The 71,614-nt window shown below is 47.2% G+C and overlaps 1 protein-coding gene across 1 annotated transcript; it reads right to left on the reverse strand.

Annotated features, from left to right (window-relative positions):
• Positions 1-1,162: 1,162 nt before the first annotated feature.
• Positions 1,163-29,161, reverse strand: LOC100525376 (glycine receptor subunit alpha-4). The gene is made up of 9 exons (XM_003135271.5): positions 28,710-29,161; positions 24,224-24,354; positions 23,605-23,672; positions 22,729-22,952; positions 22,513-22,595; positions 20,644-20,784; positions 17,205-17,419; positions 10,215-10,364; positions 1,163-3,647 (listed from the first exon to the last, which is right to left on the reverse strand). The coding sequence occupies exons 1-9, from the start codon at positions 28,778-28,780 to the stop codon at positions 3,357-3,359; spliced, it is 1,374 nt and encodes a 457-aa protein (XP_003135319.1). The 5' UTR covers positions 28,781-29,161; the 3' UTR covers positions 1,163-3,356.
• Between the last annotated feature and the right edge of the window lie 42,453 nt (positions 29,162-71,614).

The following is a 71,614-nucleotide window of genomic DNA, read 5'->3' on the forward strand; positions in this document are numbered from 1 at the left end:
TACCTTTCTTCCACATAGAAAGTTTTTTTTTTTTTTGCTTTTTAAGGACACACCTGTGGCACATGGAGGTTCCTAGGCTAGGGGTCAGATTGGAGCTACAGCTGCTGGCCTATGCCACAGCCACAGCAACACGGGATCCGAGCCATATCTGCGACCTACACCACAGCTCACGGCAACACCCGATCCCTAACCCACTGAGCGAAGCCAGGGATCAAACCCGCAACCTCAACGTTCCTAGTCGGATTCATTTCTGTTGTGCCATGATGGGAACTCCTGGGTGAGTTTCTTATATTGCCTCCGGCCAACTCACTGTAAGAAGCGTCCCACTTCAAGAATTCCGTGACTGAATGGACTGCCTCCGGTGAGACCCAGCATCCTCCCTTGGCCCCCACACTTATGTGGGAAGGGTGAGGAAAATGAAAACCATTTGCACCTGATTTGGACACCCTGTGTCTCCCTTCTCCGCTTGAGGGCTCCTATCGGGAGGAAGAGCACCTTCCACCTGGCATTGCCTCTGAGTAGCTTTGTAAACTCCTTTGGGCTATTATGTTGTTTGGTACTTTGGCTTCTTTGGCTCCCAGTACCAGCTGATGCCCTGAGCTGGGTCCCAGTTGGGCAGGCTCTATTGCTCAGTGCTGTAGCTGTCTCCAGGGCATTGTTCTTGAGACTTCCAACAGGGCAGATTTGTGCAGTTGGCCCATCTGGACAAGATCTATAACAAGTAGAGCTCTGTGCGATAACTCATCTCCATAGTCCACCCCCCGCTACCCCCGCCTTCGGGCTGCAGCAGCCTGACACCCCAGCCCTGCCATGGAGAGTATCAAAGAGATGCTCTCTGCTCCTTTCAAAAGGGTATTGCTTGTGGCCTCTCATTGATTGGCACTACCTGGGCAGAAATGGGAAAACAGAGACTCTGCCCTCTCAATTCAGTCTCCTCTCTTAAGCCAGTCCTTTAGTTTTGAATCTCTTTGGCCACCAGAGTCATAATTAATATTGTCAATAAGACTAATTTCTGGTCCAGCTCCCCTGGCCAGCCCAGAATGCTCTTCTCAAAGCCAAGAGTCAGACAAGAGGAGGATCTCAGTGAACAGAAAAGGGCAGACAAGCTCAATAGGTAAAAGGGGGGAAGAAAAATGAGCTCTCGGTTTGACTATTGGATTTGCTTTAGTCATTGGATTTATTGACTTTCAATTTTGAACATCATTTTTTAGGAAGGGAGGGAGTGTAGGGAGGGAGAAAGATGAGAGAGAGAGAGAGTTTGGACACACATAGTTAAATATTCTAGGTCCAGAGAAAAGGACAAGACGTTTAAGAGATCATTTGATCACCTCTGTGTTCCAGCTGTTTAGCCCTGCACTTTATTTTATTTATTTTATTTTTTAAGGCTGCACCGGCGGCTTATGGAAGTTCCCAGGCTAAGGGTCAAATCAGAGCTGCAGCTGCCAGCCTACGCCACAGCCACAGCGACACAGGATCCAAGCCACATCTATGACTTACACCACAGCTCACGGCAAAGCTGGATCCTTTACTCACTGAGCAAGGCCAGGGACTGAACCCAAGTCCTCATGGACACTATTCTGGTTGGTTACCACTGAGCCACAACGGGAACTCCCTATCCCTGCAATTTAATCACCCCCTTTTCAGGTCCTCACAGTTGGGTTATTCAAAGGATTCAGGGTATCCAGGTCCATGCTTCCTCTTGTCCCAGTGGTATTTCAGGCCTGAGATGGGCTCTTCCATGCTCTCTCTATTCTGACATTTCTGGTAGCTTCAACTGACTGCTCTCCCTCCATACTGTGGAAGGAGAAGGGAAGCAAGAAAAGGGTTAAGAAATAACTCCAACTTATGGTTTTCTAATTGCTACAACTCCATCCTGAGACTGGCCAGGTCAACGTTTGTCCAGGATAGGGGTCCTCTATACCTATCTTCTTCCCAGACACCTCAAAGCCTGTGTTATCCCAGATAAGGTTGCATGGCAGTATTATTTCCTCATTGAAAGGAGGTGAAGGAGCAAGTTGAAAATGAGGGGTCCTGGGAAATAAAGAGACTTCGGAGAAAAAGAAGAAACAAATGAAATCCCAACCAACAGAAGACTCTCTGAGGAGAGTTTCTGTATACTCTCCTCCTGGGTCCTACTTCCTTGGAGCTCGCTTTTCTTGAAAACTTTCTAGCATCATCAAATTACTTTCTTGAAGACTTAAGCATTTATCTGTCTCTCTCACCATGCCAGTGGCATGCAGAAGTACCTAGACCAGGGATCAAACCTGAGCCACAGCAGTGACAAAGATGGACCCCTAAACCCACTAGGCCACCAGGGAACTCCAGCATTTTTCTGTCTTTTTTTTTTCTTTTAACAGCTGCACCTGCAGCACCTGGAAGTTCCCAGGCTAGAGGTCAAATCAGAGCTGCAGCTGTTGGCCTGCATCACAGCCATGGCAACACCAGATCTGACCCGCATCTGTGACCTACACTGTAGCTTGCAGCAATGCCAGATCCTTAACCCACTCAGCCAGGCCAGAGATCAAACCCCCATCCTCACAGAGATAACGTTGGGTCTTTAACCTGCTGAGCCATAATGGGAACTCCAGCATTTTTCTCTTTACACTCCACAACAGTCAAACACACCCTGCCACTGTGCTAGTTAGGGAATAAAATGTTTCTGAGACCAGGAAATTTAGGTAGATTTGGAAGGGTGGTTTTTCTGAGAGTCCAAGATTCCTGACCCTATTCTGACAGGAAGCTTTAAGGCCTCTCTATTGGCTTGTTTTGCAATGCCCTACCCTGGTACAGCTGAAGCCTGTTCCAACCTTGCTGAGAGGTGGGGAATCTATCCCTTTACTTTCCTCCCACAGTCAAGGAAACCTGACTGGGTCACACAGAGCAGCACTTGTGGGTGGGAAAGACACCGTCTTTGAGCCTGGGGTAGGAGGGACAGAGGGCACAGTAAAGGCCAGGTGCCAGGTAGGAGGTGGCAGGGCAAAGACTGGTACAGATTAAGATGACAAATGCCAGAATCTAGTAGCAGTGGCCTGAATATTCTCCACTGGAAAATGGAAAAACAGAGAAGTTGCAGCCAGGGAAGAAGGTCATCCTGACTCCAGGAACATGGCCGGATCTTACTCTCATGAGAAATAGGATAGCATGGAGAAAATCTAGAATGGGGTAGATAAGCCTTCTTTCTAAGCACAGCCACCATTGGCGCCATGCGCTGTGGACCCATATAGCTTTGGGATTGGCTGTTAAACTGGGTGGGAGGTCAGGAAGGAACAGTCCAAGCCCTTGATGGAATCTAATGGAAGGGGAAAGCCCACTCAGGAGGAAGCAGGAAGCCAACAGCTGGACTCTTTAGCTCCTGTTCACAGTGCCTGGTGGATATCTTCTGACCGTAGCACTTTATAGACGACCCAGTAGAAGATGTTGAAGATGAGGAAAGTGAAAGGGAAGACAGCCCGGGAGATGGTGTCAATCCTCTTGGCCTGGTCCACGTAGAGTTTCCGCAGGGTTTCTCCTTCCCTTAGAAGAGGGACTGGAGGTTGAGGGCTATAAATTCCAGAGCCTTCTATTGGAACTCCATCTCTTGCCTGCAGGCAGTGGCCCAGGCCATAGCCACGGAAATAAAAGCGACTTTCTCGGATGATATCTTTCTCCTGGAATGACGTAGAAGAAAAGGCAGAATTTGAGATCACAACTCTAAGGCAGAGAAATAGAGCCCAGGCCACACATCATATCTCTGCAGACAGGATGGCTGTGTACACAGGCCCATTGTGTGCTTATTTTATGGTCACGAAACCACTCATGAGATAGATGTATGCTAGGCAGCTATACGTGGTATGTATGATATGTTATGATTCCATTTGCAGATAAGCTCCGAGCTGCCTTTTTAAAATGCATAGCATCCTTTATAGACATCTAAAACCCCGTGAAGTGCCAACTCACTGTGCGAGGAACATCTCAATGTCAAGTTCTCTCTGGTAATAAACAGAATAAACAGAACAATGAAACCTTTAGAAAGAACAGCTGAGATATTTAGACTTGGGAACTTGACTTTAATGACTTCCAGAAGCTGCAGAATTAATTCTCCTTGTACATACTGTCTTTAAAAAAGGTTTATCTTGACTCAAAGCTGAAAATTCCAAAAGTTTCGAATAACCTAGTGGGTTATCCGAATTAGGGTAGAGCTGATTATGCAACTGCAGATACATAAGCTTCTCTGCAAATCAGTGGGTTTTGACATAGGGGTCAGTACATCCTGGGTAACATTTATTACCCAATACACATTCCATTGATGTACAACCCATGCATTCTGATGAACATTAACACTGAGGAGGTAAATTTGATATAAGCATTAAGTAAAGTAGCAGACTACACAATGTTCATTTGTCTAACTGACAGCCTGAAGTAGCTCTAACACACCTGAGAGCCAGAGGGTAAGGCCAGAAAGAAAGAGAAGGGGGTAGTGTTAAAGGGAGAGGGAGAGGAAACCAAAGCCCCTGAGTGATCAATAGGACTTTACTCCATTCAGAGCCCCACTCAGAGTCTATTTACTCTTAGTTTCTAGACAACCCAAACTTGCCCAATTTGACCTACTTCTAAAGGACACACTGCCATCAGAAGGGGTGGTTCACAGCCTGGACATTAGACAGAGGACAGGTAAGTATATAACAGAACCTAGAAATACTTCATTCAAAGATGGTTATGGTATTTTATTTTTAATCTTTCATTAGCATATAGTTGATTTATGATGTTGTGTCAATTTCTGCTGTACAGTATTGTGACCCAGTCATACATATACATACATTGTTTTTCTCATATTCCATCATGTTCTACCTCAAGAAATTGGACACAGTTCCCTGTGCTGTACAGTAGGACCTCATTACTTATCCATTCTAAATGTAATAGTTTGCATCTACTAACCCCAAATTCTCTGTCCATCCCCCTTCTCCCCCACCTTGGCAACCACAAGTCTGTTCCCTATGTCTGTGTGTCTGTAATAAAAATGGTTTCCATTTAAAACAGTCTTGATGTTTACAGGAGGAGAAGTTTCTGCTATGTAAGGAACAACCTGAGGTGAAATGCCCCTTTGTAGGGTGATGACAACTACCTTCTCAGTTTTCCTGGACTGAGGGCTTCCTGAGACTTGGGACTTTCAGGATTACTATCGAATAAGGTCCATGTATATGGAATGCATGTGACAAGATATGCATAAAATGTGGATAAAAAGTAGACTTTGCACACACTATGCAGTTAGAAGGACATCATAGGATATTTATAATGGTACCTCTGTAACTATAGTAACCCTTTGAAAAATGGCTTCATCAATGAGATGTTGCCGTGGTGGGTCCCAGTAGCCCTTGATTATCACAGCACTGGAAGGCCTAGCCTGTCCCTGGACATTGGGAGAGGACAAGCTCAGGTCAGAGATTTACCAGCAGATCCCATCTCTTTCCCTGCTTCCTGTGGGCTCATAATACAGAACTTGGAAGGGCATTCCTTGGTCTTGTTAACTGCTGTGTCCTCAGTACCTAGCACAGTGCTAGCATCCAGTAGGCACCCAGTAGATATTTGCTGAAGGAATGAGTGAACCAATGCGTCACATGCCTCAGAATACAGGACAGGGAATGGCTTTGTTGTCATGAAGCCAGCATCTTCTCAGGATCTCAAATTGAAGAGTCTACTCAGAAGAGGATCTTGGTTACAAAGTGCTTGACAAGGAGAAAGACCACTCCTTGTCCCATCTCTGCTCAGTGGCCTGATAGCCTTCAGCCTTCAGAACAAGTGGCATCTTTGGTGTAGGAAAGAGTCTGTCCAAGTCTGCTCACCAGGGAGCTTTGCTACCCACTCCTTGATTTTGCCAGATGCTGTGGAGAGAGTTGTATATGTGTAGGCCAGAGGCAATTCACTGTTGTACTTGTGCTTCGACCCTGAGTTGTCACAGTGGGGAAGCCTCAGCTCTTTCCTTGAAGTCATTTACATAACCTCAGTCACCATGGGCCTTGGCTCAGCTCACCTGCATTCTGTAATTCATTTTTACAATGTCCCTACATGAGAGGTTGTGCTGGACCCATTTCATTTCATTTCATTTCATTTTATTTTATTTGGTTGGTTTTTAGAGCTGTACCTGCAGCATATAGAAGTTCCCAGGCTGGGGGTCAAATCGGAGCTATAGCTGCTGGCCTACACCACAGCCATAGCAACACCAGATCCGAGCTGCGTCTGTGACCTACACTGCAGCTCATGGCAACACCAGATCCTTAACCCATTGGAGCAGGCCAGGGGTCGAACCTGAGTCCTCATGGATACTAGTTGGTTTCGTTACCTCTGAGCCACAGTTGGAACTCCTGGACCCATTTTAGAGACAAAGAACCAGAGGCAAACAAAATATTTCCCAAGTAAGTAAAAAATGAGGGGGTAAATAAAATGACTTTTTCTTCTGCTTTGCAGTTCAGAGGGCCTTAGACTCCCTGTTCCCTGCTGCTCATCCTGATCTCTCAGCTCTCCAGCCAGAGATTACAAGCATGGACTATATTTGTTGGCAAAAAGTTCTGAGAGAGCAAGTTTAATCCAATCGCTATCTCCATATCTACAGATCTAATTATTTCCCTTTTCTCCAATCCCAGTAAATCTAAAGGGGATTATTTATCAGGCCAGAAAAAGCTTTTTTACCCAAGAGAGAAAATACAGCCAATGGAAACAAGTTACCCTCGGCTCTTTTTGATTTTAACATATTGTACCATTTGGAGTTGGGGGAGAGGAGGCAGAAATGAATGCCCTGAAATCAAGGGTGGGAGCCCTAGTTTTGGGTATTACCTATTTAGGTTTAATTCTGAGGTGTGTGTGTGTGTGTGTGTGTGTGTGTGTGTGTGTGTGTGTATTGGGATGGAACAACAGAGACTTAACAAAGTTACTTCACTTTGTAACTTCCGTGGCTGTTGAAACAGAACTTTTTTGAGGTGGATATCGACTGGGGAGGGGGAGCTAGAGAGGGAAGATATTCCAAAACTAAGCTGGGGAGGGGATACACAGTGTGGGGGATAAGGTGTGGAGATAGGAAGGAGGGATAGGAATTGGGTGCTATATATTGCACTGAAGAGAGAAGATTTGAGAATGAAGGAGGGTCCTGGGGGATGATGGGAAGAGTTGAGCAGAATTCTGGGACCAAGCCCCTGAGAGGACTTGGTGATATTTTGAAATTTCTTCCATTTCTCAAGTTATTCTATTGATAATAGTAAGGCTTTTAAAATTTATTTATTTATTTATTTATTATCTTTTTAAGCCCGCAACTGAGGCATACGGAAGGTCCCAGGCTGGTGTCCATTTGGAGCTGTAACCACTGGCCTACGCCACAACCACAGCAATGCAGGACCCGAGCCACGTCTGTGACCTATACTACAGCTCACAGCAATGTCGGATCCTTAACCCACTGTACAAGGCCAGGGATCAAACCCGCATTCTCATGGCTACTAGTCGGGTTTGTTACTGCTGAGCCACAATGGGAACTCCCAATAATGGTAAGGCTTTTTCTCTTATCTTTTTTTTTCTTCTTTTTGGGTGTGCCAAAAATTTGCATGTGGAAATTCTTGGGCCAGGGATGGAACCTGCACCACAACAGCGACCCAGCAGTGACAACACAGGATCCTTAGCCAGCTGAGCCACAGGGGAGCTCCTCCCTGTCCAACTTGAAAGAGAGCCCTTGCCAATCAGCCCGCAAAGGTTGGTGGACTGGATTCCATGGCTGTTGTGTGTCCAGAACCTGGTGCTAGGGTCTGTTGAGGTTATAAAAATGGAGACAGACCCTTCCCTGTGAAGCTTATAGACTAGCTGGGAAGACCAAGCAGAAATGTCTGGGAAAAAATTAAACTGTTTTAGATCCTTACATGGAAGGACACCACTATACACTGGAGATGTTTGAGGAGAAAGGGATAAAGACGGGAGCAGAGTGAACAGCTGGCTTGCTCTTAGAACACTCCTAACTTGCTCTTGGCTAAGGAATCCCCGAAAATTATAGGAATTCTCTCTCTCCCCCAAGATGGCTCCTCTTAGACTGAAAGCTGCTTCTCTAACTGGGCCCAGAGAGAGGTTCTAGAAATGGATGAACCCTGGGTCAACTTTTTCAGCTTGCTTAGTGACCTCCAGGGTTCTGCTACATTTCCAGGGTGGCAGTGGCTTTATGGAACTGGAAAAGGGACATGACTAATGGCACAGGGTTTGGTTTTCTGGTTTTATTTACATTGATAAGAAGCCTAGCCCACTTTCAGGAAGGATCCTGATGCCAAAGTGGGGCCCAGGCTCCTGTTATAACTGCAGTAAATGAGCACTGGTTATGATGGACTTGATGATGAGATCAGGATCCACTCTACAGTACTAGGTGGGGATAGGCTGTGGACATTTGAGGTTGGAGATGTTCCCGGAAGGGGATGGGACTAGTCAACCTGGAGGAGCTCTACGGTCACTGCAGCAGTCTTCTGTTGCTGGGACACCCACACAGGCAACAATTTAGCTGCCAAAAGGACTCTGCAACTGGTTGGAAGCTGGCTCTTCTTTTCCAAGGTAGGCATTGAGAAGGCATCAGGATCAAAATTCCCATAAGGATAAGATTTAGGTACCTGCGGGCAGGTTTGACACAGCTAAAGAGGAGGTGGGGACAGTTAGCTTAGAAAGGGTGCATCTACTTTTCTTTTCCTTCTGCCAAGTCCTTATATATATATATATTTTTCTAAGCCTCAGGGAATCAATAGGAAAGGCGGTCTCTTGAAGAATGGGTCCTACTCAAGGAGATGCAGCTGCGGATCAATCCACTAGAGGGCATTTCCCAAGCCCCAACTAAAGGACTGAAGCCGGGCAAGGATTGATAAATTCCGACTAATCACTAGATGAGACAGGATCCCTGCCCTCAGTAGAAAGGGATCTTAGCAAGGGGCGTGAAATTCTGGAGGTAGTTTGTGAGATATTTTTAGTGCACACATATGGTAGGGGTACTCCAGGAGCAAATGACATAGGGGATGGGGTGTTAGGAATAGCAAAGAGCCTTAGAGCTAGAGTGGCTCCAACAGGCTAGAGCCAGTGGGCTCAGAGAAATCATTGTTTCTCCCCCCAAGACATCATATGTGCTTGCCACTTGTGTTTAGAGCCTCCAAATTAGGCAGAAAAAAAGGAGTTGGAGCTCAAGACCAGAACGCTGCGTCTGATGATTAAGCGACCAGTATGTAGCTCAGCAAAGGCTTTTAGCTTTGCTCATAATTGGGCATTTGCTTCTGTTCAGTGGCCCAGGCACCTCTGTTGTCATGACAACGTACCTAGCACCTATTGTGTGGGCAATGGTGGGGAGGAAGAACTGCCTCTGTTGTCATGACGACAAGATTTCCTACTTCATTTCCCCAGGTGATCACTCAACAATAGAAGAAATGGGGTTAACAAACAAGAGTGAGAGAGAACAGCTCATGTCCAACAACTCCAGTGCACCCAACAAAGATCAAGGCCAAGCAGTTCCCATTGAGGCTCATTGGTAATGAACCCGACTAGTACCCATGAGGATGTGGGTTCAATCCCTGGCCCTTCTCAGTGGGTTAAGGATCTGGCATTGCTGTGAGCTGTGGTGTAGGCTGGCAGCTACAGCTTCAATTCAACCCCTAGCCTGGGAACTTCCATATGCTGCAGGTGCGGCCCTAAGAAAGACAATACAATCAAATAAGATCAAGGCCAAGAAATCCAACAGCCAGAAGAAGCAAGTAGTGGTTTTTCGATTCCAGTTTAGTTATGGGGAGCCGTTTATAATGCTCCCCTAGAAAGGACTCTTGAATTGTTAAACAGCAATCAGTATATGACAACTTGAAGTACCTTCTTCCTGGGCGGAAGGAGAGCCAGGAGCAATCACTACTAACTCTCAAAGCAATCTCGTGTTAACTCACTTGATAAGGTTCTAATATTAGCTAATTTTTTTTTAGTGCTTACTATGTGCCAGGAACTCTGTCCATGTTCTTAATCACTCAACTGGGCTGCCCTACAGGAATTAATGTCTCATTGGACAGATAAAGAAGTGGAATCAAAGCAGGTGAAGTACTTAGCTTATCTGTGACCAGTCTGGGACTAGAATCCAGGGTTCCTGATTACCAGTCCAGTACTTTCAGCACAAGTTGAGTCTCGGTTTGTGGGAGGAGTAGTAGGGAGGAAGGAGTCCAAAGGAGAAAGGAAGTGGGCCCCTCCCTAGTTATACTCACCATGCGATGGCACCTCTGCCTTCTTCGAAGTCGCATGAATTCCTTATGCTGACGGGAGACAAAATTGACAGCAGCGTATTCCAGCAGGGCAGCGAACACAAAGAGCAGGCATACCGCCATCCAGATGTCAATTGCCTTCACATAGGACACCTGCAACATCCACCAATGGAACAGTCAACCTTCTTGGGGTCCTTCCATGACCTATCCAGTGGGTTGCCAGTCCATATCAACTGCCTGCTCTTCTTCAGCTTTATCCTGAATTTCTTCTGGTTTTTATTTATTTTTTTCTCATTATTATTTTTGAGGGCCCCACGTGCGGCATATGGAGGTTCCCAGGTTAGGGGTCAAATAGGAGCTGTTGCTGCCGGCCTACACCAGAGCCACAGCAATGCCAGGTCCGAGCCATGTCTGCGACCAACACCACAGCTCACGGCAATGCTGGATCCTTAACCCACTGAGCAAGGCCGGGGATTGAACCCGCAACGTCATGGTTCCTAGTCAGATTCGTTTCCACTGCGCCACCACAGTAACTCCTCTTCTGGTTTTTAAAGAAGCTTTCCCTGCTATGTCCCATTATCTGAAGGCCCATGTCAAAGAGATCTGCCTGCCCATGGTCCTTCACCTCTCTGCCCTCTCCACCCTCCACCTCCATCTTCCTTCCCTCCCCATGCTTCCTTCTTCCCTCTCTTTCTTTCTTTCTTTCTTTCTTTCTTTCTTTCTTTCTTTCTTTCTTTCTTTCTTTCTTTCTTTCTTTCTTTCTTTCTTTCTTTCTTTCTTTCTTCTTCTGATTCTTTTCTTTGAATAAATATCAATGAACATGAATGCTGTGTTTCTTTGCCCTCTGTTGTCTCCTAGGGTCATCACAGCTATGGTGGTAATTGGGCAGGGTGCTTTATTCCCAAGTGAGACGCATGAGGACATTTGAGGCCTAGAGGGGAAAAGTCTTAGCCAAGATGACCCAGTGAGAAGATGGCACTAGAGCTTGGGGATTCTGGACTTTTAATTCCGTGGTGCTGCCATTTACCTAGGCTGCAGTCTCAATAGCAGTCTAGGAGTTCCTTCCTTTCCCTCCTCCACCTCCATTCTTCCTTTGACCCTGTGATTTTTCCTGCTGTTCTTCATGAGAGGCCCTGGTGAGGATTTGAACTCAGTGGTGAGCGAGGGCCTCACCTCTCACAAGGAAGAGCGGCACAGGGCAGGGATCCCAATGGGGCACCATCCACCCCCTGCTATGGATGCTTCTGTAATTTCAAGGCACTGTTGACTTCCACCTAGCCAGTCCCTAGTGCTCGGCTCTACTACCTGCCTTGGTAGCTTTTAAGTACAGTCAGCTCTCTGTATCCACGGGTTCTGCATCTGGTGTTATGAAGGCAAAATGCAAAGGATTTGAGCATCTGCTGATTCTGGTATCTGCAGGGGCTCCTGCTGAGAGATGAGTGTACTTTCCTCTCCTATTTCTCTTGTGAAGATTGAATGCTCATCTCTCCTGAAACAGGGTTGTGGCTGGGTGGAACCAGAAGGAAAGCCAGAACTCAGGTTTATGAAGTCCTTTCACTCCTTCAACCAGACTGCCTCCCTATATAGTTTTCAGGAGCTGAGTTCACCCTATGGGGCTCCCCAGCAGGAGTAGGATTTATGACAGACAACTGCTTTCACCAGCCTCTGCTATGTTGGATAGTGAGGGTGCTACAGACTCCATGTAGGGAGTAGGTCTCACTAGAGAAATCTTCCACCCCAGTGGTTCTTAACCAGGGCTGACTCCCCCCACCCCCACCTCACCAGCGGCATTTTGAAATGTTTGCAGACATTTTTGGTGGCACAATTTTTGGGGTGGTGCTGGCAACTGGCATCTAGCAAGTAGAGGCCAGGGATGTTGCTAAACATCCTGCAGTGACAGGACACACCTCCCCCCAACATATACAACAAAGAACAATTATCTCATCCAAAATGATGATAGTGCTGAGACTGAGAAACTCTGCAATATTTCTTTTAAGGCAGTTCCACCGAGGTGGTAGTGGTGGGTTGCTAGGCAACCCTGATTAAGCATCCCTTGCTGTTCCTGCTTTGCTACTCCCTAGCACTCTGCTCTACTACCTGCTCTACTAAGAGGGCATACTATTTCATTCACCATCTCCCAGTCCCACCCGTCCCCAAGAATGTGGAGGAAGTATTACGAAAATCCATAATGAGACAATGACAAGGGAGGTCCATGAAGGGCTTTGGACCATCAAAAGAAAAGGACACCTTAAGCAGCAGGAAGAAAGTCTTGTTAATTGTAAGTGTGTTAACCTTAAATATCTCTGGAATCCATCCACTCACTATCCTGGATCATCTGAATGACTACAGCAGTTTCCTGAGTGGTCTCCCTGCATCTACGCTGGCCACGTCCAATCTCTTCTCCAAACAGCAGCCAGAGTTTTGTTTCTAAAATGTAAGTCTGATCATATCACTCCTCTGCTTACAACCCATCAGTGGCCTTCCATTACCCTTACGATGCAGTCAGTGCTCTCCTTGGCATGACATCTAGCCTCTGCCTACTTCTTCAGCTGCATCTCACCTCTTGTGATCAATGACTTGACCATGCCAAGCAATTTCAGTAGTCTCCTAAGGAGATCATCTCTCTCTGTATCGCTCCTTTATCTTGTTAACTTTTACTTAAATGCTCACTTTATTTTTTAATTTATTTTAATTAATTTATTTATTTTTTGCTTTTTAGGGCTGCACCCGCAGCATATGGAGGTTCCCAGGCTAGGGGTCGAATTGGAGCTACAGCTGCCAGCCTACACCACAGCTCATGGCAATGCCAGATCCTCAACCCACTGAGTGAGGCCAGGGATCAAACCTGAAACCTCATGGTTCCTAGTTGGATTGTTTCCGTTGCGCCACAACAGGAACTCCATAAACGCTCACTTTAGATGTCATATCCTCTGAGAAGTCTTCCCTATTATCCCAGTCTGGGTTGGTTGCCCCTAGTGTATGTGCTCAGGTCACGTCCCTCTTCTTAGTATCCATCAAATATACCTGGCTATTTCCTTCACTAGAGGTGAACTCTTCAATGGCAGGGACTATTTCTATTGTGTTCACTGTTCCTTCCCCAGTGCCTAGCTGAGTGCCCGGCACACAGTAAATATCTTTTGATTTAATGAATGAATGGATGGTTTGTATTTGTCTCTGCTAGCTTCTGTTGGCTCTCCTGGCCCTCATTGTTAACTGCTTGCCCCAAGGGCTGTGGGTCTTTTAGATCACAGTATTTTTCAAAGAATTGGGTCCCTCCTCCCTGCTGCAAATTTAGGTCTGATGTGTTAGTCTCTAGTAGAAACTTCCATTTAACTCTTCCATGAGGCACTGAGCTACCTGTAGTTGTGTAGATCAAGAGTCTGGCAAAGGGACAGTGATGGGTACCAATGGGAACCCTAACCCTCATAAAGGTAAGGAAGGAGTGGCTTCTGGGAGCATGGGAAATAGCCATCCCAGCTGAGTTTCCTTACCCGTGTGCCTCTGCTGCTCTCATCCTGGCCACTAGGGTTGTATTAGGGATGGGATTACTGTGGCTTTCAGAAGCTCCTGACCTGGCCCCACCTCTTTCCTGGGGGCTCCCATGAATTCTAATGTTGCAAAAACTCAAGAGTGAGCAGAGGCTCCCTGACTTTGTCCCTTGCTCTGTGGGGCTGGCCGATGAAGCTCCTTAGTTCTGGGTGCATGCCTACATCATTTGCTTATTGGTCAATGAGACCAAGAAAAGGCCATCAAAATTTGATGACAAGTCACCAAATACTGAACCCTGCCCCCACCCCCAAACCAAAAAACAAAAACAACCCTCCAACAAATTCTATTTTTTTTCCACATGAGGAAATAAAGTTAGCAGATGGATTGTGCTTGTTCTCAGGAGGGGACTGGAGGTAGAAGTGCTCTTGGCAAGAATAAGGCATAAATTGCAGCACCTCCCTGAGTTAGAGAAGACTTTCCTTCTTGAGTGGCAGTGGCAATAAACTAGGGCAGGGCTCTTAGGTCTGAACTACTTTTCCTTTCCTTTTTCTTTTCAGGGCCACACCTGCAGCATATGGAAGTTCCCAGCCTAGGGATCGAATAGGAGCTGTAGCTGATGGTCTACACCACAGCCACAGCAACACCAGATTGAGCCACATGTGCCGGCTACACAACTCACAGCAACGCCGGATGCTTAACCCACTGAGCGAGGCCAGGATGGAACATGCGTCCTCATGATACTAGTTGGGTTCGTTTCCACTGAGCCACAATGGGAAATCCCTGAACTACTTTTCTGCTCTGGTCTTCATACAAGGCTGCTGCCACAACCCAGCTGTCGCAGACCCACTTCGCCCTGTAGCCCTTGCCTAAGTCCAGTCTGCCTCTCAGAACCTCTTCAACATCCTTGCCCATTTAGGAAACACATTTACAGGCATACCTCAGAGCTGTTATGGGTTCGGTCCCAGATCAATGCAATAAAGCAGATGTCGTAACAAAGCGAGTCATGCAAATACTTTGGTTTCCCAAGGTGTATAAAAGTCACATTTCCACTATACTGTAGTCTGGTAATTGTGCAATAGCAGTATGTCTAAAAAAACAATGTGCATACCTTAATTAAAAATACTTTATTGCTAAAAATGCTAATCATCATCTGACAATGCAGGGTTGCCACAAACCTTCAATTTGTTAAAAAAAAAAAAACTACAGAAAACTAAAGAGCAAAAACAAAAAACAAACCAAAAAAACCCCATAGTATCTGTGAAGTGCAATAAAAAGAAGTATGCCTGCATAGGAAATGATCTTTGACAATTCCCAGGGACACTAGATACTAATCTGAGTTTTGTCACTGTTTATCCCTAGAGGGTTTAAGGACCACCTCGAAGATTTCCTTTGACTCAAAAAAAAAATTGGGAACACCACCAGGTGCTTTAGGCCTAGGTCTACCACCCAGTTCTTTCCACCTAGATACCTAACAATTATAACAATAGCTAACATTTATTGAGCGGTTTTTATGTACCAAACACTGTTCTCTGTGTTAGTACATTATCTTATTTATTTCTTGCAATAATGCTATGGAAGAGATGATATTCCCATGTTATAGGTGAGGAGACTGAGAGATTGATGGATTTGCCTAAGTTCACCATAAGTTAATGATGAGTCTGGGACCTGAAATCTACCTGACTTTAACCTCCTACTCTCAACCTCTATACGCACTCCCACTACCCCCCACCACCACTATATAGGAAATTCATAAATTCACTCTGGATGTCTGGATTACCCCCTGTTTAAGTCCTCAGTAAAAATATTTTTCTTCCTTTTTTGTATTTTTTTAAAGGGCCACTCATGTGGCATGTGGAGGTTCCCAGGCTAGGAGTCAAATCAGAGCTGCAGCTGCCGACCTATGCCACAGCCACAGCAATGCAGGATCCAAGTTGCATCTGCAACCTATACCACAGCTCATGGCAATGCCGGATCCTGGACCCACTGAGCGAGGCCAGGGATCAAACCCACGTCCTCATGGATGCTAGTCGGGTTTGTGATTGTTGGGCCACAATAAGAACTCCAAAATCTTCTTGGAGTTCCCGTCCTGGCTCAGTGGTTAACGAATCCAACTAGGAACCATGAGGTCGCGGGTTCGATCCCTGGCCTTTCTCAGTGGGTTGGGATCTGGCGTTGCTGTGAGCTGTGGTGTGGGTCGCAGATGCGGCTCGGATCCCGCATTGCTGTGGCTCTGGCGTAGGCCGGTGGCTACAGCTTCGATTCAACCCCTAGCCTGGGAACCTCCATGTGCCGCAGGAGCGGCTCAAGAAAAGGCAAAAAGACAACAAAACAAAACAAAACAAAACAAAACTCCAAAATCTTCTTAATAAGTGCTGGGAGACAGGAGATCACAGAGCCTGATTTCCATTAAAACAGAGCAAGACGGGATATGTTCGCTGTAAAATCCACAAAACTGTGTTGTTTTTGTTTCGCATTAATTTCTCTATGGCCTAGTGAAGTGCCTGGTACATAGTACCTGCTCAATAAATATCTATTGAATGAATGAATGAATGAGCTGGCTCCTAGATTTTCTCAGAGGCTCCCTGACTGTCAGGACCTTGAAGTGATGAGCTCTAAATGCCATACAGGAAGACATGAGGCAGGGAGAACCTGGGCTCAGTCCCATTGGAACAAATATCTCTGTATAATCAAAATATCACCAGGCCCTAGATGATCAGAGTCCACTGACTTTGATTTCTCTTTGTTACCTCCAAGTCTTCTCACCCCAAAAGAATGGACATTGTCTCTAGAGCTCTAATAGTGTCTGATTTCAGTTCAAAATCCTTGTGTTCCTTGGATTGTTTCTTGTGAGGCATGACCTTGAGAATGTCATTCTATCTCTCTAGGCTGTCATGCCCTCATCTGTACTATAAGGGAGTGGGGGCTTTCTACTTGCTAAGGTCCCTTGATCTTGGACCTGCTAGTATTTCCTGCTGAAAGTCAAAGGAAGTCAGTGAGTTCCCTTGGTGGCTCAGTGGTTAATGAACCCGACTAGTACCCACGAGGATGCAGGTTTTATCCCTGGCCTTGCTCAGTGGGTTAAGGATCCAGTGTTGGCTATGAGCTGTGGTGTAGGTCGCAGATGTGGCTTGGATCCTGCATTACTGTGGCTGTGATGTATATTGGCAGCTACAGTTCTGATTCGACCCCTAGCCTGGGAACTTCCATATACTTTTTAGGGTGCAGCCCTAAAAAGACCAAAAAAACCCCAAAAAAACCAAAAAACAAAGCCAGTCAGGCAATGTCTCTACATGTTCCCCAGACAGCATCCGCAACCCCAGCCTCCACACTGTTAGCCATGCTATTAGCACTAGGTTTTTGGGGAGGAGAATGCGGGTCACCTGCTCTTGTTTGATGGCTCTTCTCTATGTTAAATCCAAGGAAAATAGTGAGCAGGAAGAAACAGGGGATGAAGGGGAAGTGGGGAGCTCTATGGCAAGCAAGTTCCCTTGCATGTCTCTTCACCTTAGGCAAAGAGGCCCGGGAGCCAGAGCTCTGAGTTGTCATGGTGAGCACAGTGGTGATGCCTAGGCCCACCCGGGCAGGGGCAGCATCCATGTTGATCCAGAAGGAAACCCAGGACAGGATGACGATGAGTAGGCTGGGGATATACATCTGAATCAGATAGTAGCCCATCTGTCGTTCCAGGTGAAACTTAACCTCGATGCAGGTGAATTTCCCTGCAAGGAAAGAGGTGAGGTATCAGGCCACAGGGTCCCCAGCCTGCAGCTGAGCCTGAGAGGCAGGACAAGGGCAGCCCTATCTCTGTGGACCAGCCTCTGGGCACCTAAGCTGGGCCAGTAAATGAGCCTTTCCAAATGGCCTCAGGGAGTGCCAGATGTATGTTTGGAGGAATCTCTCAGACCAGCCATCAGAGACTTGACCCCTTGCTCTCAGCACTTTATAGTTTCCAGCAGAAGGCCTCCTCCATGACTGGGGGGAGGATTGAGAGTGGGAGGGCCCCAGAGCCACACTGTATGGGTTTGAATCCTGAATCTTCCACTCCCTAGCTGTGTAGCCTCAGTTGAAACACCTAAGCTTTTAGTTATTTATTTTGACTTTTTAGGGCCACACCTGCTGCATATGGAATTTCCCAGGCTAGGGGTTGAATTGGAGCTGCAGCTGCCCAACTATGCCACAGCCACAGCAATTCAGGATCTGAGCCGTGTCTTCGAACTACACCACGGCTTACAGCAAAGCCAGATCCTTAACCCAATGAATGGGGCCAGGGCTCAAACCCACTTCCTCATGGATACTAGTCGGGTTCACTACCACTGAGCCACGATGGGAACTCTGAAACACCTAAGTTTTTAAAGCTTCAATTTCCTTGCCTGTGAAGTAGAGTAATGACAATATCAACTCCATCACTGGGCAATGGTAGGAATTAAATGAGATAATGTATTTGAGGGGTTGAGCATGTAGGCAGCTGGTACTATTATCGGTATTAACCAAGCAATGAGCTTAGACCCCACTCAGATTGCTGCAGCCTGGCTGAAGTGTACTGAGATCCCAAAGCTCTCCGGTAATGATTCACTGAAATAAACACTGCAGGTGTCTTAAGCAAGTAAGAAGAGCCGGATAGCAAACATCTGGAAACAATGTCTGCAGGGACCAGCTCTGGACAGGGGACAGCAGGTTCCCAGGGAACATCCAGCAGCAGCATTTTAGCCACCAACAAAAAGTGCATTGGCTCCGGGCACATGTACCAATTATCACAGCTGAATCATTAGTCTTTTCTACTTGTACTTTCCCATGTTGATATAAGTACCTTGCAAGCATCCTTTTAAATGTCTGGCTAATATCCTACCAAGCAGACGTGCTATATAACTTAACTTCTGCCCTATTGGTGATATTTAGAGCAGTTCCAAATTTTTGCCACTGTAAACAATGACTAAGGAGCCCTCTTGGGGTCTAAAGTCAATATGATATTTTGGAATGGATAATTTCCAAGGAGTGGAATTCCTAGATCAATAAGTAGGGGAAAATTTTAGCTTCTAAATTTTCTTGGTGTGCCCCCTGTACCACCTGCACCAGAATCCTCAGGCTACTTGTTCAAATGCAGATTTCTGGGCATCCCTTCAAGCTTGTGTAATCAGAATCTCTGAGAGGTAGAACCCAGAAATCAATATTTTAACAGGCTCCTGAGGGAAAGAGAATGCACACCAAAGTTTGAAAACCATTGGTCTATATACAAATTGCCAGGTTTTTTCCCCCCTAAAATAGGTTATACCAATTTCCATTTCTGGAGTTCCCTGATGGCTCACTTGGTTAAGGATCTGGCACTGTCACTGCTGCGATTCAGGTTGCTGCCAGGGCATAGATTCGATCTCTAGCCCAGGATGCCATGGGCATGGCCAAAAATTCCACTTCCACCAGTATTTTCTAAATTCAGTGGTTCATTCCTCTCCCCACTACCTGCTCCCTCACATACTGGATGACATATATTCATAGGGTGACACTCAAAGCATATCAGCTCCATAGGAGGAACCTAGGATCTCCCCTCTTCAGCTTGTGGCCTCAAGGTCTCAAGGTCCTAGCTCCTCACAGCCAAATTGCCAGAGAAAATAAGGTATCAGCAGCCATTATGGAGGCTGCATGGGGAAGGTGCTAAGGCTGGAGAAGCAGTTCTTCTTCATTTCCTGGCCAACTTTTTTTTTTTTTAATTTTATGGCTGCACTTGCAGTGAATGGAAGTTCCTGGGGTCAGGGATTGAATCCAAGCCTCAGCTGTGACCTACACCACAGGTGTGGTAATGCCAGATCCTTCAATCCACCATGCAATGCCAGGGATTGAACCTGCACCTCCCCAGTGACCTGAGCCGCTGCACTCAGATCCTACCTGTGCCATGGTGGGATCTCCCCTTGGCCCACTTTCCACAACTGGGAAACTAAGCCAGTTCATGAGAGTTGGGCAGTGGGGGCAGTGGTAAGGAGATGGGGACGGTAAGCCAGCTGGTGCCTTGAGTTCTACTCTCTCCTGGTTTGGGGTCACCACTGACTACTCCCAGATGCAGATTCCTCACTTTCCCCGAAGAAGCTGGGCCCAGGATAGTGGAACATGCCTGGCACTCACTGGTATAGGTGCATTTGTTCTGTAGCATGTGATAGGGACAAGAACATGGACTTTGGGGTTAGATAGATCAGGATTTTGAGTTCTGAATAAGCCATTTATTTATAAGCCATATGACTTGGATTTAATGTCTTTAATTTTTTAATTTAATTTTTTTTTTTTTTGCTTTTTAGGGTTGCACCCATGACATATGGAAGTTCCCAGACTAAGGGTTCAATCAGAGCTATAGCTGCTGGCCTACACCACAGCCACAGCAATGCAGGATCTAAGCCACGTCTGCAACCTACACCACAGCTTACAGCAAGGCCAGATCCTTAACCCACTGAGCAAGGCCAGGGACTGAACCCACAACCTCATGGTTACTAGTCAGATTTGTTTCCGCTGCGCCACACAGGATCTCTGATTTAACCTCTTTTTTTAAAAAAAATTCTATTTATTTTCTTTTTAGGGCCGTACCTGCGGCATGTGGAAATTCCCGGGCTAGGGGTTGAATCAGAGATGCAGTTTCCAGCCTATGCCATAGCTTGTGGTAATGGCAGATCCTTAATCCACTGAGTGAGGCGAAGGATGGAACCCACATCCTCACGGACACTATGGTTCTTAACTCGCTGAGCCGCACAATGGGAGCTCCAGATTTAACTTCTTAGAACCTCAGTTTTCCTTTTCTGAAAAATGGGGCAGATCATCCCTACCATAATAAGATAAGACATACAAAGCCCTTAGCACCACATCTGACACAGATTGGCCCTCAATATAGGCTGGCTGCCTTGCCCCTTTCCCTTCCATCTGGAGGCCCTCTGTGAGGCCCACAACCAGCAAAGATCTGGGTTTTTACCTGTGTTATAGTGCTTGGTACAATAGCCTAGATCCTTCTCATCCCGCAGGATAAACTGGGGCAGAGTCAACCCCTCAGCCACTTGGACAGCAGGAGCATCTTCCAGCCACTCAAACACGAGGTCATTCATGGTGTAGCCAACTGAAAGTGACAGAGATGGCAGAGGGCTGCAGAGTGTGGGTGTTGAGTGGGGGTTGGGAGGGGTGAGAACTGGCAGGAAAGAACAGATGAGGAGTAAGCCCTGGGTTTTAGGAGCATCATGGTGATCCTGGAAAGGAAAACATTGCTGGAGAAGGCTCTTGGTCAACGGCATCGTGGGCCCAGACTAAGTGGGTAAATCCACAAGATTCCAGACTCCTCACAAGTGAGGAACTTTCTAAAGTTCTCAAGCTTCAGAAAGGCCCGAAGAGAAATTATTCTGGCAAACCTAGAAAGCACGTCAAAAGGCTTGGAAAGATGTCAAGGTACCCAGCTGGGAACCTCCTGCCGCATCTCGAACCCAGGAGAGTAAGCATGTGTACCGACCACGTGTCCTCGAGCTGAGCCAGCCTCAGAGCTGGGGCTTCTGCCACCTCACTCCAGGGAGGTAAGAGCTATTTATACCCTGCCAGTCATGCATGGGCCAATGTGCACACCACAGACGCCTAGCCAGGGCCCTGAACTGGGGCGGATTTAGAGCTAACATCCGAAAATGCCAGGTTGCTCACAGATAGCAGGAAGTTCGTGATGGCTCTTTCTGCACAGATGACTATATTCGCTATATTCATGTGTTGGGTAGACATGGGAGCAGAAACACCAAGGCTCACAATGTCCAGTGTGGGGCCCTGGCCCAGAGTAGCTGTGTGACTTTGGGCAAGTCACCTCCCCTTCTGTAAAAGGCTCCACCTGCTTTTCAGAGTCATTGTGAGGGGCAAATGAGGACCTGGCTGTGAAAGTGGTTTAGGAACTCTAAAAAGCTGACCACGCAGGACACATTCTATCCACCACTGTTATTATATGCTGGAAACAAGCCTGACAAGCCTTCTTCTTTGAGGATCAGATGTCTGCCTCCTGATCTCACAGTCTCACTTGCCCAAAAGACGGCAAAAGAGTGGACGTGGGCAGTGGTCCAGCCTTGTCATCTTTTAGCTTCTCTGCACTTGGGGCAGCCCCTGCCGTCTGGCAGCCCCTGCCTCTGGCGCCCCCTGCCCTAGGTGGCCCTTGGATGACCTTGCTACCCTGGGCACTGTCCTATACCAAGAACTGTCCTCTCCCACCTTTCTACAAAAGTGATCTGTACACACTACTGTATAGAAGGTAGATAAACAACAGGAACCTACTTGATAGCACAGGGAAATATACCCAATATCTTATAATGGAAAATAATCTGAAAAAGTTTAATATATATACATAACTGAATTCTTTTGCTGTATGCCTGAAACTAACACAACACTGTAAATCAATTATACTTCAATTACAAAACCTATCTGTGCTCAAAAGGAATCAGGGTTCAAAGACTTCCCCTGCCCTGCCAACTGTGGCTTTTTGTAGGCATCCTGAATGTCTTAAGTCAAGGGAAGTAAAGGTAGAATTACTTCAGATAGCTGTGAGAGGGAACACATCTTTGGACAGAGGAGGTACCCCTCAAATGGCCCCCCACAACCAGCACAAGCACATCTGGATGTAAGGCTGGTGCCTTCTCACTCCCTGGCCCTTTGAGGCAGCCAGACCTCCAAACCGCCCTGGCTTCTCGTCTCAGCTGTGCCAAGAGCTGCCTGTGCATGCTTGGGGAAGTCCGTCCCCACTCTGGGCCACCCTTTTCCTGTCATGGGATGGGATTAACTAGCTGGTATCTCAGGCCACCCTCTGTGATGCTCCAGGGACACTTACAGCTCTCCAGCTGCATGGTGCAGGTCTGGATGTCCATGGGGAAGTTCTTGAGGTCCATCGGGCAGGACAAAATGAGAGTCAGCCTGTCAGGGATAGGAAGAAGTGATGACGACTTACTGGGGCTCAGCACAGCACAGGGCACCCTCTTCCCACCCCTCAGCCCTGTCCAGCTTCTTCCCCTTGAGGCAAGCTCTCCTGGCCGACTGCCAGCTGCACCTGATGCTATAGAGCACGTTTCCATTCTTGAAGATGCGTAGTAACTTGTTGTCCGTGGTCACCTCGTGGAAATTAGCCCCCTTCTCATTGGCAAAGAACAGGTCTGGCTTCCAGATCGAGTCTAGCATGGAGGGATCGAGGTCCAGTGAGTCATCGGGATATTCTCGGTAGGCCAGGCGCGGGTCATTCCACTGCTGCCGCAAGAAGACATTCACCCGGTAGTCCTGGGAGGGGTCAGGGCAGAGATGGGTCCATCAGAGGCAGCGCTGTTCCAGCGGCCTCAGCAAGCCTACTTGGGCAGGAGGACCAGGAGGAGGAAGTGTTGGGAATACATCTCAGGGGCAATGGGCATTTTCCACTGGAGAGCCTGTCTTGCACTGATATGGCAAAGATGGAAAGGAAAATGGCATTTATTAAGCACTCGCTTTATGCCAGGCTCTCTGCCAAGTGCTTTCTTCATCTGCATCATCTCATTTAAATCTCACGCCAACCCGGAGATGAGGGTGCTGTTATGATCCCCATTTGACAGATGAGGAAACTGAGACAAAGAGAGATTTAAGTCATCTGCCTAAAGGTCACACAGCTATGAGATGATAGAGTCAGGGTTTAAATACAGGTTTTTCTGATCTCAAAGCCTGTGCTCTGTACCAAGAGACCTTCTAAACTTGACCATCTGCTGTAGAGGCTAGTCTGCCTTTAGTCATTAAAACCCAGAGCTGGGAAAAGGTATCCTCCCAGTGATCAATTTCAGATAGTTCATGCTTTAGCCATGATCATGAGACAGGAAGGAGACAGCAGAGGGAGGAAAGGCTTGCTATTTGGTGGGTTTCTCTCATTTGCACTAGAGCGGGAGCAGGAAGCAGGGAGATGCCTTACCATGGTAGTCTCAGTGACAGAGCCAAAACTGTTGATGAAGATGTTGCAGGTCACGTTCACTGGTGGGCCTGAGGATAGCAAAGCACAGCCATACTGGCAGGACATTCCAGGAATCCGGGAGATGTTTCCAAGACTCCCTCCCTGAGCTTGAGGCCAGAGCACTGTTAGGAGAAGGCAGTGCCTGGGACACAGGCCCATGGGCAAAGAGGAGGGGTCGCTCCTTCTGAGCTGCTAGAGTGAGCCCTGTGCCTCCAGCCTTCTGGCCCTGAGGTAGGCAACAGGGGCTGGCTCACCAGTGTGTCCCCGAAAGTAGTGGGGAGGTGGATAAGCAATGAGATCCTGCTGTATAGCACAGGAAACTATATCTAGTCACTTGTGATGGAACGTGATGGAGGATAATGTGAGAAAAAGAATGTATATATGTGTGTGTGTGTGTGTATATATATATATATATATATATATATATATATATATATATATGACTGGGTCACTTTGCTGTACAGCAGAAATTGACAGAACAATGTAAATCAACCTAACAGAAAAAATAAAAACCTAATTTAAAAAAAAGAAAAGAAAAGAATGGGGAGGGAGGGGTTCTTGTGGGATGAATGCTTCTTACCTTTAAAATTGGGCCGAATCCGGGCATCATATCCAGATGTCCGCCCCATAAGCTTGTCCAGGAAATCAGAGGGGGACATAGGCTGGGATGCCTTGATCCCAGATTTGACTTCCTCTTTTGCCAAGGCCACCCTGGACAGGAGAGATGAATTAATAAATGAGGTGGGTTGTATTTTGCCTTTATCACAGACCCTCTCTTCACCTGTTCCCACCCACTTCTGTTTGGTCTCCTCATCAGGCCAGAGGATTAGGAGATGGGTTTTTGGGTACCCGCTAGCAAAATGAGAAGAATAGAAACAACCGTAAGTCAACATGGCAGCTCACTAGTTAGTCCTAAAAGACTGCTTTCACACATATCAAATCTTTTTGCTCTCACAATTTTCAGTGTGGGAGTTCCTGTCGTGGCGCAGTGGTTAACGAATCCGACTAGGAACCATGAGGTTGCAGGTTCGGTCCTTGGCCTTGCTCAGTGGGTTACCGATCCGGCGTTGCCGTGAGCTGTGGTGTCGGTTGCAGATGCGGCTCGGATCCCGCATTGCTGTGGCTCCGGTGTAGGCTAGTGGCTACAGCTCCGATTCGACCCCCTAGCCTGGGAACCTCCATATGCCGTGGGAGCGGCCCCAAAGAAATAGCAAAAAGACAAAAAAAAAAAAAAAAAAAACAATTCTCAGTGTGATGTGTGTAGGGGGTGAAAACTGTTATTTCCATTTTGCAGGTGAGAAAACATGCTTCCAAAGGAGGAGTGATCTCTGGGGCTGTAAATTTGTGCAGCCATTGTGGAAAACAGATATTAAAAGTCAACTACCATGTGATCCGGCAATTCTACTTCTGAATATTGATCCAAAGGAAATGAGATCACTGTGTTATTTTTTTTCTTTTTAGGGCCGCACCCGTGGCATAGGGAAGTTCCCAGTCATACCAGATCCAAGTCTCAACTGCTACCTACACTACAGGTCATGGCAACGCAAGATCCTTAACCTACTGAGCAAGGCCAGGGCTCAAACTCACGCCCTCATGAATACTAGTCAGATTTCATTAGCACTGAGCCACAATGGGAATTCCAAGAACCCTATGTTGAAGAGATATCTGTACCTCTGTGTTCATAGCAGCGCTACTTAAAATAACCAAGACACAGAAACCACCCAAGTATGCACCAAGAGATGAATGGATAACAAAAATGTGGCACACACACACACACAGGAATATTACTCGGCCATAAAAAAGAATGAAAATTTGCCATTTTCAGCAAAATGGATGGACTTGGAGGGCATTATGCTAAGTGACCTAAGTCAGGCAGAGAAAGACAAATACTGTGGGATCTCACTTATATGTGGAATCTAAGAAATACTGAGATAGATAAATAGGTCAACCAACCAACCAGCCAAAAGAGGAGTGACTTTCCTAAAGTCTTGTAGTTGGTGAGTGACACAGGGTCCAGGATCAGGACTCAAACCCAAAGCTGAGGCCTCGTGCAATGCTCTCTTTCTGAAGGTGCCTTGAATTCACTCAGAGAAGAGTGACAGAAATAATGCAGCTGTGGCAGCACTTTGCGCATCTGGCCTAGCCAAGGATGGGAAGGGCTCGAGGACCATTTACATCTCTGATGGTTAACCTCAGTGGCTTGGTTTTCATGCAGATCCCTCAAGGGGCCAGGTCCCAGCTTCTGGAGAGGGCAGCTTGGCTTCTGGCATTTGCTCCAGCAGGAAGCTATGTTCTGAACTGGACCTCAGTTCAGGGCCATGGCAGCTGTAGACAGGTAAACTTGCTTTGGCGATAAAACAGGCTGGAAAGCAGGGTTCTAGGAGCTTGAGAAAGCCTCCTGGTAAAGCGGCCATGCTACCAAGGTCAACTCCCATCTTTTCTCTCTAACAGCTTGATTTCGAGGAAGGGGACCAGTGTGCTTTGGCCTCGCCTAGAGTCCAGCCCCCTTCTGCCCCAACACATTTCCTTCTAAGAGCAGCAGAGTTCCTTCCACATATTTACTTGTCTGCTTACCAGCCAACTGCTAGACCAGGGACTAGGGAGGGACTCAGCAAGAGCTTGAGGGCAGGGGTCTGCACTCAGGCCAGACTCCTGGCTGGGTCTTGTGCCTCCTGCCCCATCTTGCCATCAGCACCAATGCTAGCTCCCCCACTGCCCCTGTTGCTGCTGCGTCTTTGGGGCTGGGAGGCAGGGCGATTGCTGTCTTTCTGGGTCTGAGTCTCCTTTGAGCCAGCAGGCTCCTCTTTCTCAGTAAATCTATGCACCTGCCAGTGACTGCTAGAATAATAAAAATAGCTGAGGCATCATGCTAAACGCTGTATCTGGTATAGTTCTGCCATCACTCCTCTCAAGAAGGACCACGATTATTCTATCTTTTTTTTTTTTTTTTTTTTTTTTTGTCTTTTTGCCATTTCTTGGGCCGCTCCCGTGGCATATGGAGGTTCCCAGGCTAGGGGTCCAATCGGAGCTGTAGCCACTGGTCTACACCAGAGCCACAGCTACGCAGGATCCGAGCCGCGTCTGCAACCTACACCACAGCTCATGGCAACGCCAGATCCTTAACCCACTGAGCAAGGCCAGGGATCAAACCAATAACCTCATGGTTCCTAGTCGGATTCGTTAACCACTGAGCCACGACGGGGAACTCCCATGATTACTCTCCTTATCGAGGTGGGGAGACTAAGGCTCTGCAAGGTGGAGCAACTTGTTCAGGATCGTACAGCTTGTAAACAGTAAAGCCAAGATTCTCACCCAGAGCTATTGACTTGAAAACTAAGTCCATCTACCTTAATACCATGATGCGGACAGCCCAGGGGGGAGCTGCCAAGGAACCAAAGTGGGGCAAGGTCAGCAGCACCTGTCCCCTGACCCCTAGAGTCTTGCTTCCTTGAATTCCCTGAGCTCTTACCTTGGGAACAGAGCCCATCTTGGCCCCCAGCAGGGGCTGCCAGGGCAGGTGGCCTGAGCAGGCTCTGAAAATCCAATGAGGTGGGTGGTGGTGCTAGAGCAAGCAGAAGTCCGTGGCCTCACCATGGGGTGTCCACACTGGCCAGGTGCTGCTCCTGGCCCCGCCTGCCACCTGCCTGCTAGGAGGCCACGTGGCCCTGCATGTGAGCCAGCCAGACCTTTGCCACCATCCTCAGCCTCACTCGCATGTCACCTCTCCTGCTAGTCCCCAGATCCAGGATCCTGGGTGAGGCTGTGGGCTCCACTGTCTTGGGCCCCCACCTCCGTTGCAGCCCCTCTTTTTTGGGGCTCCCTTGTCTGCGAACCTCAGAGCAGAGTCACCGTGTGCGGCCTCTCCTTCCTCCTGTTCATCCCTGGAAATTTCCAAACCCTAGCAGGATGGGAGGTTCCAGAGCTGAAAATCTTTCTCATGTAAGGTCCTGGGGTGGGGTACCAGGAGAACTCTGATTCTGCTGCAGGGTACCTGAGTAACCTTGGCCATGCTTCCTCTAGGCCTCTGTTTCCATATGTATGATGAAGGTCTTGGACCCAAGACTTCTGAAGGGCTGGCCTTACTCTAATTAACCAAGTGGGGGGTGCTGCCACCGCAGCTTGGGCCCTGATGCAACTTCCCCTCCAGGAGGGCCACCAAGTGCCAGCTGGGTGCTCCCTTCTGCCTGCATCCTTCTATCAACTCCAGCTGAGCCGCCATTCCACTGCGGGCTGATTTTCACTCTGAAGAAGTTTACCAATCCCCCCTCCCCCCACTGCCTGCCCCCCAATGTGTCTGGCAGCAGTGAGACCGGAGGCTCCTTGGAGGCCAGCTGTCCTGGTGTGCTCCTTGAACGAGGAGGAGGAGGAGGATGCTATGGTGGTGGCGCTCACCCCTCCCCACCTTGGGAGGTGCTCTTCTGATGACCAGTTCAGCCCAAGCCACAGCCATCTTTCCTCCTCAGCTGTCTCTGTTCACCTCGACTGGCTCCCGGTCTGATGAGAAATTGGAAATGGGTTGGGGGGGCATTTACCAGGAGCCCAAAGCCCAGGAAAGGAGAGCTACTTAGTGCCTTTCCAGGGATGGCGAGAGCCAGGGGCACACAGGGTAAGGTGACAGCCAAGAATCAAGGTTGGGTCATCCCGGCTTCATTCAGATGTGGTTTGGGGCAAACCCTTGCTCCCTTAAGCCTGTTCAGTGGGCAGCTGGCAGATGTTGGTGTCATTTTTAAGGACCTGAGGCGTGTGTGGCCAAGCTGGTAGGGAGATGTGGCTGGATGGCAGGACAGAGGGCTTCCTCTGCTCCAGGAGGGCTCACTACCTCGCTCCTAGCCTGGCCCATGAAGCTCTCACTCATGCAGAAGACTTTCTTCTGGCTCTGGGGCTTTGAAACCTTTCATGAAAGGCTCCTGGGACCTGACTGGGGGAAAGTGTGCCTCCCCACCACCTCCACCTCAGAGCTTTCCAGACTGTGGGCTTTTGGCAAACTTGGAGGCAACAGTGCCAGAGCCCCTGCTGCCCCCGGCCCAGTGTTTGCATGCACCTCCTTCACACCCGACTCTGCTCACCTGAGGAGGACCTGCCCTGGCAGGGTCCAGAGGAGAAGGAAGGAGAGGGTTGCTGGGATGAGAGTTGTCATTCCGAGGGGACCCTTGGAGTCCTTTCTCAGCCTGGCCACCAAGCAGAAAGTACAGAGCCTTCGTCCTACTTGGGCCGCTTGCAAGGAACCCGAGGGGGGCTAGGAGTTGCCTGCTCGCTCTCTCTTTGTCTGTCTGTCTGTCTCTCTCCTCTTCTCTCTTCTCTGCCCTGTCGTTATCAGTCAGGGGCCAGAACTATTCCCCTGGCAGTGATCCTGACACAGATAACCCTACCGGCTCCTGCTCTGGCTCGCCTGGGGGCTCCGGAGGGCCTTAGCCTGCCGGCCCGGTGCTGAGGGAGATTCTTTTTGGGCAGCAATCACTCTCCAAACCCAGGAGAGTCTTGGAGGGGAGGGAGGAGGGAGACTGTAGGAAGACGTTTCCCTCCCTCCCACCTCCCCCCCCACCCGAGATGCACCCTCTGAAAGCAGCAATTTAAAGGCACAGTCGCCCGGCAGCTGGAGTGGGGTTTTGGAGCCAGTCAGTGTGTGCTGTGTGCTGGGGAGGAGCTTGGGCGGCTGCTGCAGCCTGGAGAGGGGCCGGAGGTGTTCTGTCTGGCTTCTAACCCTCCAGGAGTGCGAGTGGGCTGCCCGCTTTCCACCTCCCACCCCATGTCCCCTCCCCAGCAGTTTCCCTTTTAGCCTGGAGCCAAGCTGGGGCCAAACTTTGAAGTCCTAATGATTTTTATAAAAGGTGGAAAGAGACCTGAGGGGGTATAGGCGGAGCCACTGGGTGTTCTCATGCTGACTGCTTCAGGGCTGAGAGGAGGCCAGGAGGAGGCCAAGGGCAGGGTCGGCTTTTTCTCAATCCTCTGGATGGAGACACTAGGGATGGATGATACAGAGGAACTTCAGGACTCCTCCTCCTATGTGGTCTGCCTGTCTATCAGTCTGTCCATCTGTCGGTCTGCCTGCCCCACCTCCTTCATCTTTGCAGCTGCGCATCCTCTTTCCTGCCTGCTTCCCTCCCTCAGTTCATCTCTGGTGAGCTTCAGAGCTCTCTGAAATCCCCTTTCCAAAGCCTGGCTAGGCTGTGAAGAGGAATAGGTGTCCCTGGCAGGGGGAGGGCAGGTCTGGCACACGGCAAGCTTCAGAGCAGTCAAGGGAGCTGAGAGCAATGACCTGGTGGCCCCACAGTCCAGGATAGAGGAGAGAGGGGTAAGGATGGGCTGGTACCCCGCCCTCACTTGCTTACAGTATCCAGGTGCTTGAGCACCTCTTTCCCTGTCAACCCTTCCCCAGACTTACTTAAGCACCAAGCACCACTGGAAGCAATCTGGGACTTCCCCAGCGCCTCTCCCATCCTGCCTCCCTCTCTCTATTCTTTTCCTCCCTCTCTCCCTGAAGCTTTCTTCATGTCTACTCTCTCCATATCCCTTCCTGTTTCTATTTATTTATTTTCTTTTTTTTGGCTGCCCCAAGGCATATGGAGTTCCCAGGCCACGGATCAGATCCAAACCAAAGCTGTGACCTCTGAGCAGCTGTAGAAATGCAGGATACTTTAACCCACTGTGCCAGGATGGAACCTGTGTCCTGGCACTGCAGGGACATGGATGATCCTGTTGTGCTACAGTAGGAACTCATGTTTTGTTTTTTTTTTTTTTCTGCATCTCACCTTCAGTGTCTGTCTCCACTTCTTCTACCCTCGCTTTCTCTCCATCCCCGTTTGTTCTCTCTGGTCTCCCCATTGTCTCCATTTTCTCTAGTTAACCACTGAGCCACAACGGGAACTCCACAACCCCATTGCTTGGAAAGAATATTCTTTCCCCACTGACTATTCTTGGCTCCCTTACCAAATATTAGGTGACCACATATGCATGGGTTTCTTTTCTTTTCTTTTCTTTTCATCTTCTTATGTGGATTCTTCCTTTCTGTTTATTTTATTTTTTATTTCATGATTTTTATTTTTTCCATTATAGTTGACTTACAGTGTTCTGTAAATTTCTACTGTACATCAAAGTGACCCAGTTATACATATATATACATTCTTTTTCTCACACTATCCTCCATCATATTCCATCACAAGTGACTACATATAGTTCCCTGTGCTGTACAGCAGGATCTCATTGCTTATCCACTCCAAATGCAATAGTTTGCATCCATTAACACCAGACTCCATTCCATCCTACTCCCTCCACCTCCCCCTTGGCAATCACAAGCCTATTTTCCAAGTCCATGAGTTTCTTTTCTGTGGAAAGTTTCATTAATGCTGTATATTAGATTCCAGATATAAGTGATATCATGTGATATTTTTCTTTCTCTTTCTGACTTACTTCACTTAGTATGAGAATCTCTAGCTGCATCCATGTTGCTGCAAATGGCATTATTTTGTTCTTTTTATGGCTGAATAGTATTCCATTGTGTATATGTACCACATCTTCTTAATCCATTCACCTGTCAGTGGACATTTAGGTTGTTTCCATGGAAAGACGATAATTTTAAAGATTACATACTAAAATGTTGTTGGGGAGCTGGGCTCTTGGAATTGGGACTGCAAACATATAAGCCTCAGATCACGTTTATATGGCCAGTAAGTACAAAATACACAGTACTGATTTTCCTAAAAACATCTTTAGTGGCACTTTCATCTGCTTACCTTCCCTCTTCATTTTCTGCAAGCATTACAATCCCCACACTGTGGGTAAGAACCAAGCCTTACAGCACCTCACAGGGCAGAGCTCCAGGCTGGGGCGCTAAGGGGGGCAGGCAGCAGAGGCATTTGATCCTGTCTAACTCACTTCCTCTGACAAGCCTAATCATGTCACTTCCCCTGCCTCAACTGTTCCCTATTGCTCTCAAGTTGCAGTTGAGGGCACTGCATGACCTGGTCACTCTGCCCCTCCACTGGTGCATGCAGAGTTCCCTGTCTCTCCAGCTTCTGAGCAGTTTTACAAGCTATTCCGCCAGCCAGAGCACTCTTCCCTCCACCCTTATCCTTCTGGACTAAGTTTTGTTGTCACCTTCTCAAGGAAGATTCCTTGAACTGCTCTCCTGGCCCCCTCATGTCTCGGTTTGGAGACCCTGTAATGTGTTCCCACAGGACCCTGGCCTTCCACTTCACAGCACCCATCACCACTCCGTCACAGCTGCCGGCTTACTTGGCTCTATCCCTGCGATATACAGAGTGAGCTCTTTGAGGGCAGAGACACACGGTCCACCCAATCCACAGGGCCCAGCCCAGAGCATGGCACATTGTAGGCACCTAGTGAACATCTGTTAAAAGATGCATCCTGGGCACCCAGAGATAATTCTCCAAGCTCAGTGCCTCTGCATCTTTCTCTATCAACTGAGAATAAGTTTGACCCAGAGAGTGAGAGGGCGAGCATGAGGTACTGGTAACGAGGAGAAATGAGAAACCAGTTTTCATTCCCTTGCCCCTCGGTCCTGTGGGCTCACACTCAGTCATCATCTGGGATTTTTTTTTTGGTCTTTCTGTCTTTTCTAGGGCCTCACCTGTGGCATATGGAAGTTCCCAGGCTAGGGGTCTAATCGGAGCTGTAGCTGCCGGCCTATGCCACAGCCACAGCAACGGAGGATCTGAGCTGCATCGGCGACCTACACACAGTTCACGGCAATGTTGGATCCTTAACCCACTGAGTGAGGCCAGGGATCAAACCCACAACCTCATGGTTCCTAGTCAGAGTCATTATCCACTGAGTCACGACAGGAACTCCCATCTGGGATTCTTGGCTAATGGAAGGCATAGGCTCCTGGGGACAGGTCCATTGTCTCAGGTCTCAACCCCGTGTGGGATTTCTGAATGCTGAGAGCATAATGAGGTCAGCTTCCTGGAGGAAAAGATCTCTCCTCCTCCTTCTTCTTCTTCTTCTTCTCCTTCTCCTTCTCCTTCTCCTTCTCCTTCTTCTTTTCTTTTTTGGCTGCCTCGCAGCATATGGAGTTCCCAGGCTGGGGATTAGATCCGAGCCACAGTCGTAACCTAAGCAATGCTGGATCCTTAACACACTATGTGGGGCCAGGAATTGAGCCTGCACCCCAATGGTCCTAAGCCACCATCCTGTTGTGCCACAGTGGGAACTCCAAAAGACCCTTTCTTATGAGAGGCTGCAGCAATGACCAAGAGTATGGCTGGCATGTTGAAGGGATACAGCTTGCCTAAGGTGCTAGAAGCCAGCTTTGGGGGAGAAGAAGGGAGATTAGGGAGGCAAAGAACTGGATAAGCTGCTCCCCGGAGGAGACAAGAAGCAGGGGAGATGCCCATCCAAAAGTTCCCTGTGGAAGCCACACTTTCTTAAGACGACCTTAGCATCTTCTGGTCTGGGAGAGGCATAAAGTTGTGTCCAGCCTTGCCCCATAAAATTTTTCTCTTCTTATCAAACTATGGTGTATGGGAATCTCCATGCTCCAAAATGTACTGCATCCTTTTATTGTTTTGCAGATGGGTATCTCGCTGGCCTGCAGAACTGGCTGGGTGGTGGCCTGGAAGTTGTTAGAAGCTACAATAAGGGAGTCCCCATTGTGGCTCAACAGAAACAAACCTGACTAGTATCCATGAGGATGTGTGTTCGATCCCTGGCCTCGCTCAGTGGGTTAGGGATCTGGCGTTGCCGTGAGTTGTGGTGTAGGTCACAGACATGGCTCAGATCCTGAGTTGCTGTGTCTGTGGCATAGGCTGGCAATTGTAGCTCTGATTCGACCCCTATGGGAACTTCCACATGCCACAGGTGCAGCTCTAAAAAGAAAAAAAAAAAAGGAAGAAGAAGCCGCAGCAGTAGCTACAATAAACAAAAGTGTTTTTCAGGATGAAACATATTATTTCATCATGATAAAAACTACTGAGCTGCTAAAAATTGCTTAAGCACATTTTCATAAGTGTTTCATTCCAGGAAAGAGTCTGTCACATTTCAGCCCTATGCAAGGAAAATTACAATTGTGCCCTCCTGACAGGCAAGCTCCTTGGAACCTCAGTCTGAGGAGCAGCAAGTCTGTGTGAGGAAGGGTATTATTTGGTGAATTCAGTGACTTCTAGGGCTTAATTTTGGGGGCAGAGTTGGAGAGTCATTGGGTATACCTTGTCGGACCCAACTCCCCCATATTGCCTGTCCCACTTATTGAAGCAGAAAGTAGAGTAGGGGGTACCTCAAAAGTCAGGCTGTGTCTCTAATCCGAGGAAACTCAAAGCATTAGCTACTTTTCAGAAGCACTGGGACAAGAAGCTGGGGGAATGTATGGAATAAAAGACAGTCATCTTTAAAAAAAAAATCTGCTGACAAAAACAGGCGTTTCAGTTGATCTCCAAGGAGCAAGGCTGCATTTTTTTGCTGTGTGTGAGTTTTTCTTTTCAGGGTCATTTTCAACCTCCAAGGATGTGATGGTTTACTCGAGAGCGGGGGCTCAACTTCTGCTGCTGAGGGAGCGCTGCCTGCAGAGGCGGGAGGCCCTGGTGCCCTTCAGCCTCAAGGAGATTACGCAGAGTGCGTGCGGGCAGTGATGGTGGGAAGAAGAAAGAACAAAATGGCAGATGTGTTAGACACGTTCAGTGCTCCCCTAAGACTTTTGAAGAGTGATTGATTTAAGCCCAATGTTTCCAAGATTAGCCTTCCTTCTTTCATGGAATATTTCAGGCATGGGTTTTGCAGACAAAGCCTGGGGTATCTTAACTTGGGGGAGCTCCTAGAGAGGTTGACTGAGCTTCTCTCAGTCCTCAAAGATGAACCAGGTATCAGCACCAAGTTAGCACCAGTGAGCAATGGTCCCACCTCTGTTGTGGGCTTGATGTTCAGCGTCCAGGAAACAACAGAGATGTGGGGCACCAGGCAGGGATGGTGTATTGACTAGCACCAGACAGGCACTATTTGCCCCCCGTCGGACCCTCAGCATCATTACTCATCCACTTGGGAGCAATTTACTAGGCATGTAGGAGAATTTCCTTAAGGTTCCCACAGAGTTTGCATTGATTCTCCTTGTCTCAGGGCTCTCATAACTTTGGAACCTTCTTTTCTGGCGATGATAGGAACATGTCACAACACTCCTCAAAAGTAAATCGGTTTTTGCTTGTGATCATGCTCAAGTATATCCTATTTCACTCATTCGGGGATGGGGATCATTCATGTGTATAAGGCGCAAAGCCCTTCCATGGCATAAAAGCAACAGGACTTGGAAAATTGAATAAATATTTACTGGGTGGAATGATTGCATTCCCACTAATTCATATATGCCCTTAACTCACATTTATTGAGTGCAAATCATATGCCCGGTGTTCCAGGTGCTGTAAAATACAACAGTGAACAAAGCAGATTAAGCCCATGCCCTCATGTATCTTATGTTCTAGTGGGGTAACATCCCAAAGAAGGTTCTGCATGGGTCATCAGCAGTGCCTCCAGGCCTGAGTATTTTTTGGAGCGTTTGAGCTGCGCATTTATTACATGGCCTAGAAAAAAGAGACATGGCTTTTCAGCAGACAGGAAAGAGCTTCATTTGCATCTATCCTGGAATCTGTCTTCTAGGCACATCACAAGAGGTCGTCACCTGCTAGACACCCTCCCAAGAAGCTTATCTTCCAATAATCCAACCCTAAACAGAATATACATGTCCGAGTCCCTTGAGTGTCCCTGGTGGTACATACATATTGGTCTGTGACTGCTAATAAGCACCTTTCTCACTAGGGTAGTCAGGGGGATTACTGGTTCTCTTAGCTGTGGTGCTTCTTTAAGTGGTCTCCAATTATTTAGGATTCATTCTCTCTCTCTCCCTCTCTACCTCTCTTCCTCCCTTTTTCTGTATCTTTTCTTTTTCCAAAACATTTTTTTCTGGTTTTATTTTATTTTAATTGAAGTATAGTTGGTTTATAATGTTGTGTGAACTTCTGCTGTACAGCATAGTGACCCAGTCATACACACATATACATTCTTTTTTCTCATATTTTCTTCCATCATGTTCCATCACAAGTGATTGGATATAGTTCTCTGTGCTGTTCAGTAGGGCCTCATGGCTTATCCATTCTAAATGTGATAGTTTGCACCTACTAACTCCAAACTCCCAGTCCATCCCAATCCCTCACCCCACTCCCCCTTGGCAACCACGTCTGTTCTGTATGTCTTTTCTGTCTTTCTTTCAGTCTGTCTTTCTGGCTGTCCCCCTGTCTTTTCTTCTTTTTTTGGATTTTCCCATGAATAAATTCAAAGTCCGAGATAGGATATTGGATACGGAGGTAAGGAAGAATTTAGTGGTGACTGTATGTAGAAATATGCAGAAAGCTGAATTGGCATTAATGATACCAACCATAGTTACAGTTAGATTAGCATATTTTATATGGCAGGAATTGGAACTTAACATTAGAAAAGATGCACTAGGAGTTCCCGTTGTGGTTCAGTGGTAACATATCTGACTAGTATCTATGAGGATATGGGTTTGATCCCTGGCCTTTCTCAGTGGGTTAAGGATCTGGTGTTGCCCTGAGTTGTGGTATAGGTTGCAGATGTGGCTTAGAACTGGCATTGCTATGGCTGTGGCATAGGCTGGCAGCTGTAGCTCTGATTTGACTCCTAGCCTGGGAACTTCCATATGCTGAGGGTGTGGCCCTAAAAAAAAAGCTAAAAAAAGAAAAGATGTGCTAGTTTAATCTTGCCTTCCTGTAGTGTTCACCATCTGAATACACACACATGTGTGAGCAAGTGCACACACACACACACACACACACACACACACACACACCCCTTCTCGATAGCCTGAAGATGTTGCTCCTGCCGCCAGCAATGATCATCCAAGAGTGTGACTGTGGGTGTGATGAAGTTGGGGGTGTGATGAGTAGTTTTTTTCTTCCCAAGTGTGAGTGGATCTAGTTCTTTGATTTGTGGCTGTGGTTTCTACATATACTGCACTAATGAGGCCCTTTCCGCCACAGTCACTTACACAGAAAAATTGGAGTCCCTTGGTAAGATGCCACATTGAACCACTTCTGTGTGTACAGGGTGGGTTAATTCATTTTGTGTAAGCTATGCAGCATATGGCTAGAAGCGACAGATTCTAATCAATGACAGGCATTCCCAAAGAGTCACCTAAGCTGCTAATCTGACAACAAACCCCAGCAAGTCACACAGCACACCAACTTTTGCTGCCACCCACTCCTGCACAGTCAGCAACATCATTGCCCCCACAGAGAGAGCGTTGCTTTGAGAACTCTCTCGGACTTCTCTTTCCTGCCCATTGTCAGTTTCTGTAACCTTCATATTGACTTTCTGCCGTGCATTACATCCCACGTGTTTTATAATCCCCTCACTTTCTGCAGCGGTGTGCCCACTGCTGAGCCAAAGGCAGGTGCTGTTTCACAATTGCAAACCCAGTACAACTAGCCTCAATTATGGTCCAGTTGCAGAAAAGACAAATAGGATGCTGAGGTCTTGACATTTTCAGACAAGCAATGGCACGGAGCCAGGGAAGTCTGCTCAGTTGCATCACTTGAAGCAAAAGCACTTGGGAGACCAAGTTATTTTCAATGTGCAGAACCAGGTCTGTGAAAAGGTAGAATGGAGCAGAAGAAGACCACTTAGAAGGGTCACTGAGTAAGGAAATATTTTCACACTTCAGAGAAGCATGTATAGCAGGAAACCAGAAGAATGGGCAGGGGAGCTCAGCTCATCCTGAGCTACTGGAGGGAAAGGATTTTGAAGTGGCTCTTTTTTGATGGCTCAGATTCGTTCAAGATCAAGCAACAGCCAGCAGCAGTCAGAACGTTACCAAATAAAGTGAAACTAAAGAGATACCCTTCTGACCAAAGACCAAATCCTGGGGAGGTTGTTAATCAGTGCTAAGAAGGCCAGTGCCTGGGGAGTCTTAGCTCATGTTAATTGCATTGATTGACTCCTGGGGTAGACCTTAAGTGACGTAAGAAAGAGAAAGACAAATACCATATGATATCACTTATATGTGGAATCTCATCTATGGCACAAATCAACGTATCTACGGAAGAGAAATAGACTCACAGACATGGAGAACAGACTTGCGGTTGCCAAGGGGGACGTGGGAGGGAGTGGGATGGACTGGGAGTTTGGGGTTAGTAAGTGCAAACTATTACGTTTAGAATGTGTAAGCCGTGATGTCCTACTGTACAGCACAGGGAATTATATCCAATCTCCTGGGATAGATCATGATATATATACATATATATGACTGAGTCATTTTGCTGTACAGCAGAAATTAGTGACACATTATAAATCAAATATAATAAAAAATACAAAGAATCCTGGGTGTAGAACTGAGTCCACCATAATACCAAAGGGCCCTCCTCATCTCCTTATTCTGAGAGGATGCTCTTGTCTCCATGGAGACTGGAAAGGAGTTCTAGCTACTGGGGTAGAGAAATTTCTGGCATTCAAGTACTTCCAAATTGTCAGAGGCAGAGAAGATTCTTTTTTCCAAGTTGGTGGGATTTATAACTATTATTAGATACATTTCAGTGTCTTTAACTCCTTGTTTCAACCTGGTCTGCTAATATTGGTTCTGCCTAGATCCAGGTTAGAGACGGGAAAATATAGACCCACCAAATAGTTCATTTCTGTCTCCGGTGCCTCACATCTCTGTCTTTGCATCCCTTCTCTCCTTCCACCTCCACTTTCCCAAACTGAATTATTCTGTTTACAATATTTTGGTGAAACTCAAGCCAACCAGTAAGAGAGACTGAAGCAGAGATGAAGCCAGGCTCCTTTTTGTAGTTAGTGTCCAGGAAATGTTTAGATGTCTGTCTCATGTCCAATTCTATTTTTTTAAAAATTTTTTTCCCCCAAAACGATTTTTTTCTACTGTACAGCATGGTGACCCAGTTACACATACATGTATACATTCTATTTTCTCACATTATCATGCTCCATCATAAGTGACTAGACATAGTTCCTAGTGCTACACAGCAGGATCTCATTGCTAATCCATTACAAAGGCAATAGTTTGCATCTACTAACTCCAAGCTCCCAACCCACCCCACTCCCTCCCCCTCCAGCAAAGTAGCAGGATATAAGATTAACATTCAGAAATCAGTCTCATTTCTGTATACTAACAATGAAATAATAGAAAAGGAATACAAAAATACAATACCTTTCAAAATTGCACCCCAAAAAGTCAAATACCTGGGAATACTCCTGACCAAGGAGGTAAAAGACTTATATGGTGAGAACTATAAAACATTAATCAAGGAAATTAAAGAAAATGTAAAGAAATGGAAAGCTATTCCATGCTCCTGTGTTGGAAAAATTAATATTGTAAAAATGGCCATACTACTCAAAGCAATCTACAGATTCAATGCAATCCCTATCAAATTACCCATGACATTTTTCACAGAACTAGAACAAATAATCCAAAAATTTATATGGAACCACAAAAGACCCAGAATTGCCAAAGCAATCCTGAGGAACAAAAACCAAGCAGGAGGCATAACTCTCACATCCAATTCTATATTCTCTCTCTGGCCTCTCCAATACTCTGCACCTACTCAGACCTCTGCTCACCTGCGAGTTCAGCATGTCACTGTCCAGAGATGAACTGAAGTCTACTGACGCGCAGGGAGGATTGGGTGTAGGTCTTTTTTTTTTTTTTTTTGTCTTTTTAGGGCCACACCTGCAGCATATGATCGTTCCCAGGTAGGGGTTGAATTAGAACTATAGCTGCCAGCCTACACTACAGCCACAGCAATGCCAGATTTAAGCCTTGTCTGCAACCTACACCACAGCTCATGGCAACACCGGATCCTTGACCCACTGAGGGAGGCCAGGGGTCAAATCCATGTCCTCATAGATACTGGTCAGGTTCATTACCACTGAGCCACTACAGGAACTCCCAGGTGTAGGCCTATTCATTGGAAGAATCTGGGAAAGTAAGGAAAGTAAGGAATGACTGATTTATCGTGAGTCTTTGGTTCTGCCACGCAGATCCCCTGGTCTCGGGAAGTGAGCACAGAGTGGAAGGACAACATCCTGCTCTCGTGACTCGAAGGCCACTCTGGAGGATGTTGTAGGAAGGAACCTCACTTTCTCCAGCATGCATTCCAGAGCTTGTCCATGAAATCAGCCTTTTCATCCCCCAAAGGTCAAACTAGTTGGCCAGGAAGCCAAGTGTCAAAGCCAAACAGGCTCATCCCTCAACTGGCTGCTCTAGTCAAGTGAGAACAAACTAGATCCTTAGAACATGAAGGCACAGTGGATAGCCCACAATCAAAACTTCCTTTCAAGTAAAACTTTGCTGTGGTTAGTTTTGAAGTGGTCTCTACCATAGTAAGGGGATCTTTCCAGCCACCAGGTGAATCATGGCTGAAATGAAAATAGCAGATTTTTTTTTCCCTAAAGGGCTTGATTCTTCTCTGCTCTGCTCCACTGCCTCCCATCCCCCATCATCAATCATCTTTACCCCTGCCCTGTGCTTGAACCAAGAAGAAGGAAAATGCAATTGACTCTCTCGTTCCCTCTGATGTCTTTGTGGTTTTTAATTTTTAAAGATTTTTTTTAGGGCTGCACCTGAGGCATATGGAGGTTCCCAGACTAGGGGCCGAATCAGAGCTGTAGCTGCCAGCCACACCACAGCCACAGCAATGTAGTATCTGAGCCTCGTCTGTGACCTACACCGCAGCTCATGGCAACACCGGATCCTTAACCCACTGAGCGAGGCCAGGGATCAAACCCTCAACCTCATAGTTACTAGTCGGATTCATTTCTGCTGTGCCATGATGGGACCTCCACATTTTTTTCTTTTTTTATTATAGTTGACTTACAATGTTGTGCCATTTTCTGCTGTATAGTAAAGTGACCCATTCATATATATTCATATATATATATTCATATATTCATATGTATATATATACATTCTTTTTCTCATATCATCCCCATCATATTCTATCCTCAAGAGATGGGATAAAATTCCCTGTGCTGTACAGCAGGGCCTAATTGCCCTTGCATTCTAAACCTTTTTTTAATGGCTGCACCCACAGCATATGGAAGTTCTCAGGCCAGGGATTGAATTTGAGTGGCACCAGATCCTTAACCCACTGAGCAAGGCCAGGAATCAAACCTGCATCTTCATGGATGCTATGTTAGGGTCTTAACCCACTGAGCCACAATGGGAACTCCCTGCCCATCCATTATAAGTGTAATAATTCGCATCTACTAACCCCCAACTCCCTGTTCATCCCACTTTCCCCCCCCCCCCGGGTGCCTGAAACATATTTTTTGATGAGGAATGAGGAGAAAGAGTAAAATTCAATGGCAGAGATGTGCATGGGGCAAATGAAGAAGCACTAGGGACCCCTCAAGATCTCATGCAAAGGGGTCCCCTGGTGATCTAGTGGTTAGGAATCGGTGCTTTCAGTCCTATGGCCAGAGTTCAATTCCCAGGTCTAAGAACTGAGATCCCACATTAAGCTGCTGCATGCCTTGGCCAAAAAAAAAAAAAAAAAAAAAAAAGAAGATCTCACACAAAATCACCAGGCTGTAGAATGTTAGAAATGGTTAGGATGGAGTTCCTATTGTGGCTCAGTGAGTTAAGAAACTGACTACTATCCATGAGGATAAGGGTTCCATCCCTGGCCTCACTCCATGGATTTAGGATCCGGTGTTGCCACAAGCTGTGGCGTAGGTTGCAGACGTGGTTCAGATCTGGCGTTACTGTGGCAGCTGAGGCTCTGATTTGGCCCCTAGCCCGGGAACTTCCGTATGCTACAGGTGCAGACATAAAAAGACAATAAGTAAGTAAGTAAATAAATAAATAGTTAGGATGTTAGAAGTGAAATCCAATCTCCTTCGTGCGAAGGCCAAGAAAGTATGGAAAGGATGAAATGACAGGCTGAAGGCGATCCAGCTATGTGGTGTGGGGCTTGGAGTAGGTCTCAGCAACTTTGGCTCCCAAGCCAGTTGCTACCCATCACTCCTGCCTTCCACCAGAAGGTCAAATAGGACCTCCGTTTTGTGCTCTGTGACATTTCCCCATGGCCCTCCTCACAAGGCACACGTGGGCACACTTACCCTCGACTCTGTACCCAGTAGCCATGAGCTCCCCCTGGCTGAGGACAGGCCCAGGCAATCTGGTCTTCCTTCCCGAGTTGCTACTTCACTGTAAAGGTTCAACAGTAAGGCCAAGGGAGTTCCTTTACATTAAGCCACGAGTCAGCTAAATTCCACACACACAACCTCCTTTCTCCACTGTTTACTCAGTAAGTCGTTCTCCTCCAAAAACAAAACAAAGCAAAAAACAGAGCTGAGAGGAGAAATGAGAGAGGAAAAGGAGAGAGCAAGGAAGAGAAAAGAAATAAGTGGGTTTCCGGAATTCCCTTTGTGTCACAGCAGAAACGAATCTGACTACTAGCCATGAGGTTGTGGGTTCAATCCCTGGCCTCACCCAGTGGCTTAAGGATGGAAAGAGGAATCTATGTGCTCCAAGAGGCAAGTAGATGATGTCATTTGTGGGCAGCCTTGGGTACACTTGCTTTGACAGTGTCCCCTCCGAAGAGAGTTAGTGGGGTCCCAATGCCCCCAGACCCATCCCACCTGTGGGAGAATTCAGCACCAACCCTCCTTGGTTTCACTGAAACTTTCCCAGGTAGAAGTGATTCTGCCTCTATAAAGTTGACCACTCTTTGTGTCAAGCACTTCTAGGGCCATGATTTTCATTAACTCACAAGTATTATTCCCAGAAATAGATTCAGAGATGGCAAGTGGAGAGCCAGGCCTCATCAACAGGACTCCTGGCACCCAACAGCCTTTCCACAGCAACACAGATGCCTATGCCCTGAGTGGAGCCTGGCTCATGGGAAGTATTTGCTAAATGTGTCTTGGCTGAATGAAAAAAGATCTTCTCCACTCCCTTGCTATTTGTTATTTAGGATTTTTTATTGCCCAGCCCCCTCCAAATAATGCTGACTGAAGGGTATGCCTGAGCCCCCTTCTCAGTCGGTAAGTCAGAACCGAATCTTCCTCCCCAAACCTTTTCCAAAAAGAGTCTCGAGGGGGCAGGTTTTGGTGTTAGACTGTCTAGGTTTAAATCCTTGCTCTATCACTTATTAGCTGTGTGACCTTCTACAAGTGACTTGACCAGTCTAAGCCTTGCTTCTATATCTGTTAAGTAAGATAATAAATAAGGCCTGTGACATCAGGATTGTCATGAAGATTAAATGTGAGAAGAGGCTCCAGCATAGGGTCAGGCACATAGTCAGCACATGAGAAACTATTATTCTTTTTTTCTTTTTGGCTGCCCCACAGCATATGGAGTCCCCGGGCCAGGGATCAGATCCAAGCTGCAGTTATAACCTAAACCGCAGCTATAGCAATGACACATCCTTCAACCCACTGCATTGGGCCAGGGATGGAACCTGTGTCCCAGTGCTCCCAAGACGCCACCAATCCCGTTGTGCCACAGAGGGAACTCCTGAGAAACTATTATTCTTACTCTTGGCCCTGGAGTGCATCTTTCACTTCATCTACTCTGTGGGCTAAAGTGGTTTGGCTGCACTGCGGGTCTCCCACCCCCAGGTGGGGGAAACAAGAACAGAAGATGTGGGCTTTGGAAGGAGTACCATATAGCCCTCACCCAGAGCAAAGGGCAATGCTCACCAGGCTGTTAGAACAGAAGCTGAGAAACTAGCCTGGATGAGGGCTTAGCTCTGGGAGAAGAGATGGTTAGAGATGTTCTGGGGGGTGGGGGTGGGGCCGCAACAGGAAATTGTGAGGACAGACAGAATAAGCAAGAGGAGGTAGCAGAAGGGAAAGGGAGGCTGGGGAGACAGGGGAAGAAAAGGTTTGGGGGTGATAGGGAGGGGCTGGAGAGCCGAGGAAAAGCTAACTTGCTACTGGAACATTAAGCAAAAATGAGGGGAAATAAAATTAACATCTTTATTGAAAAGAAAAAACAAAGAAGTAAGAAATATTCCTGTTTGGAGAAATCTTGTGTAGAAAGGAGCAGGTGCTGGGGGCCTTTGGAGGCTGGTTTCCATGGTGATACTATATGTCTTCTTTTCTATTACCCTGTGAATCTAGCAGCTGAGAGCTTCTTTCTGCTCCAGTTTCTAAGTCTTGGGCTTAGCCTTCACTGTGGCTTTGGTGTTTCCATCTCCAGAACTTTGGCTATGCTATGGGACCCACTGGCTTGTTGTCATGCCTTCTTTTTGAAATGATACTTAGCCAGGAAGAAAAGAGAGGGAGTATGCTGGGGAATGGAGGGAGAAGCAGTTTGTTTAGCTCTTTGCAAATAGATGAGAAGGCAGGTTTAGCAGGTTAGGGAGCATTTTGACCAGAGAGAAATGGGGGAACTCATCTTAGTGACTCCTTCCTTTTCAAGGTAAATATTAGTGGGCAATAAGGTAGGAGTTCCCTGGTGGCTCAGCAGGTTAAAAATCCGGCATTGGCACTGCTGTGTCTCAGGTAACTGTTGTGTGAACATGTGACCCCTGGCCTGGGAACTGCTGCATGACACAAACATGGCCCCCCAAAAAATGTGACCAATCCTCCTGGTTTGCTAACACGGAGGTAGGTTTCCTGGGACATGGAACTTTCGATTGTACAACAAGGAGAGTCCCAGACAGACTGGGACAGGTGGTAACCTTAAAAAAAAAGCCCACTCAGAAATTCCAAGGTGAATGACGCCCATACTCTTCAGAGCCTGACAGTAAACAATCATATGAGAGAGTTCTGATTGTGGTGCCTGGAAAACAAAATTCCATGAGGACACGGGTTTGATCCCTGGCCTTGTTCAGTACGTTAAGGATCCAGTGTTGCCACGAGCTGTGGTGTAGCTATGGCGTTGCCACGAGCTAGCTCAGATCCCGAGGAGCTGTGGCTGTGGCATAGGCTGGCAGCTGTAGCTCCAATTCCACCCTACCCTGGGAACCTCCATATGCCACACCGGTAGCCCCGCCCCCCCAAAAAAAGCATTAAAATAAGTCACATACAGGGACCACAGAAGGCTCTTGAGAGAAAGTCACTATTTAATCCAGTCTCATAAAACTGAACAATAATTTAACAGCTTGGTTTTTGCCACCAAACCATCTTCCTTATGCTATAGTATATAAAGAGATTCTCCAAGTTCCAATAACATTAGAACACTCTGGCGACCTTGTTAAAAATGCAAATTCTTGGGCCCATCATGACCAGCTAAATTCAGGTCTCAGAGGGGGCTGTGCAGCCCAGGCATCTACCTGTTATAAAGATTTCTCACAGACTCTGATGCCCATGTTGTGAGGGCTAGGTAGGTGTTGAAAAGCCTTTGGTGGCTGCAGTTACAGAGTTCGTCTGTCAGGTGAAAGCCAGCAGGCATCCAGACCTCAGAGCCTGACCACCAAGGCAAGAGGCTTGGAAACACCCTAGCCAGGGGGTAGGGGCACACCTTGCCCTCCTACCTCCTGTCCCCTGCACACCTTTCCTGGCTGGTGCCTTCTTTCCTTCTAGGTCAGGCAGGCCTAGGCTTCATCTCCTTGGGCTTCCTTCCTGGCTTCCTATTCCATCTTACAGGCATTCACAACACCCCTCTTTTTATTTCCTTCTGCTTCTCACAGCTGACAATCATATCCCTGTGTGTGCATCCTCCTAAAATTTGCTGCCCCACCCCCTCCATTAGACTGTAAGCTCCCTGAGGTGCAGGCCTGTGTTGTCTCATTGCTGAGCAGCCATGGCACCTGGTACAGAGCCAGACACAGGGGAAGTGACAGCTAAATGTTTTGGAATGAATGCATGATGCATGGATAGATGGATGGATTGGTGGATGGATGGAAGGATGGGTGGGTGGGTGGATGGATGGGTAGATGGATGGATGGATGGATGGATGGGTGGGTGGGTGGATGGACAGGTGAGTGGATGGATGAATGGGTGGGTCTGTGAGTGGATGGATGGGTGGACAGATGATGGATATGTGTATGGATAGGTGGATGGAGGGATGGATGGGTGGGTGGGTGGATATGTGGATGGATGGATTGATAGATGATGGATGGATGGATGGGTATGTAAGTGGTTGTATGGATGGATGAGTGGGTATGTAAGTGGTTGTATGGATGGGTGGATGGATGGATGGGTGGATGGGTGGATGGGTGGGTGGGTGGATGGGTGGGTGGGTGCATGGATGGGTAGGTGGGGAGGAACTGGTGGCAGCCCCAACTGGGACCACAGTGCTGAGTGGCAGTCCTCTGTGAGGACAGCTCCGCCTGCTCTGTGGGCAAGTTTGCTTATAATACCATTAATGGACTTGAAGGTGACCTGGGCTGTGTCGAGGTCCCTTCTCTGCAGGTTCACAGCTCTAGGCAGAATCCTAGGTCACTCCCCAAGTGGAAAGCAAACGGAAGCCAAGGCAGCCAGGTCTGGTGTAAAGGGCCAAGGGAAGCAGCACATTTCTGGCTGGTTGACTGGGTACCAGAGACTCGGGGGAGGAGGAGAGGCCCTGGGACTGGCTGCCCTCTTACCCTCCCCTGGCCTCCCCACCTCTGGCTCCCTGAGGGTGGGCACAGAGGGTGGAAGAATTGAATTTACCACCCCAAAATATGGTCTCTGTGACATCAGGATTATTTTAGGCTGATTATTGCTAAGAAGCAGCAGACCTAGGAAAAACTCCAGAAGCTAGTAGAGGTTACCCTTGAGTAAGAGATATTTGCAATTATAAGGGAAATCTCCTTTTGTAAGAGTGTCTCCCTTTCTGTACCAGGAAGAGGAGGATGACTAAATCTCTAGAAACCTTATCAGTGGAGAAGGCAACAGTGTAAGTAGGCATAACAATCTCACCCTTGTTCACTGTGCTTTTCCTGAAAACCTCTCATAACTGGCCCTCCCCTCCCCCTCATCATCTTCTTTTGTTCTTAGCTGGAGGTGATATGTATGTATGTGTGTGTGTATGTATGTATTGTACCTGTGGCATATGTAAGTTCCCAGAGCCAGAGATGACCCCCCTGAGCCACAGCTGTGACCTCTGCCACAGCTGTGGCAATGCTCAATCCCTTAACCCACTATGCTGGGCCAGGGATCAAACTCACCCCTCTGCAGTGACCCGAGCTGTCGCAGTCAGGTTCTTGATCTGCTGTGCCACAGCGGGAACTCCTGGAGGTGGCATAGAAGTTGGTGGCTTGGACCATTTTGGGATCACTGAGTCTTCCTGGGGCTCTCCCACGTATACAGAAAGTATATAGATTATTAAGCACCCGTGTGTGTTTCTCCTGTTAATCTGCCTTTTATTACAGGGTGAGGGATCTCAGCGAAGAACCTGGAAGGGTAGAGGGGAAGTTATGTTTCGTCCCTCACAGCCCTTACCCTGTGGCACACAGAGTCGTGGGCAAATGGCCTTGGAAGCCAAGGAGCACTGGTGTCCACAGCAGTGTTCCCCAGGGGGCCTGCAAAATGAGGGCCACACGAGCATGTGCAGGATGTCCCATGCGAAGGGTGCCCATTGGCACGTGTTCAGAGGGCTGCCTGCAAACCTCATCTCATCACCATAATGTCATGCTCTTCCCTCCAGAATGAAAAGCCAGGTCCCAGCGACTTGAACACTGGGACAAGCGGCAGACCTGAAAGTTTATTGTTAACAGATTGTTGACACACACACAAAATGCACAACTTGAAAGTTGAGATTACTTAAGTTTTGTTTGGGGCGAAATTAGGACTTAAGGCCAGGAGACAGCATTTCTGGTAGCCCTGAGAAATCTCTCCAAGGCAGTGAGGGAGGGAGGAGCTAGGATATATAGGAGTTTTTGCAACAAAGGGCGGGGAGCAGGAACAAAAGAGGCCTGGGCTCCCTGAAATCATTCCCTTGATATGCACCTCCACTCTCAGGGCCAGTATACTGAGTTTTCACAGCCTGCAGGACTCACCAGCTCTCACCCTTGGAGGTGACTGCATCCACAGATGCCTGTGACTTTCTTTATCCTTAACTACAGACCAGGCTGAAATACCACCCAAGGAGGAAAAGGGGGAACATCAGGATAGGATAAAGGGGAAGGGGAGGTGCATGCAGCACCCACACATTGTGCAAAAGTTTGTGGCTGATCTCCTGAAGGTCACTACCAGTCCCAAGGAGCAGACCTCTCACCATGAAGGATTTCGGTGTTTTTCTAGATATGAGGAGATGCAAGAACTGGGCACCTAAAATCTTCTCCTAAAATATGTGACTATCTGAAGGCCTGTTCTTCCAGGTTTCCCAGAGCACAGAGTGCCTCACTCCTGGTCTCCACCCTGAGCTCCACTCAGGAGGTGCTATGGGTTGGTAGCTGCAGTGGCTCATGTTTTACTCCCTGTGGAGGCTGATGGCAAGTGCCAAACTTCAGTTCACAATACAAATTGCCTAAGGTCACAAAGTCAAGAAGTAACAGAGCTGGGGCTAAAAATCCACTCTTTTGGACTCTTAACACTGAAAAGCAAGAGCCGCCAATTCTCCTTGGCACGAAAAGCAATGGAGATCTTGCTTCGTGGTAAGTGCCAGTTCCTACTGAAAGACGGCTGCCTTCTATTTAGACAAAAATGATCTAAGGCACCGGCACTGTGTCCTAAATTACCAACTGGGAAGAAGCTTGGCATCTCTTATGTGCTGTCAGAAGTAGAAATATATCACCTTGCAGGCAAACCTTTTGATGTCTTCTCCTCAAAGGTGCTCTCGGAGAATTAGCCTCCCCTCCACCCCGCCACACCCTAAACTAGGCAGGATATGTGCTCAGATGCACTGCAAGCTGGCAAGGGCTTTTGTGAGTTTGTTGCTTTTCCCCTGGCACCTAAATGAGGACCAGGAATGCATGTCACTTCTTCACTCCATCTGTCCTCTTTCCCTCTGAGAACTCTTCATCATTTTTAAAGTCCAATGAATAAAGAAAACAGGCCACCACCCCTAGAGATTATAGCACTGTTCTCTGGAAGTAGGCATTGGTCATAACAGATCACTGCTGGATGGGGCAAAAGCCAACAGATTAGTGGGAATTTGCACCAGCCTAAGTAGGCTTAACTCCTAAGTGGCAAAGTGGCTTGGACAAAGATCTCTCAGAATTCCATTAGTGCCTCCAGTACAACCTTTCTCCTCCTCCTCCTCCTCCACCACCGCCACCACCGCCTCCTTCTCTCCTGGACTGCTGTCACCATGCCCTCATCCTTCCCATTATAAGATGCAGCCCTTCTCTGCCTCTCCCACTGTCAAGGGACTCTCCTCTGAAAAAATAACATTTCCTGAGCTTCCTTCACTGAATTATTCATCTTTGCTGCCTGGGCATGACAAACCTTCTCATTAACAGCCCTGAGTGGGGGTGACCCACCCCGCCCCAGCCCACACAGCTAGCCCCAGAGAAAGCCAGAAAGCCAGGGCAGGTGAGGGAGGGATGATGCAGTGCGAGGTTCCCCCAAAGGGCCCAGGAGATGGGAGACGAGTCCCTGAGACCCGGGGACTCGGGTGGGTGATGGGACACGGGCAGGCTCTTCACCGCGGGCTGACCTGCATGCTGCTCTAAAGCTTTGGACAAACACGGGAGGCCTGGTCCGGTCAAGCTTCTCAGCCTTAGAGCCTCCAAGTGCTGAGCAGTCAAGGAATTAGAGTCATGGAATTGAGAGGAGCTCAGCCTCTGTCTCTGCCATCAGCACTCTGCCCAGCTGGGTAAAGTAGGACAACCTACGCACCCCTATTTTACCTGGAGGGACAGAGCTATTGGTGGGGGAGCCCGACTGGGGAGAGGAGACCTCATTTCAGGTCCCCGTTCTGCCAACAGCTGGCTGTGTGACCCTGGGCACTCCGCTTGGCTTCTCTGGGCCTGAGTTTTCACTTGAGGCAGCATACATGGTGCAGAGGTTCAAGGCGTGGGTTCTGGAGCCGGGCTGCCCAGGTTCACATCTCGGCTCTGCCTCCTCCGAGGTACGTGCCACTGACAAACTCCTGTAGCCCCAACAAAGCCTCAGGCTTCTCATCTGTAAAATAGGGGCATCAACAGTGCCCCCCTCAAAAGAGAGCTGCCCACTGTCCTGCAGTCAGCACACAGCCTTGAGAGACGGGCAAGAAGGCAGCTGCCTGCCTCTCATCAGAGAGCCTCTTTCTCCAGGGTTTGATCTTGTGAACTGAAACTTGGCACTTGCCATCAGCCTCCACAGGGAGTAAAACATGAGCCACTGCAGCTACCAACCCATAGCACCTCCTGAGTGGAGCTCAGGGTGGAGACCAGGAGTGAGGCACTCTGTGCTCTGGGAAACCTGGAAGAACAGGCCTTCAGATAGTCACATATTTTAGGAGAAGATTTTAGGTGCCCAGTTCTTGCATCTCCTCATATCTAGAAAAACACCGAAATCCTTCATGGTGAGAGGTCTGCTCCTTGGGACTGGTAGTGACCTTCAGGAGATCAGCCACAAACTTTTGCACAATGTGTGGGTGCTGCATGCACCTCCCCTTCCCCTTTATCCTATCCTGATGTTCCCCCTTTTCCTCCTTGGGTGGTATTTCAGCCTGGTCTGTAGTTAAGGATAAAGAAAGTCACAGGCATCTGTGGATGCAGTCACCTCCAAGGGTGAGAGCTGGTGAGTCCTGCAGGCTGTGAAAACTCAGTATACTGGCCCTGAGAGTGGAGGTGCATATCAAGGGAATGATTTCAGGGAGCCCAGGCCTCTTTTGTTCCTGCTCCCCGCCCTTTGTTGCAAAAACTCCTATATATCCTAGCTCCTCCCTCCCTCACTGCCTTGGAGAGATTTCTCAGGGCTACCAGAAATGCTGTCTTCTGGCCTTAAGTCCTAATTTTGCTCCAAATAAAACTTAACTCTCAACTTTCAGGTTGCGTATTTTTTTAGTCAACAGTATCACCTCCTTTGAGCTTCAGGGTCCTCATTTGTAAAGTGAGAAATAGTAACTCTTCTGACTGAGGTTAGGACTATAGGAGAGATCAAAGCTTTGTACCTGGGTGAGGGATATTGATAAGTATAAAGGCACACTTAGCAGCCCACACTGTCTCGCCACCCCCACTGCCCCCACTCCTTCAGACAAACTGATTTGCCAGTGTTGGGAACAAAGTATGTGGCCAAGAGACTGTCTCTGTGAAAAGTTAACTTGCATTTTGGGGAGCCAAATAGTTTCCTTAATCTCAATGGCACTTCCATATCACCAGTATAAGGAGGCAGGCTTTGGAATCCAAGGGACCTCGGTTTGGTACAAAGTTCTGCCACTTATTAACCATAGGAGTTGGAAAAATTCATTAATGTCCTTGAGCCTCGTTATTCTCATCTATGGAATGGAATTAAATAATACTTTCTACCCCTCCGTGTTGTCACAAGGTTTTATTTTATTTTTTATTTTTTTGCCTTTTAGGGTTGCACCCACGGCATATGGAGGTTCCCAGGCTAGGGGTTGAATCGGAGCTACAGCTGCCACCCTACACCACAGCCACAGCAACGCTCCAGGTCCAAGCCATGTCTGTGACTTACACCACAGCTCATGGCAATGTCGGATCCTTAACCCAATGAACAAGGCCAGGGATCAAAACTGCAACCTCATGGTTCCTAGACGGATTCATTTTTGCTGCACCGCAATGGGAACCCCCACAAGGTTTTAATTAGAGCGGGCATCTGAAGCACTTAATGAAAGTGCTGGCATATAATAGTTGTTCAATAAAGGGAAGCTTTAGATGCCACTTCTGTTTTTGTTTTTTTTTGCCATGCCCATGGAGTGTGTGAATTCTGAAGCCAGGGATCGAACCTGCACCACAGCAGTGACCTGAGCCACAGCAGTGAAAAGGCCAGATCATTTAACTGCCAAGCCCCTGGGGAAATCCATTGCTGCTGTTTTTTGTCTTTTTTTTTCTTTAGGTCCACACCCGAGGCATATGGAAGTTCCCAGGCTAGGGGTTGAATTGGAGCTATAGCCACTGGCCTACACCACAGCCACGCAGGATTGGAGCCATGTCTGTGACCTACACCACAGCTCATGGCAACGCCGATCCTTAACCCACTGAATGAGGCCAGGGATCAAACCTGTGTCCTATTGGATGCTAGTCAGATTTGTTTCCACTGAGCCACGACGGGAAATCCCACTGCTGTTGTTTTAAGTGCTCAAGAAACTCTGAAATTATACACGTAGTAGGCTTCATTCAAAAATATCTAAACTGAATACCTACTGTGTGCCAAGTAAGCACTGGAGACAAAATGGTGAGTAAAATCATGGCACCATCAGCACATGGAAAGAGTGTGCAGATGGTATCAGGAGCAGAAGGACATGATAGGAAGGAAAGAATGTGTTTTTTTTTTTTTCTTTTTTGTCTTTGTTGTTGTTGTTGTTGTTGCTATTTCTTGGGCCGCTCCCGCGGCATATGGAGGTTCCCAGGCTAGGGGTCCAATCGGAGCCATAGCCACCGGCCTACGCCAGAGCCACAGCAACGCGGGATCCGAGCCGCGTCTGCAACCTACACCACAGCTCACGGCAACGCCGGATCATTAACCCACTGAGCAAGGGCAGGGACCGAACCCGCAACCTCATGGTTCCTAGTCAGATTCGTTAACCACTGCGCCACGACGGGAACTCCGGAAAGAATGTGTTTTAAAGGAGGAGAGGGAGTTCCTGTTTTGGCACAGCGGAAACAAATCCAAGTAGTAATCATGAGGTGGTGGGTTCAATCCCTGGCCTCAATCAGTGGGTTAAGGATCTGGCGTTGTCGTGAGCTGTGGTGCAGGTCACAGACATGGCTCAGATCCTGTGTTGCTGTGACTGTGGTGTAGGCCGGCAGCTGTAGCTCCGATTCGACCCTAGCCTGGGAATCTCCGTATGCGGCGGGTATGGCCCTAAAAACCAAAAAAAAAAAAAAAAAAAAAAAAAAAGAGGAGGAAAGGGTGTCCAGTTCCCCTTGCAAGAGGAGAAATCAAACCCACTAGGAACAAATTGGGCAAGCAATCCTTCACCAGTTGTGGCCATGAGCAAAATGCCTGAGGGCCTCCCCCGAGTCCTTCCTGCCCAGCCTATTGCCTTTTCTTTCCTTGTCAAAGCACACACTCAGGAAAGGATGGAAGAATTCATCCACAGTGCTGTGGGGTTGGGCCAGTGTGAGCACCCTGGGCATTAGCCTGAGGTGTGATTTCCAAAGTCAAGGCCCATCCCATTTTGCGGGTCAGTGACTCTGCTCCAGCCCTGTACCCAGCTTCAGCCTCAGTTTCTTAGGAAAGAGAGTTGCTAAAGCAGTTGCTAGTGGGAGTTATAGAGCCTCTGATAGGACCTGGAGGACCGCCCAGCTTGGCAGATGACTGTCTACACTTAGGGTGGTGGTGGTGGGGTGGTCAGGGCCCTTTAGCTGACAGACTATGCCAAATGAGGCCTGTGGCAATGGTGCTTCTGGGGGGCCTGGTGAGGCAGAGTTTTTGGTCAGAGGCAGTGAGTAGCCAGAAAGCTTTCCTGAGGAGAATGCCTTGTGTTTCTTCAGGGAGAGAGACCTCCCCTCACGACTGACCAGCTACCTCCTGGGCGTGCGAGGTGAAAGTGGGAATCCCGCTGACTTTAACTTTTTAGCTCCTTTTTTTCTTTTGGGCCAGAGAAAGAGCAAATCACTTTGGGTTACAAAGAGCTGACTGGTACCCACTCACATGGAAGGATCCCTCAGACTGCAGAGCCTTGCCTGAGGGGAATGGCACAGAAAGTGGGGAGGGCCAGCCTCCACGTGGACCTTTGAGGGTTAATCTAAGTTGGCACTGGAGGTCCTCCGTCTTCCAAAAAGAGTTCTTCAGAGATGCTGCCTGACGGAAACCTGCCATTCCTCACCTCAGTCTTCCTTCTCCTTTCTCTGTCGCTTTCCCCCTCCTTCAATTTCCTCATCTCCTCAGGCCCAGTTTAATTTGCCCAGTATTGAAATCATCCCAGGCAAAGCAGCCAGCCTCCGCTCTTCACTAACAACTGGATTGAGGACTGACAAGGCCTGGAGGCTTACTGGTTGCCATGGTGAGGAGTAGGCCCTGAGAGGATTAAGGAGCTAGGAGTTTGCACTTTATTGTTTGTTGGTTTTGATGAGTTCTGTTTGCTTTTCTTCCCCTACCCCGCTTCCCCCCTGTTCCCCCTCCCACTCACCCATCCAAAGTCTCAAAGCACTAAAGCAGAAGGAGATTACCAGGAGCAAAATCAGTTCCTGATGCGGGCTACACTAAATACAGACTGCCCTGCTGAGGAAAACTGGTATGTACTTTGCAATGCAGACTCCTGGGAGAGCCACATTTGGAAGGCAAGATGTTACACCTGTGTGGTCATGGCGCACATCCTGAGTCAGAGGGGCACTGCTGGGGCGGGGTGGGGGGGCATGCGCTCTTGCTCTCTGAAGCCTCCATAATTTCCCCTTTCTGGCCACAGAAGAGTAAAAGCATAGGCAAACGAAAAGCCAGGAATTTGGGGGAGTTCCCGTTGTGGCTCAGTGGTTAACCAATCCAACTAGGAACCATGAGGTTGTGGGTTCGACCCCTGGCCTCACCCCAGTGGGTTAAGGATCCAGCGTTGCCTTGAGCTGTGGTGTAGGTCGCAAACATGGCTTGGATCTGGCGTCGTTGTGGCTTTGGTATAGGCCGGCAGCTGTAGCTCCGATTCGACCCCTAGCCTGGGAACCTCCATATGCTGAGGGTGCGGCCCTAGAAAATACAAACAGACCAAAAAAAAAAAAAAAGCCAAGAGTTTGGGCTGAGGGAAATCTCTGGAAAAAGGGAGGCAAATCAGTCCTGTCAGTCTGGGAACTCCGTGTCCGGAATCTCTCTCATCCCAAGGTCCTTTGACTGGAAAAGTCCAGGCACGTAGGCCACACATTCTCCCCTCTGTCAGCTGCCTCCCTTCCTGGTGGTGACCGAGGGAGAACATATTTGTGCAGAAAATGGAGGCTCCAGAAGGGCTGTGAGAGTATTATTATTTTATAACTAGTTCCCTTCAATCTGGTCCAATATTCTGAGGAGACAGTTGATTCAGGGAGATTTTGTGGAGTGAGTGCCTGGACTCTAGTCAAAAATGACTTTGCTTCCTTCTTAATTGGTATCCTGGGGCTGGGGCACTCTATGAAGAAAGAAGGGCATGGAAAGGAAACCCTGAGTGTAGCTACAAAGCTGGGTCATGGCAAATGGTGAAGTCTTAGCAGCTCCCATCTCCTCTTTCATTCTGTGGCAATTGCATAGAGCTAGCTTGATTGGATGAGCATCTCAGAGCTATGACATCAAATGCTGTCTCTGTACCGCTCATCCAAATCTTTTATCCATCCTAGCCTGGGAATAGGGACCCTGCTCACTTTTTAATCCTCTAAACTTGTATTCTCAGCTTCCAAGTTCTTTATGCATCCTCACTTGTGTGTTGCTTTGTGTATATTCTCAAGTCCTTCTGTCCATGTTTTATTCTTCTAGTGAGATGGCATGTTTCCTAAAGGCAGGTTTGGTACCATAAGCTCCACTGGTCTTCCTCTTTAGGGCTTTGGAACACAGTAGAGGCTTGGGAAATGGATCTTGACTTACTCTTGATCAAAACTGAAGGCCGTAGGAAAGGCCCATTCTTTTTTTTTGCATATGAATACCTATTGCAGCATTATTCATAGTAATCAAATTGTAGAAACAACCTAAATGTCAATCAACTGAGGAATGGGTAAATAAAATGTGGACTCATATAGTCCTATTTGTCCATTAAAAAATAAACTGAGGAAAGGCCTTATGTAAAACTGGCATAATGTAGCGATAGTGAGAAAATTGGCTTATTACATAGAAAAAATAAGATTAAATGCTTTTCTCACACCATATACAAAATAAACTCTAGAGATATGGAAGACAAATATTAAAGGCAAAGTTATACAACTCGGTAGAAAATGTAGGAGAATATCTTTGTGGCATTGTGATGGGAATGTTTTCTTAAGGTATGGAGAACACAAACCATAAAGACAAAAGTGAATGGATTTGATTAATATCTATTAAAAGTAAAGATTTCTTTTCTTTTTCTTTTTTGCCTGCGCCCACTGCATTCGGAAGTTCCTGGGCCAGGGATCAAAATCAAAAGTGCTACAGCAGCAACCTGAGCCATAGCAGTGACAATGCTATATCCTTAATCTGCTGAACCATCAGGGAACTCCAAAGGACTCTTTTCTACAGACAACACACTAAGGAAATCGAACAGAGAGGTGACAGACTTGGAGAAAATACTTGCAATGTATATGAACAAAACAGATTAATATCCAGAATATGTAGGGCAAGAAAGAGACAGGAAATCTGATAGAAAAAAAAAAACAGAAAATATACAAATAGGAAACTTACAGAAGGGAAAGCTCAAAAAAGAGGATCGTAATCATCTGAAGAAATGTTCAACTTCATTATCATTAGGAAAAAGCAAATTAAAACAGCAGCAAGATTTTTTTTAATACCCATCAGACTGGCAAAACATTTAAAAAGAGTAAACTAATAACAAGTGTTAATATCAATGTAGGAAATAGGGATCCTCACACATTGCTGGGAATTGTGTAAATGGAAGCAGCCATTTTGGAAAGGAATTTGCAAGTACTTAGAAAATTTTAATTTATACCTACCTTATGACAGAGCAATTTTATGTCTAGATATGTGTCCCACAAGAGCTGTTCTCACAGGTACACAAAGTGTCTTATATGAAAATGTCCATTGCAATATTGCAACAGAGAGGAACCAGAAACAACCTAAATGTTCACCAAAAGGGGAATGAATAAATAAAATGCAAAATATGCAAATCATGGAATACTATGTAGTAGTCAACACGAACACACTAGATCCATAGAGATCAACATCATCAGCCCTCTAAAATTGTGATACCGTGTGAAACAAAGAAGCAAAAAAAAGATGTACATAATAATATCATTTATATAAATCAAACATATAAAAGTGGGTGTCCAAGTGGCACTTGGAAAGGTGACAAAGAGGGGAAGAAATAAATTAAGATGTATAGATAAACACCTACGACCTACTGTGTAGCACAGGGAACTACATTCAGTATCTTGTAATAACACTTAATGGAAAATAATCCAAAAAAGAATATATATATATGTATATGTATATATATAATTGAATCACTTTGCTGTACACCTGAAACTAGCACAATAGCACAATGTTGTAGATCAACTACACTTTAATTAAAAAGTAAGATGAGGAGTTCCTGTCATGGCTCAGTGGTTAACAAATCTGACTAGGAACCATGAGGTTGCTGGTTCGATCCCTGGCCTCACTCAGTGGGTTAAGGATCCAGCGTTGCTGTGAGTTGTGGTGTAGGTCACAGATGCGTCTTGGATCCATCATTGCTGTGGCTTTGACATAGGCCTGCGGCTATAGTTCCGAGCAGACCCCTAGCCTGGGAACCTCCATATGCTGCAGGTGCAACCCTAGAAAAATACAAAAAGACCAAAAAAAAAAAGTAAGATGAATAAAAATAGAAATAAAAGTGGGCCATGTGTGAACAGATAGTGTAACTTTAACAGAATTGCAAGCAATATCATTCTTCGCATCTGAGGTACAACCCCTACCCCCCACCAGAAAAAAAAATAGACAATAGAAATTGGAGAAGGTATAGGATAGTGCCCAAGACAGTGTTGAGCAAGTGATACTTGCTCAGCAAATGTGGATTTCCTTTCTCCTGATTCATCTTTTTTTTTCTTCTTTGAGAGAGAAATGGCAGTGAGTAGAGAGTACTAAGAGCCCAGAAGCCAAACACCTGGGCATTTGGATCTGTCCATGGATGCCAGTTGGTCCACCTGGAGGAGGTGCCCCTGCTAGAGGACACCAAAAGTGAAATGAGGACACATGGTTAGAGACCAGTCAGAGGTCTCCACATCCTGAATATTTCCCATTATGATGTGACATCCCTTTGCTCTTCAGGTTTGTAATCCCACCATCTTTGTACTGAGAACTTAATCTAAGGAGCCCAGTCAATTGCATTGCTAGCCTGGCAGTCCTGGATCCAATGAGACTATCCTTGCTGTTCACTCAAGGATGGAGAGATGCTTTGGCTCTTCTCTTGACTGATCCAACACTGTACCAGCCCAGAAATCCCTGGTTACTCTGAGACATGGACTCTATAGCCCAGGAACCCAAGGGTCAAGACACTTGACAGCTGGTTTAAGGAAATTGCCCTTCTTGTATAAGGACACAGGAAACAAAACCAGAGGCAATGATACTGTGGAAGAAACTTAGCCCCACATGCTGAGCTGGAGGGGCCCTAACAGGGAGGTGCCTGGAAAGCCTACTTTTCACTTGGCCACAGGCTGGATTTCTGCTGGAGACCTATCAGTTTAGCCCAGCCTAACTCAGCCTGACCTGGGCCCGTTATGGAGAGAGCAGCCTTTAGGGACCTGCTGCTAAAGAAGAGAAGCAAGAGAAAGAATGGGCAAAGTATGGCTTCCAAGGGCACAGTTTAGGAAGAGCAATCTGTGAGACTCCAGTCATGATGGTGGAGGCAACCAGACAGGAAAGCCTCAAGTCTCCATTCTGGCTCTGACCTATCTTGTAACTGAGGGATGACATTTCTTCATAGAGGTCCCAAGACAGAACCAGGCCAGGGTTCTAAGAACCAGGAAAATGGTATTGATGGGAAAGTGACAGACAAGTATGCATGAGGGCATAAAGGGGAAGGGCTTGGGGAAAGAACAATTGCTTATCATTTTCTCTCCTCTTCTGCACCCAGCTCCCACTTGCTGGGATTCTCAGCCAGGACTTGGCATTTACCTTGGTTTTGGTAGTGCTAAGGGAGCTGGAGGCCTGGTCCCACCAGGCCACAAATCTGCTTGTCTGTCTGTCTAGGGGGAAAGGGACCTAGTCACAGGGTTAGCATCCATGCTTTCTGCACTCTTACCTCCTTGCCTTCGTTTTCTCTTCACCTCCACCTCCTCCCCCTCCTGCAAGCTGTGGGGCCAGCAGTCCTCCTGGCTCATCCCTGTTCATCTGTTGTCTATCTGTCTGTCTCTTTTCTTCCAAGGTCAGGCAATTGGGATTTGCTGATTTTTTTCTTTCAGATTTGTATTTAAAGATGTTTCAGGCTGCCTGCCCAGGAACACAAATGGCATAGGGAGTGCCAGCTCACTCAGAGGACTCTCTTGTCTAGCGTCCTTGGCCAGATGAGAGCGGGAGGAGGGGCAGGGGCCAGGTGGGGATGAGGGTACAGAGATAAAAGAAGAATTTTTAAGAGTTATAGAGCATCCCTATGTACCTCTGAGGTCAGTGTTATTATCATTCTCCAGTTAATAGTTGAGAAAACTGAGGCCCCCAAAGGATGGGTAACTTCCCCAGAGTCTCAGAGACAGTAATCTGTGGAGCTGAGATTCAAAGCCAGGTTTGTTGGACTCCAGCTGCGGTGCCCTTGATAACTCAGCTGCCCTTGTCAGGAGCGTTAGGTTATGCCCTTGGCATTGTCACCAATATCTGTGGCTATTAATGCAAACACCTCTCTGGGCTTCGGTTTCCTCTGGTGTCAAATGGAAATGACAGCCCCTGTCCTGCCTGCCTCCTGGGATTGCCACGGAGATAAATCAGTTAGGAGGTATGAAAGAATAAAGAACCATTCCCCCACTGTGGGAAGATGGAGAATAGAGTGACCACTGGTCTGTGTGTTGGGCTGCCAGGTTCCACTCGTGACTATGAACTTCTCCAGTTCTGTGACCTTGAGTGAAAGACTTCAGGTTTCTGGGGCTCAACTGTACAATCAAGGAAGTTTCCTTGAAGGTCCCATCCATCCTTGTCTGTGGGTTCCTGATTATTTCTCCTCTCTCCAGTCTTAGGCCAACTGCCCACTGTTAGCATGAATTGGTCTCATCCAGCCTTATTCTTCCACTGTGCTCACATTGACTGGGTCTGAAACAGTTTGAAATGAACACAGAGCCAGAGCCCAGTCTCCTTGTCTTCTGCTGGCCTCCTTTCTCCTTCTGTCACCAAGGTGCTGGTCCCAGGTATTGCCCACCCCCTTCTCCTTGTCAATCAATGGCAAAGAGACTGTGCCTTGACCCAGTCTCCTTAGCCCCACACAGCTCTACTCCCACTGGACCCCTTTGAAGAAAAATGAGTGATGTTAGCTTCACTTGGTGCCACCTGATGCTGCTTTTGGAAATATGGGAGAGTCCTGGTCTCAGGCTTATGTTGGGGAGCAGCTCATGGTAACTGAGGCTTGATTGTCATTTGCAGCCCTAAAATCCTATGCTCCCAGTTGTATCTTGAATTGGTGAAGCACCATTTTATTGGGTGATTGATTAGGTGCGAAATATTCTGCTGGACACTAGGAAGGAAACAATGAAGTAGAGGAGAAGCTCACAGGCTGGTGGGTGAGACGGACATGTTTTCTAGTGCGTGCAGCCTTGTGCGTACTTTATGAGAGCATTCAGAACTGTATCTCATTAGATTTGCAAAACTTCTAGGAGACTGCAGGGCAGTATCATCTTCATTTTATGGAGGAGTAAACTGAGCCATGTAAGTACATGTGAGACCATATGTCTGTGGAAGTAGAAGAGTAAGAAGAATAGGTGGACAGAGTTCCTGTTGTGACTCCACAGGTTAAGAACCATGAGGATGCGGGTTTGATCCCTGACCTCGATCACTGGGTTAAGGATCTGGCATTGCCATGAGCTGTGGTGTAGGTCACAGACATGGCTTGGATCTGGTGTTGTGGCTGTGGCTGTGGCCAGCAGCTGCAGCACTGATTTGAACCCTAGGCCGGGAACTTCCATATGCTGCATGTGCAGCCCTAAGAAGACAAAAAAAAAAAAAAAAAAAAAAAAAAAAAGAAAAGTAGGGGGTAACTTCAGAGATGTGAGATGATGAGAAGTGGATGGGCTCTAATGACCCAGTGTGGGCAGCTTTGCTTCATGTTTAGTGTGCTTATTCCTGGGGAACTGAGGGGCCAGATGCCAGGACTGTCATGAATGTACTTTTTTTTTGGCTGTGCCCATGGCATGTGAAAGTTCCCTGGCCAGGGATTGAACCAGAGCCACAGCAGTGACAACACTGAATCCTTAACCACTAGGCTACCAGGGAAACTCCAGGACTGTACTTTTATGCAGAGGAGTCAAAGCCTCCGGAACTGGCGGAACCTGAGCGCCGTTCTCAGCAAGACTCCTGGATGAGAAGATGGAGGGGGTCTCTCTGCATATCCCTATTGAGTCTGCCTTAGAAAGGTTCTAGAGTGGAGCCTTGGGACTTGATTTGGAGTCCAGGAGGCTAGCCACAGGGTCTTGACCAAGCCAGTCCTTCACACAGCCTAGTGTCTTCTAAGACTCTGCCCTTGCTAGGAGTGCTCTCTGAGTACCAGGAGTTATGCAGGTCACCCAGCTCCCAACACGCTGGAGCTTTCAAAAGCAGAGCTGGAGGGCATGTTTGCCAAGCTCCCTCACTAACAAGCAATCTCTTCTCTGGCAGCCCTGCTTTGCCCTTCTGCTGGAATAATTGAGCACAGAACTATGTGCCTGTGAGTGTGTGCAAGTGTGTGTATGGGGGAGGGGCTTGGTGAATAATTGTATTGACTGGGGAGGGGTGGAGGGAGGGCATCCTCTCTTGCTTTGCATTTACTTCTACTAGCTGCCTCCTTCTCCAGACATCAAAATTAGCTGCTTTCCGAGTTCCCATTGTGGCTCAATGCTGACAAACCTGACTAGGATCCATGAGGACGTAGGTTTGATCCCTGGCCTCACTCAGTGGTTTAAGGATCCCATGTTGCCGAGAGCTGTGGTGTGGGTCACAGATGTGGCTCAGATCCTCTGTTGCTGTGGCTGTGGTGCAGGCTAGCAGCTGTAGCTCTGATTCCACCGCTAGCCTGGGAAGTTCCATATGCCACGAGTACAGCCCTTAAAAAAAAAAAAAAAAAAAAAAAAAAAAAAAAAAAAAAAAGAAAGAACAAAAAAAGAAATTAGCTGCTTTACCTCCTTTCCTTTCCTGGCCCTCTTCAGAGTTCTCCCAGGGGCTCCCTGCTCTGTGCCCAAAGACCTAGGGCCTTACTAGGGCAAAATGCTAGGATTTTCTCTGAGGTAGATGAAGCCACCAGGCATAGGGAACCAGGTCCTGAGAGGAGAGGGACTAAATCAGGAGGTGGAAGGCTGGGGAGGGGGCTCATCTATACAGAAGCACGCTAGCCAGGCACTAGGCACAGTGGTTGGGAGCATGGGATTGGAAAGCCAGTTGTCTAGGTTCAAACCTTGGTTCTTATCCTACCAGCTGTGTAACCCCTCTGTGCCTCAGTTGCCTCGCCTCTAAAATGGGTATAGGAGTTCCTCCTGTGGTATAGTGGGTTAAGAATCCAACTGTAGGAGTTCCTGTTGTGGCACAGCAGAAACGAATCTGACTAGGAACCATGAGGTGGCGGATTTGATCCCTGGCCTCACTCAGTGGGTTAAGGATCCGGCGTTGCTGTGAGCTATGGTGTAGGTTGCAGACGTGGCTGGCTTGGATCCTGTGTTGCTGTGGCTGTGGTGTAGGCCGGCAGCTATAGCTCTGATTGAACCCCTAGCCTGGGAACTTACATATGCTGCAGGTGTGGCCCTAAAAAGCAAAAAAAAAAAAAAAAAAAAAAAAAAAAAGAAAGAAAGAAAAGAATCTTACTGCAGCCGCCGAGGCACAGGTTCATTCCCCAACCCTGAACAATGGGTTAAAGGATTTGGCATTGCTGCAACTGTGGCTTGGATTTGGTTCCCTGGCTGAGGAACTTCCCTATGTCATGTGTGTGACCATAAAAAAAATTAAAATCAAATAAAACTAGAAAAATAAAAAATAAAATGGGGATAATAATAACACCTTCCTTATAGGTTTTTTTGTTTGTTTGTTTTTTTGTTTTTTGTTTTTTTACAGATTGAACATACTATTGTGCATAAAGTGGTTAAAATAGGGCTGGACACATACCAAAACATTCAATAACTACCCCTACTAATAATTGACTAATAATAATTACTATTAGCTGTACTCGTTATTTTCCCTTCCCCATTCTCCACCTGCAGTCAAGGCAGGATGAGGTCGATAATGGACCATCCTTCGGCCAACCGTGGCCTGCTAAGGCTGGAGCTTGTCTGCCTTTTGGGAGTGTTGTCTCTCCACCCACCCCCAACCCCCCATCCCCAATCCAATTGTTATTGATGTTATTTTACTCTGCTGTCTAGGGGATAGGCAGGAAGATTTATTCTCAAGTTTCTATTAGATCCCTGCCCTGATGAGGGGTCATGGAATCTTCTAAGGGTTTCTCTCCTTGGATTTTTGGCTCAGCCTCAGCCCAGTATAATCAGTCCTGAAGCCTTGACTTCTGGAAGTGCTGTGTGTGTTAATTTCAACACCATCATTCCTTTTGGGCTTAAGGCCCAGTCATCTACTTCACACAGAGGACAGAATCATCTAGATTGAGAGTGAACATAGGTGCCTCTGAGCTTTGAAGTCAAGAACAGCAGGAAACACCCAAAGGAGCTCAGGAAGAGGTTGAGGCCTGCTGGGGCTGAGGGAAGGTGTTCCATGTCTCCAGCAAGAGCATATTCCCCACGGCCACCCACTCACCAATGCAAGCCTCCAAAGAGGTGATCTCGGGAGGTTGATCAGCCTAAGGGAATAAGAGAGTCTCAAATCAATGAAAACTCCAGGCCAAAGGGAAGAGAAAAAACAGTTGAGAGATCCAGGACAACTCTGAAGACTCAGAGAATTAAAAATAGCTGAACTTATTATTTTCTTTTATTTGGGGTTGGGCATTAGGAGGGTGCCAGAGCTGGACAGGAAGAAAGAACCATTTGGTCTGCCTGCTCCAGGAAGAGGCAAGTGGGTGTGAATTCAATTTTCGGGATCACTGCCTGGAGTGGTCACATCTCACCACAGATCAAGGAGCCCCTTGCCACTAGAATTCTCTGTAGCAGGCACTCCCTCCCATACCCCCAGCCCAGTCCTCTTCAGCCATTGCAACTTCTGGTGTTCCCTGGCCATGCCCCTTTGCAGGATTCAGTGGCACCATGTTGGCTGACCCTTGGAGGATTCACATTTGATCCCTGCGCACTGAAGGTGGCCTTAGATTAGACTTTGGAAGAGGAAGGTGGCAGTGTAGTCCTGCCCATCCCAGCCATCAGAATCAGCTCGGAGGACTCCAGAGGAGCTTTGAGCTGAGGGCTTGATTTGGGAAGAGGGACATTATCCACCCTACAAAACCCTTTAAAGAGGCAGGTCTTTAGTAAAGAGTCATTGCCCTTGGGGTTTGGTGATTCGTCGGGGATAGGATGATGATGGGGCATGGACCAGCTCTGGAGGGTGTGGTAAACGAAGGTGCTGCCAGGAAGGCACTGGTTAAGAGGGAACTGGTGGGTAGAAATCCCAAGAAAGTGCTGGCCTAAGCCAGCCCTTAGGCTATGGGCATGCAGGAAGGAATTAAAGAGAGGGAACTACTCTTTATTAGGTCCCTATTTTGTGTCAGGCAGGGCTTTCCTATAATGATAGCTACCTTTTAATGAACACCTACAGTGCATCAGTGACTTTCTGTTCACTTTCTCACTTAATCTGCACAACTACTCCTTGAGTTTGGCATTATTACCTCCATTTTTAAATTAGGCAACAGAAGCTCAGAGGAGTTAAGTGACTTGCCCAGTGTAGCATGGCAGGTGCAGAACTGAGATCTGAATCTAGTTCTGACTTTTTTGTTTTGTTTTGTTTTTATGGCTGCATCCGCAGCATACGGAAGTTCCTGGGCCAGGGACTGAATCTGAGTCACAGCTGCGACCTAGGCTGCAGCTGTGACAACATCATATCCTTTAACCCAGTTCGCCAGGCCAGGGATTGAACCCGCACCTCTGCAGTGAACCAAGCTGCTGCAGTCAGATTCTTTTTTATTTTTTGTCTTTTTGCCATTTCTTGGGCCGCTCCCACGGCATATGGAGGTTCCCAGGCTAGGGGTCGAATCGGAGCTGCATCTGCCAGCCTACGCCACAGCCACAGCAACGCGGGATCATTAACCCATTGAGCAAGTGCAGGGGTCGAACCCGCAACCTCATGGTTCCTAGCTGGATTCGTTAACCACTGCGCCACGACGGGAACTCCTGCAGTCAGATTCTTAACCTACTGTGCTACAGTGGGAACTCCAAGTTCTGACTGACTTCAAAGCTGGTACTCATTATACTACATAGACGTTCCTCAGTGTAAACTCCATAGAATCCTTGTTTCAGGAAATATTCTAGGGGAAAAATACTTAAAAAAATGTTATATTCCCAATTTATTTTTATTTTGGGGGAGCTAATATATATTTTTATTTTTTAAAAATTTTATTGGCATATAGTTGACTTACAATGTTGTGTTGGATTGATTGTATTAATCAGGATAGGACAGGATATTGTAACAAACACCCCCCAAATCTCAGTGGGTTAATGCAGTCAACAATTATGTTTTATTTTTTATGCATGTTACACTCCAAGGCTGCTTGGAAAGAGTAGGGTTGGGCTGGGCTGAAGGGCTCTGGTCTACACAGTCATCTAGCGACCCAAGCTCATTTCATAGTGTGGCCTGGATACCTCTCCGTCCCTGGAGTCTTCTACTGGATCCTCTATATTTTGCCAAGAGGTGAGGGGAGAAGGGAGAAGGTGAAGGAGGCACAAGGATTCTTTCTTAACTGCCTCACTTTGTTTCTGTTCACATTCCAAAGGTGAGAACTGACTACCTCATTGCAAGGGAGCCTGGGTAATTTAATTTGGGGATAGATCCTTAAGAAGAAGAATGAGTTTGGTGAGCATCAAACTCATCAGGGTCTCTGCCACCCTGACCTGATACTTTATAGTGTGATCTCCCAAAGTATCTGCTCTGCTAATTATAGCTTGTGACCTTGGGTGAAGTTGCTTAACTTCTCTGTGCCTCAGTTACCTTATCTCTAGGATGAAGAGGACAGCGGCATCTGTCTTATGGGATGAGGGTTACGGGACAGTTAGTACATGCGGAGCACTGAGCTCAGAGCCTAGCAGTAAGCGCTTGCTAAATGGCATCCATGCCCTCCATCTTTTAGAGACCATATGCCTATTAGGATATTGGAGGTTCTGAGCAGTCTCAGAGTGGAAACATTTTTTAAAAAAAATTTTAACTCTGGTTAACCCAGCCTTTCACAGCCCAGATTTCTCCTCAGAGCCACCTTTCAGAATCCAGTGGGACTGGCATTCTCTGAAACCTGCTTTGGGAAACTCCACTCTCTGCCAGTGAGTGAGTCCAATTAATTGTCTCCCTGCTTTGGGGAGGCTTCCATTTGATGTTATTGATCATTTCTTTCCTATTCATTATCTCCTATTTGGAGGGGGCGATGAAGGAAGGTTCTTTTTAAAATGCCAGCCTGTGTCAGCTGGGCTGCTGGGGACAGGGAAAGAGGCATTGTGTCTTTGTGGGGGCTGGGGCTTTCTGAGAGGAGGAGCAGAAACTGGGCTGGTGGCTCTGGTGGCTGTGGGATAAACAAGATGATGGAAGTCCAGATGGACTAAGTGAGTCCCCTACTCGAACCGTCCAGGTCAAAGCTCAGAGGATCAAATCTCAAGAAAATTACTCCAATAATTGTATTCCCCTCTTAAATCTGTGAGTGGAGATGGGAAAATGTTCCTGATTACCTAATAAGGGCCAGCCATGAACAAGGCATCATCCTAAACTAGGGCTCTGTGGGGAGAGGAGACCTGGTCCTTATAGCCCTTAGACATGGGCTGTAGGTAGCTCACCTTCTACCCTTGCACCCCCCCCCAACTCCACCCCAGCCACAGTGTTTTTGTGGGAAGGCCCTGGATATGGTCTTGGGCAGTTCATAAACAGCCACTGTCCTAAACGATTCTCAGGAAGGAGCCACTGTATCTGAAACACTTTTTCTCCTGCTTACCTTTTCTTAAGACTCCAGACCTCTCCCTGCCCCTTGGTCCCATCTCTCTGGCTTCTTCTCTTGCTTGCTGACCCATGGAAGGAACTCGTTTCATCACACACCTGAAAGCAGGGATGACTTAGAGCAGCTTCGGGTTCTACTGCCGCTGCTGCAAGCTGCCATCTGCTCACCATGCCACCCCAAATAAAAGCATAATCCAAATAAAGTACCTTTAAGGAAATGCAGCCTCCAGGCAAACTCCCCTGGTCCCATAACACACATTTTGCATCACTGTCCCTGAACCCCTGCTGCATAAAAAAAAAAAAAAAAATGACTGGAACTTTGTTCTTTGTCTCCCTCCTCTCCTCCCTCCTTACCACCCCTTGGGGTTTTCTTGACTGGCAATTATCTGAGAGCAGATATGCCTAAGTCATGAACGCTCACACTTCTGCATCTGAGCATGGCTGTGCCCCTTGTCCACATCAGCCAGTGCATCTGCCCCACCCCGAAAGAGTGCTGCCTTTAGCATATCCACACACCAGGCACCAGGTGGGAGGGAGAGAAGAGGAAGCAGGGGCAGTATCCCTGGGGGAGGCTAAGGTAAGCTCCCCAGGGCAGAAGCCATATCTCACACCCCTTCTGAAACCCCTCTTGTACCCCCTGCACCCAGCACAAGGTGACAAGGAGGCTGACAGCAGTAAGAATTCACTTCATCCTGGCTGGGTGACTGACGCCCCGGCCAATTCTCTGCCATCAGCACTAAACCGTCAGAAGCCCCACAGTGACAGCTCTGGCTTCTGCATTCACATGCCCTCACCACCCCCGCGCTGAGTTAGCAGCCTCGCCAGGCTGGCTTCATCTTTTCCTCAGTCCCTGAGCCTGGAAGGGGCCTGAAGAAAAGAGGTTTCTCTAGTTTTGCTGTCTGCATAATGGATGGGTGATTTAAGTTACCAGGTGCAGGGCCCAGGACAAATCACATTAACATACATCACATCCCACCCACCCACAACACACACACACACTTTAGTGATCAACTATTGTGTGCAAGTTATTGTGAGAGCATTCAAAGTGGCTGAGAAGCATCAGGGAGAGGGTGATATAACAAAATGTGCAGCCTGTTGTAAGGTGGAATTCTTTAGAGGAATTGCCAGAAACCTAATAGAATATTCCTTTAAAAACAGTCTTTTTGTTTGTTTGTTTTACTTTTTACGACTGCACCCTTGGCATATGGAGGTTCCCAGGCTAGGGGTCGAATCGGAGCTACAGCTGCCTGCCTACCCCATAGCCATAGCAACATCAGTTCTGAGCCGCGTCTGTGACCTACACCATAGCTCACGGCAAAGCCGGATCCTTAACCCACTGAGCGATGCCATGGATCGAACCCACAACTTCATGGTTACTAGTCAAATTGGTTTCTGCTGCGCCACAGTGGGAACTCCTAAACAGTCTTTTAAAAGTGGCATGGCATACTGCAAAGAACAAGTCCTGGGTTCTTCTTCTTCTTTTTTTTTTTTAAATCTTTTTAGGGTCACACCTGTGGCATATGGAAGTTCCCTGGGCTAGGGGTTGAATTGGAGCTTACAGTTGCAGGCTTACACCACAGGCACAGCAACGCAAGAACCAAATCATGTCTGTGACCTACACTGCAGCTTGCAGCAAAGCTGGAATCTTAACCCACTGAGCGAGGCCAGGGATCAAACCTGCATCCTCAGGGACACTAGTCTGGTTCTGAACCCACTGAGCCACATAGAGAACTCCCAAGTCCTGGGTTCCTGCGTGGGTTTCTCTGCTTACTAGCTGAGTAGTCTTGGAAAAGTTATTTAAATTCTCAGAGTCTTAGATTCATTATCTGCAAAATGGTAGTAATAGTAATTTCTTCCCTGTGTGATAAAAGTGAGATAATGCATGTATAACTGCAGCAAAAGGAAAATGCACACCAAGAGGAATCATGGGATGCTTCAGGGTTTGGATTTAGGAGGGGGTTTAAGGAAGTGGGGCTTTATTCTGGATTGGATGTTGTCAGGAGCAGGAATAATTCTATAACTGGGTATCTCAATGTATTTTATCTAAAAAGAGGGAGGATTAGAGTAACGATAAAGATGTAATTAAAGAAGCAACAGGAGTTTGCTGATGGTTCAGCAGGTTGAGGATCCAGTGTTGTTACTGCAGTGGTTCAGGTTGCTGCTGTGGCATGGGTTCAATCCCTGGTTCTGGCACTTCCATGTGCCATGGGTATGGCCACCAAAAAAAGAATGCAAATAAAAATCAACAATAATAACTTGAATTCACTCAAAATAAAATAAATTTTTCAAAAAGAAGCAGCAGTCATTCGTATTAACCAGAATAGGGGGGAGTTTAGCCACGTCTGTGGTTTAGATAATGTTCATATTTTGTCTCTGTTCGGTTCTGATTATACAGTGGTCTTTTCTGTCCAATGCTCTCCCACTGAGCTATTTTGGCTCCCACAGTGGACTTCCTTGGTTTTCATCCACCATGGTCACAGAGCGGCCTTGTCTGATTTTGTTTTTTGTTTTTTACTTTTTGTCTTCTATCATTTTAGGGCCGCACCCGCAGCATATGATGTTCCCAGGCTAGGGGTTGAATCAGAGCTGTAGCTGCAGGACTTCACCACAGCCACAGCAACACAGGATCCGAGCTGCATCTGTGACCTTCACCACAGCTCATGGCAACGCCGGATCCTTAACCCACTTAGCGAGGCCAGGGATTGAACCCACAACCTCACAGTTCCCAGTCAGATTCGTTAACCACCGAGACATGATGGGAACTCTGCCTTGCCTGATTTTGATGTTCTGTGAGATTCTTTAGGTGGAGAATGGCAAGGCCCAACTGATAGTACCAGGCCGGGTCTTAGCTGTCAGGGGCTGCTTGTTTTTCTTCAGTGTCTCCCTTATAGCTAGCCAAGGGCAGACAAAGTTGTTTTGGAGGACCTTAATAATATCCAGATTTTCACTTTTGCCAAGACTTTGCTGATCAGGAGGTTGTCTGGAGAATATAGTCTGTAGTAGGATGAGGGTTAGTCTATTCTGCTGCAGGATGAATTGTTGAGTCCTCCAATGTGACAATGGCTGTACAGTAGCACTCAAAACTCTATACTGGCTACATCAGCCAACTGTAAATACTAACAGTGTTCAGAAACACAATGATGATTATGCGGCCGAATACTAACTCAGGTAGTCAGTGTAGGCACATGGGCTTCGATGCATTCTTTGATATGGCTGTTGATTAACATTTGCAGTTTAAGGGCTCCAGAGAGTAATTCCCCACAGGCCTTGTTTACTATAGGAAAGGTGCCTTCCCCGACATGGACCTTAATCTCTAATCCGCTCCTCAACTGATAGAAAAAGGAATGAGAAGAAGGGTGACTTAGTCTAAGGAAGAGTAGGACAAAGCAATCATAAAACTTATGGGACATTTCCACCCCTAAAACCTCTATTGGACAAGGACTGATAGATGTAACTGGGCAAGGCCAATGGGAGAAAACCACATCTTTCTGGACCCCACCTTAGCACCCCCCCATCTTTAAGGAATAAAACCCCTATGGGACAATAGAGAGTGGGGGCTCTTTTCTCCCCTCCCGGCAGCCCTAGGAGCTATTTGCTTTTCTGTAATAGAGACTTTGCTTGCTTGCTGCCTCTTTGTTTGCAGAGTTCATTCTTCGACTGTGTGAACAACTGGATTCCGGTAACATCTTTCCGGCATCAGTTAGTCCAGGAACCAAGTGGCTTTCCACCTCCCCCCATAGCTATTTATCTTGTAGTGTATAGGCACAGCAAGAAGAATTTGCTATAGCATAAAATACTCCTTGACTAGTTAAGAGAAAATCAAGGGTAATATGATTGTTGATAACAGCCCTGGCTACTAAATTTTGACAGTTTGTTGGGGGCTTTCAGAGTAGAGGCTATATTATTTAAGAATGAGGGGGATCAGAAACAAGTTTTGGACTATCTTTGCCAGTTGTGTTATTTCTAATGTGGGAATCACAGCTCCAATAGTATACAGGAAGAAGCAATCAGTTATCCCTTCTGGGAATTCTCCAGAGCAGCTTTGCCTCAATTTGGAGGTAATTGGGTAATTCAGGGGTAATTTAAAGTTATTTCTACAGAAACACGATCCTCTGGAGGAGGGATAATTTTAAATATCGGAAAATCTCTAAAAATTATCCTGCGTACACAACTTAAGTTAGTGCAATGTCTGAAGCAGTACTCTGGTGGGGTACACACTCTATTGGGAGCAAAAGCGATGATGTTTCGGACAGTAACATTGAGCCCATTTTGTATCTTTCTAAGTTAACAGAGTTTTGTTTTGTTTTTTCTTTTTTGAGTCGGTTATCGCTTAAACAGTTCTTTTTTTTGTTTTTGTTTTTGTCTTTTTTGGGCTGCACCTGAGGCATATGGAGGTTCCCAAGCTAGGGGTCCAATCAGAGCTGTAGCCGCTGGCCTATACCACAGCCACAGCAAGGCAGGATCCAAGCCACATCTGCGATCTACACCACAACTCACGGCAACTGAGCGAGGCTAGGGATTGAACCGGAGTCTTCATGGATGCTAGTCGGGTTTGTTAATCAATGAGCCCCGATGGGAAATCTCAGGTTAAACAGTTCTTACCAAGCAGGCTGACGTGTTTCTAAAGGTCTGTATAGGATGTAGAGAGTCCCTGACAGAAGGAAGCGATTGTAGGTTTTTCCTTCTTCAAGTAAATGAAGAAGCCTGACTAGCTTTCGAGTGTCACAGCTACAGACAGTGTGACAGGGAAAGCAGTATTTCCTAGGAGGGTACACACCTTTTTCTCAACAAAAGAATCTGCACAGCATGAGGAACCATTGACTTTAGCAGAGATCTAAAATTAAGCTAATTGAAGTTTTGGCATGCTTTGCTATTGCTGTTACAGCTCTTAGACAAGGTGCTATGCCTCAGCCACTGGATGTAATGAAAGACCAAAAATAAGCAGCATACCTCTGACCATGGACTTAAGCTAGTATCCCTAGTGCCTATCCAGAAACTTTATGAAGAAAAAGGGGAAAAGGGTTTGTGAATCTAGAATCCTGGAAAAATCTTTTGGCAGATAAGTATTGTATCTATTTTTGTGGTTAAATGTTAGCATGTTTCTTTTAACTTGAAAGTTCTTCAACTTAGAAAGATATCCACATTTGCGTATTTT

This window comes from Sus scrofa, chromosome X (genome assembly GCF_054392235.1).
Source record: "Sus scrofa isolate SSC_HxYL_T2T_F1_AM1 chromosome X, Sscrofa_HxYL_maternal_Yorkshire_Landrace_v2.0, whole genome shotgun sequence".
Taxonomy (NCBI): domain Eukaryota; kingdom Metazoa; phylum Chordata; class Mammalia; order Artiodactyla; family Suidae; genus Sus; species Sus scrofa.

Bases quoted from the DNA above. Each gene is read 5' to 3' on its own strand.
- LOC100525376 (XM_003135271.5), bottom strand. From the start codon at position 28,780: ATGACAACTCTCATCCCAGCAACCCTCTCCTTCCTTCTCCTCTGGACC. The intron at 23,673-24,223 runs GTAAGAAGCATT...TGCTATCCTCAG, and splicing joins GATTCGGCCCAATTTTAAAG to GCCCACCAGTGAACGTGACC. The intron at 10,365-17,204 runs GTGAAGAGACAT...TGGATGTTGCAG, and splicing joins CCCGGGCCTCTTTGCCTAAG to GTGTCCTATGTGAAGGCAAT.